Source organism: Lutra lutra, chromosome 6, assembly GCF_902655055.1.
Source record: "Lutra lutra chromosome 6, mLutLut1.2, whole genome shotgun sequence".
NCBI classification, from domain to species: domain Eukaryota; kingdom Metazoa; phylum Chordata; class Mammalia; order Carnivora; family Mustelidae; genus Lutra; species Lutra lutra.
The window spans coordinates 19,937,707-19,998,654 of record NC_062283.1 but is presented as its reverse complement, the minus strand read 5'-3'; the positions used below and the strand labels follow the sequence as shown (position 1 = coordinate 19,998,654).

The 60,948-nt window shown below is 40.2% G+C and overlaps 1 protein-coding gene, 1 non-coding gene and 1 pseudogene across 5 annotated transcripts; 2 read left to right on the top strand and 1 right to left on the bottom strand.

Moving 5' to 3' along the window:
• Window positions 1-791: 791 nt before the first annotated feature.
• Window positions 792-1,749, bottom strand: LOC125101540 (60S acidic ribosomal protein P1-like; annotated as a pseudogene).
• On the top strand, window positions 1,696-23,219 carry SNRNP48 (small nuclear ribonucleoprotein U11/U12 subunit 48). Of its 4 annotated transcripts, none has more exons than XM_047733804.1 (10): window positions 1,696-1,900; window positions 5,281-5,394; window positions 5,641-5,701; window positions 6,530-6,604; window positions 11,775-11,963; window positions 12,400-12,521; window positions 16,268-16,353; window positions 16,753-16,917; window positions 19,154-19,206; window positions 22,865-23,219. In XM_047733804.1, the coding sequence occupies exons 1-9, from the start codon at window positions 1,748-1,750 to the stop codon at window positions 19,200-19,202; spliced, it is 1,014 nt and encodes a 337-aa protein (XP_047589760.1). In that variant the 5' UTR covers window positions 1,696-1,747; the 3' UTR covers window positions 19,203-19,206; window positions 22,865-23,219. The 4 variants fall into 4 exon arrangements, with proteins under 4 accessions (XP_047589760.1, XP_047589761.1, XP_047589763.1 ...); XM_047733805.1 differs by lacking the exon at window positions 22,865-23,219 and adding an exon at window positions 21,054-22,066; XM_047733807.1 differs by lacking the exon at window positions 22,865-23,219 and adding an exon at window positions 20,891-21,036.
• On the top strand, window positions 21,038-21,149 carry LOC125103416 (U6 spliceosomal RNA). The gene has a single exon (XR_007128408.1). It is a non-coding gene; the product is annotated as a U6 spliceosomal RNA (small nuclear RNA).
• Window positions 23,220-60,948: the final 37,729 nt, after the last annotated feature.

Sequence of the window (60,948 nt, the reverse complement as noted above, 5' to 3'; positions counted from 1 at the left end):
TACTGGGTGTGGAGCCTGCTTCTTCCTCTCCCTCTGCCCGTTGCTCCTCCTGCTTGTGCTCTCTCCCTCTCTCTGTCAAATAAATACACAAAATCTTTAAAAAAATAAAATAAAATCTTTTGATTCCATAGTGAACAAGAAAGTGAATGTATGGTAGGGATGCCGGTTAACAAATAAAGAAGCCATGACAGTATCAGAGAATCATCAAGTATGACCCCTAACATAATGGCAGGTTCACTGAAGGATTGTGTGAGTTTGTTGGGGACAGGACATTCATATGGCCTCAAAGTATCATCCCTCAGAGGGAAATGGCCTATGATGGAGTGATGTAACCATCTACCTTTACCTAATGATCAAATTTAGCATTACTAATAGGAACATTTATGATATGTGTTCTGTATGAGGTATAATAAGGTCACACACATCTCCATGCAAAAATGCTTGAACAAAACCTAGTCATAAGGGGGAAAATGTTGTAAGTCCAGAAAGAGAAACATTCTACAAGGCAACTGGCTGCAGCTCCTGACAAAATTCAGTGACTTAATTTGAAAAAGAGGGTGGGGAGATGTTCTAGGTTAAAAGAGACAATCGCCCATTACAGCTCATGGGTTGAAAAAACTCATAATGAAATGGATATGAAAGGAACTGGGGGGACAACTGGGGAAATTTGAATATAAACTGAACGTTGGATGATATGAAACTATTAGTTCTCTCAGATTTGACCATGTATGGCAGTTATGTAGGACAAGGTCATTCTTATGAGATGCATGCAGACATATTTGGGGGTTGAAGCAACTGCAACTGACTTTCAAATTCTGGAAAAATAGTATGTGGGGCTGTGTGTTTGTGGAGAGAGAGAGAGAGAGAACGCAAACGTGGGCAAATGTTAACAATTAATGAGCTGGAGGATGGCCATACAAATACTTTTAAACTTTTCTGTAGATACAAACCATTTTATTTTTGTAAAGCTCAGCTTTTTATTGAACATGTTTAAAGACATTTAGTCAAAAAGACCAAAGCGCATGTCATCATGAGACTCCTCGGGTTCTTCCTTCTTTGCTTCCCGTTTTTTTTCTCAGCAGCAGCAGACACTGGTGGACAGGGCAGGACTTTGGCTGGTGCAGCGTGAGCCGCTGGGGCAGGTCCACCAGCCCCTACTTTGAGATGAGGCTCCCAATGCGACCACCGGCCAGGGCCTTTCCAAAGAAGCCTGGCCGGAAAGTTTCAGCATTTAATGAGAGCATTGATCTTACCCTCCGTGACCGCCACCTCTTCCTCGTGCAGCATGAGGGCCAAAGAGATGCAGGCGAGCTCCGAGGTGGAGGCCACGGTGCGCGGAAAGCGGCCGGCGGGAGCTGCTGCAGGCCGGTGCTTGTCGCTGTTTGAAATGAAGACCTAATCTCAATTGAAGCAAGTGACCTAGCTTCATCGGAAGGACCGAGCATCTTAGCGGCAGCTGAGGCAAGGGCGATGTAAACCATTTCTTAAAAGTTCTGGGGGCGGGAGGGAATGCAGTTCAGGGAAGCCCGGGATCAAACGCACCGGGGAGCAGTTGCACCAGCCGCAACTCCTGGAAGACACGGAAGACCCCCGGGAGCACCGCTCAAAATGACAGCTCCGCCCTTCCCGGGCCTCTCCCTATAGGCGGTTCCAATCACGTGGCAGCCTGGTCCCGCCCACAGTTCCCAGAGGCCCGCGCGCGGCGCCGGCAGTTCGACTGCTTCCTCCTGGCGGGTCGGGCGCGGCCATGGAGGGCGAGCCGCCCCCAGTGGAGGAGCGACGGCGGCTACAGCAGGAGCTTAGCGAGTTCGTGGAGAGCTGCTGCCGGAGGCTGGAGGAGGTGACGGGGTCCCTGGGCTGGAGCCTGGATCGGCTGGATCCCGGGGAAGAGGCGGCAGAGGTGAGGGGGGCTTGAGCCCCGGGTCCTTTGGGGGCCCTCAGCCTGCGGTGTCCTGTGGGCGTGGTGGGGGGGGGGAGGAATCCGCGTGGGAGCCCCCTCCGGTCCGCAGAGCCGTGGTGGCGCTCGGGACCGGGCCTGGAGCGCCCTTGATGCCTGCGGGCCTCAGGTGGGGCGCGTGGGCGCCTTCGGAGCACTCTCCTCGGGTCGCCGGTGCAGCGCTCCTGCGGAACTTCGGTTCAAGGAGAGGGTGGAAATGCGGTGGGTGAGGCGGGGTGGCAGGTCTAGGGTTTATCTAGAAAATACGGGAATCGGCCTCAGAGTGCCGCCAGCGGAGGTGTTGCCGGTTTGCTTTGTCATGTGTCACATGGATGCCGCAGTTGCACCAGATTTGGTGTCAGGAGAGCTTGGGAGTTCACTTCCCCCTTTTCTGCCTTAAAATTCTGCACTTCTGATGGGACAGCATGGATGGTAGGATTATTAGAGGGTATCACTAAGAGATGGTGACTAACAACTCTTTTGAACATTAGAATTGCCTTAAAAAGTGTAGGTAGGTGTATAAAAGTGAACAATCTTGATTGTTTGTGTTTTGGGGTGGGAGGAGAAGAAGCGCTTCAGTTTGGGATAATTCACGATCTCTAATGCTCTTTCTGGGTTCGTCACGCTGTAATAATTTCTCCCAGGTTTAAATTACATGACTGATTCCGTAAAGACACCTAAGGTGTGTTTGACTCATACACAGACAATTCACATTTATTGTATTAAAGGCGTCGTGGAAATTTTTAAAATTTGTTGAGAGTGATGTTTGAAGCTGTGAATTCCGTTGAGTGGGGCCTTCCATGCTCTTAACACTGTTTACTCAGCATCGTAGTAACCTGAAATTTCTTGGATTAACACTTAAATAGATAGCACTTTGCTTATGCCACTATATACTATACTATACTATACCTTAGTTTCTTCGTTTAATAGTTATAATTACCCTGTGAGTACTGTTAGCCACATTTTACAGATGAGAAAACAAACCCAGAGAAGTGGTAATTTGTCCAAGGACACACTGCTAGTAAATAGCAGTTGGGATTTTGAAGTCCAATGCGCTATCCATTGCGCCACGGAGCCACCTAGCAGTTGGGATTTTGAACCCAGGCATTCTGGCTCCTGAGAATCTCTGTGTTTCATTGCTATGCTGCCTCTCTAAAATGTCTTTGTAAAATTCCAAAATTATGACAAATAACTCTGAGTGTACATCTAAATGCTACAGAACTAACGTCTGAAATTCAAGAGAGTGACTTAGTTTAAAAATCATGGTAGGTGACATCCATCCTTCCTGGAATAGTCTGCATAGTTAACGAAGCTTCACTTTTCTGCTGGAGGTTTTTTTTTTTTTTAAGTTTATTTATTTATTTTGACAGACAGAGATCACAAGTAGGCAGAGAAGCAGGCAGAGAGAAGGGGAAGCAGGCTCCCTGCTGAGCAGAAAGCTGGATGTGGGGCCCAATCCCAGGACCCTGAGACCACGACCCAAGCCGAAGGCAGAGGCCTTAACCCACTCAGCCACCCAGGCACCCCTCTGCTAGAGGGTTTTAATACTGAAGTTTAGCGAAGAGCAGTCACAGGTTCCATCGTAGAGCTTACTGTGTGGTCATAGTGAGGGGAAATCTAGAGAAATCAGCCTACATTACAATGTGATAAAGTCTATGAAGGGTGGAATAGCTGTTTATTATTGCTGTGGTAGGACAGTAGAGGTTTCCTGGATAAAGTGAATTCTAAGCTGATTAAAGTGTGCTGAATTAGCTAGGGAAGCACAGAGAAAGCATCAATGGTAGGAAGTCCAGAGAAAAGGGTGTGACCAGATCAGGAAACCCAAGGTGGTTAAGGATAGCTAAGCATAGACTGTAGAGAAGAATGATGGTGGGAAGGATCCAGATCTTAAAGGTCCTGTGTCAGCCATATTAAAGAATCTGGGTTTTTGTTGTTGTTGTTTAAATGAGGGCCGTGGGGAAGCATGAAAGTATCTTAAGCCAGACGATATCATATTTGCCTTTTAATAAATTAGTAATTGCTTACATTGGAACACTTGCTATGTACCAGGCCCTGTTTGATTGCTCTGAATGTATAAACCCATGTATAGTTTATTTAATCTTCACAATAGCTCTGTGAGAAAAGAAAAGTTTTTCCCATTTTATAACTGAGGAAACTGAGGCAAAGAAAGGTAAAATACCTTGACCAAGTTCATACAGTAAGTGGTAGACCTGGGATTCAGAGTAGCCACAGTGCGGAGAATGAGAAGGACAGCAGGTCTGGAAGCAGAGCAGTTAGGCAATGGCTGTGGTAATCCAGAACGATGTTGATGTCCTGAAGTGGGGAAGTAACAGTGAGGATGGATTTTGTGGAGGGATTTCAGAGTTAGTTAGGGGTGAAAAGGGCTGGGTATTGATTAGATATCAATGACGAGGAAGAGGAGATGGTTTTCTGCATGAGGAAACTGGGAGACTTAAGAGGAATGGGTTTGGGGTCAGGAGACCAGGAATGTAATGAATTTATTTTTGTTATATTGAATTGTTAGTGTTTTTAGTATAAGATACTTAAAAGAAAACAAGGTCTAAAAATCTAGATTTCGGGAGCCATTACTCTATAGTGAAAATTAAAGCCATGAGATTTTCCAGTAAGTGTATATCAAATGGCAAAAGGTCACTGGTTTGACTTACGTGAAACACCAACATTTAAAGGGGTACAGAGAGAACAAGGAAGACATCTTTAGAGAAGACCAAGTAGAAGAACTAGAGAGGTAGAACATGAAGACTGTATCTGGATGACAGAAATGGCCAATTGGATTGTGACCTTCAAAGAGTTAAAATATTTTAAAGAGTCTGACCTGTGCTTTGACACATCTTTAGCAAGAAGATTGTTAGTGACCTACTAACTGGTAGTTTGTAAACAAATCTTTTAAAGTTGGGCTTTGGAGAGGTGGAGAGGAGGCTATAAAGGAGAGAGAGATTGAGGGAAATTTTTTGTTTTTTGTTTTTTAAATATGCACATACATCACACCTGGGTTGGGAAAGAGGCCTCCAGAAGAGGAGATAAATGGATAGTACTACTTGATCAAGTAGTAAACATTTAATGATTTAATCATTTGAATATAGTATTCCTGTGGGATGCCTGGGTGGCTCAGTTGGTTAAGTGTCCAAGTCTTGGTTTCGCTTCAGGTCAGGATCTCATGGGTCATGGGATCCAGCCCCACCTGGGTTCAGTGCTCAGCAGGGAGTTCACTTGAGGTTCTCTCCCTCTGCCCCACACACATGCTGTCTTTCTCTATCTCTCTCTTTCTCTCCAATAAATAAGTCTTAAAAAAAAAATGTTTCTTTGCTTCTCTTTCTTTTTTATAGGATGAAGTTGTGATATGTCCCTATGATTCCAATCATCACATGCCTAAATCATCTTTAGCAAAGCACATGGTGTCTTGTAGATTGAGGAAACTGGGCTATACCAAAGAAGAAGAGGTACCATATATTTATTATGTATATGTCATGTAATTCATGCATGAATAAATTCAGAAGATTTGGTGGGTATAGTGTGAAGTGCTCTGACATAAATACTAGTCACTTGTGGGGTAGAATGCTATTTGCCTAACTGCTAATTTTTGTAAGAAATACTGAAATGATAGTAATCTCTTGTTTGTTCATGTCAAATCTTAAAATAGGCAGTTATTGGTTACAAATACTAACTTCTTTGTTTTTACTGTTTAGGATCAAATGTATAATTCTGATTTTTTCTATGAGAATGTGAAGATACCTTCAATTACTTTGAGTAAGTATTAATTTAATAGATTATATTAAAGATAGTATAGGCATTGATATTTCATTTTTGAATTATCAGAAGAATGGACTCTTTATAAGTATGCTTGTGATTAAGATGGACATTTCATGCTTTAAGAGAATGTAAGATTAATTAATGTATAGTGAAACTAGTTTGCTTAATCTGGAATTTAGAGACCAGGTTTATAATAATAGGCAGTGAAAACCCTTCAAAGCTTTGTGCAGTAAGACACATACCTTCCTTCTTGGATATAACAAAAATCTGGCCACACAATACAGTTTGCAAACTGAGGCTGGAAATGTGTTCCAAGTGTTCACAGCAGGTGCGGAGGTTAAAATTCCAGACTCCAGAATCGAATGCCCTGATTCAACTGGTTTTATCTCTAGTAGATTTGCGACTTTCAGCAAGTAATTACACCTTTCTGTTGCCTGAATTTCTCCATGAAACGGGATGATGATAATGCACCTTTGCACTGATTAAATGTTGTAGTATACGTAAAATGCTTAGAATAGTTCCTGGCACTTAGCAGGGTTCAAACAATGGTAGCTGTTACTGGTTGCTAAAATTTTGTAGCAGCTACTGCAGAATGCCTGATGGTAATGTTTTCTAGACTGCCTGCAATCTAGTTACTTATTGGGTTCTAGCTTGATCTGAAAAAATTCTGCCTTCAGATTAGCTAGGCAGCAAGTGTAGGTTTTTTCACTTTCCAGATTCTGGAGATTTGTCAGTGTGCGCAAAGAGCTTGGATTGGAAACAAGTTAATAATGTGATTGTGGACACTGATGATTCATACTGTGTTTATGGGTGCTTTTTTGACAGATAAGGACTCACAATTCCAGATAATTAAACAAGCTAGAACTGCAGTTGGAAAAGATGGTGATGGTTATAATCAAAGTAAGTGGCATCATAGTTTGAGCTAATTAATGATTTGAACTATTTTTGTCCCATAAGCAAATGTTACTGATTTTTAAGAAAAATCTTGTGGAAACAGTTGCATGGGGAAAGTTACATTTTATATTTAATATTAGTGTCAGCTTCATTGGGTAGATATTTTCTGCTCAAATACACCTGTATTATTATTATTATTGTATTTGAGCAGCTTTAGCAAGTGTCTTAGCTAGGGATTCATGCTTTGGAATCACCTGATAGGTGAGATTACCTTGTAGATAATTTTTATTATGATTACTAGGTAACTAAATTGCATTGAGAGTGTCTTACCCTGAGATTTGCTCTCTCTCTTGAGAATTAGTCCCTTGTTAAATATAAGAATGTTGAAATGCAGTGTAAAAGGACAGGCTTACGCTAAAAGAGAGCTATCTTCACAGCTGGCCCTTCAAATAAAGCCCAAACACAAAGTTTTACATAGAGTGTCAGAAAGTTTGTGGATCCCTTCATACACAGCTTTGGAGCTGGGTTAAGAGTTTCTGCCTGGGACTTAACTTCAGCAGAGAACAGGTTAGAATTTTTTTTAAGTATGAGCTTTTAGGAAATGAAAAGAAAAAACAATCCATTGGAATGTTAATAGCGTTAATAGATTTATTAACTAATAGAGTTAATATATTTAATAGATGAGTGAATAGTGTTAATAGATTTCTGAACCTGGGGATAACATGTAGCCAAAGCATGACTTTGCTGTTCTTAACAAGGATTTCTGAGTTGTCCTTGAACCTTCTGAAGGTAGCTTTCTCTGGACATCTTACCTTTTTTTCCCCCTCTCATTATTCTTTCCAGCTGAAATCTATTCATTAAATTAGTCCAGAGTTAGGATTTGTTTCTCCCTTGTTGAAATTCAGTCTTTACCCATTGTTCTAAACCAGTATCTGGACTTCATCTTTTCCCAAGTTCTACTGTGGCTTGAGGAGGAGCTCTCTTACCTTTAGTGTACATTATAGTGGTTCCATACCACAGACAGAATAATCTTTCCTGTATTTCCTGTTTTAAAGGTCCCATTTTTATGTACTTTGTGCTAAATTCTGGGTTGTTGTTGTTGTTGTTTTCCTTTCTTTGAGGGAGACATTTGGCTCTTATTTGAAAAGATTACTGAGCTGTGATCAGTCAGTCCTTTTTTGGTTTCCTATTATTGTTCTGCCCCCTACTCCTGTTTAGTTAATGATCCAGAAAAATGTAGAAGATTTTTGCTATTGTTTTTTGGAGGGGTTAATAGTTCGAGGCCTTTTTTGACCTAACTAGTTAGATAGATTTACTAGATGTATTTTGGAGTTGAAAGAGAACTGGGAGATCATCTAATCCAGTGTCTTTGTTGAGGAAACACACCCTGTCTGAGAGGAATAATAAGGTTCTTGTGTGTTTATTCTGAAGACTATCAATACTTTATTAGTTTTTTTAAAAGAGATTCTTTATAGTTCTTTCATGTATTCATTTCTCTTTCATAACACACTTACATAGGCTGGACAACTACTTTCCCCTCCTATTAGGTGAAGAAATAGATTAACACTCGTTTGCTAGATGATAGCAAGGCTTGCTAATGGCCGCGCTGGATTGAGAACCAAGTTTTGGATTTGGTACATACTCTGAACTGAGTTATTCTGTTTTCTGATAGAAATTGCATTTAAGTGAAATTTATGGACTAGGAATCACTGCTCAAATATATTCATTATTTATTATGTCTGTTATAATTAAGTAGAAGAATACCACAAACTTTAAATCTGTACCTACTCACTGCTTGCTATTATTAGCACTGTTCTTTGTTTATTCTGGTTTGTGTAAGCCTGCTTTAAAGAAACTAGTTTCTTGGCCTGGTACAAATGACAGCTTTTTTGACGTTTTGTGTCCTTGTCTCTGGTGTGAAACTATCTTGTAGTATTGTTTAGGGTAATGGAAATAATGAATGCTAAACTAGCCCGGGCTCTAATAATTGGCTGCTTATGTGTAAGCAATTTAATTTCTAAGCACATTAATGTACAGAAAGTGATTTTTAAGATAATGAAATGGTTGAGAATTTTATGTATGTGTGTAATTTAGAGAATGTTCTCAAATTTTTTTATTTATATGACTAAGTAATAAGGTAGATTTGGACCTTGAGTTTAGTTCTTTACAAAAGCGAAGAATTACTTTGAATAAGTAGTTCCTTCAGTAGAAAGTTAAGAGGAATTTTTGTTTTGGCACTCTCTTAAATTAAGATTTAACTTAAGAATTTTATTATATGATATGATTCTCTTTTTAAAACTTTTTTTCATATTGTATAGAGTTCTACTGCTTCTCAATAGGCCTTATTTTTGTGGCCCACTTGTGTGTTAAGAGATTTTAAAATCTAATAGCCAAGAACAAGAATCTCCTAATATCTTGCTAATTTATTTACTTTGAAGGAAGAATGACTAATAATGAGCAATTTTACATTTTCCCATTTAATTAATATTTTGTTTGTCACATACTAAATTATATGTTTTTTGATGAGTTATATTTATGTTTCCATTTTATCACTCATACTAGGTCTCCACCAGTGTATAGAATTCTTAAGTTCATTTACCTTTGTGAAAGCTTGAAACAACCATTAGATCTACTTACTTATTTTCAGATATAATTACCTTTGTTAATTTTATAACCAGGATGCTAGTTTTAATCATAAACAGTCATTTTATATTTAGTGGTTTATCTTTTTCCTTCATCATTATTTGCTGTACTTCAGTTTCATGACATATATTTGAATCATGGCCATGATTTGAAGATCAGTGCATTATACTAAAAGAACCCGCAAGAGACCCAAGTAACTGATTAGGCCTAATCTGTTCCTACCACTTGTGAGACTTGGGCAAGTCATTTTACTTCTGTGGGCCTTATTTCTTTTTCTGTGATATTTGGAAATTGACTCTGTATGAATTCTCTGTAAAATTCTGAATTTGTAGCTTTGAATCAGTACTTTTTATGAATATTTAGTATTATATGTCATATGTTTAAGATGCTCTGTCGTGGCAAAGGTAACTAAAACAAGAATTAGAGTTACTAAAAAGCTAGATTAGAGTTTCAGTTTGGGTGATGATAAGTTCTGGAGATGGATAGAGGTGATGGTTGCAAAACAGTGTAATGTGTTTAATGCCACTAAGCTGTACACTTAAAAATGCTTAAATGGTATATTGTATGTAATGTGTATTTACCACAATTTAAAAAAAGCTACTACAAAAAAAATAGAGGATCATAGAATTTAATATGGTTACAGCACATTCAGATATACTTCTAAATCATATAGAAGCTTATATTTGAAAATTTACTTTTTATGGAAATGTGAGCTTATTTGTGTTTTCCTTTTTTTTTTTTTTGTCAGAAATATCTATATGTTCTCAATGATTTGAATGCAGTCTGTTGTTTAACTTTTCCTGTACTTTTTCTTTTTCAGTAATTGGGGTGAGTATAAAGAGGAATTAGGAACCTGAATATACTCCTTATTTAAAGATATGCAGTATCCTTTTTGCAAATGATATCCTTTTAAAAGTATCACTCAAATTTCTAAACTTTATCTTAACCACTGTCACAATATTATAATCTTTGGAATTTTAGTTGAATTTCAAGGAATTTAAGTATCAGTCTTCACCATACAGAAATTTCAGATGAATAAAGATGACTCCAGAATATTTTAAGAAGGAAATTATATTTCTTTGTCTAAAAGTAACAGGCAAAGGTTTATGTGGAGCTTGTTTATAATATATCAGTATTTTCTAATCTTTGTATTTTTCTCCCAGCTTTTGATAGCCTATATTCAAAGGAATTAGGCTTATCAAAGCTAAGTCAGTTTTATAGTACAAAGTTAAATGTTTTAAAACTTACCTGCATAAAAAGGCTTTTCCAAGTGTCTACCAGAATTAGAGTGAAATTGATCAACTTGAAAGGAAACCCTTCTCCACTAATTCAGAACCCTTTGACTAATACAAATGACCATGTATTGTTATCCCTGGCTATTCACAAACTCATATTCAATGTAGCACTCCTCTTAATTTATAGACATATGTAAAGTCACCTCTTTTTTGTGTGTTATAGTTCTTAGTTCATAGTTTGCTCTTATTTTAATTTTTCTTTTGCCTCTTTACTTAGGAAGTCAATGAGGTTAGACTTTATCAAATAAAAGTACTGGGAAGAGCTACTGATCTTACCTTGTTCTATGAACCAGAGTTATTACTTTAGGGTAACTTAGGAAACATTAGTAGCTCCTGTTCATTGTTTTCATCAGTGAATAATGAAGGCTAGAAAGAATTGTTTTAAAACAATTGCTTTATTTACAGTTATAATTTTTTTATTTCTTTGAGAAAATTTGAATCTCAAAACAAAAATTTTCTTCAATGTTTAATACATCATATCAAGGTATTGTATTTACTTTCTTTCATTAATGAACAGATTTTAGAAAGTTCTGTGACTATTGGGGGGGCACTCCTGTTAACTTTTTAAAATAAATTTGGTTATGCCAATATGCTTCTTCAGAAAATTAAAAGTTTGGTTTTAGTTTAATCTGTCATTCTCTGGTCTGGGGAAGTTTGGGATTTCTGCTACTTAAGTAATTATATTTTGATCCCTAACTCTGAATCATTGTACAGTTGGGATATATTTTGAATATGGAATACCTAACATGATGCCTCATATACAAAGACATTTTTTACATATTTTTCATACTTCCATAATTTATTTTTAGAAGGACTACAATGTGTACTACATTTTTTCTCCCGCCTTTTATGGGGAAAAGCATATAAACAGAAAGAACATTAGTATCTACTTTTATAGTATTGGTAGCCTTCTAAAATTGTTACCCAGGAAGTTTTATGAGCAAATTATCTCATGGTTATTACTGCCTGCCTTCATGGGATCTGTCCTAACATTGTTAAAGAGAATAGCAAAGAATCCACATACATCTTTTGTGTGGATATAGCATTGAGGATTAAAGTCACTATTTACCATTTATCACATAGATGGATATTTTGTATATTAAGGGATTACTGTGAAAACAGTTGTGTTAATGTTGCATTATTACAGCGCATGTTTAAAGATAAGGAGTAGATTTTAAGTCCATAACGTATTCATGCTTCATGTATTGTTTATTCTTGTGGTTTTATTTTTACTTTAGGGATTTATTCTTCGTTACCTGTTGAAGTTCCTCTGAATCACAAACGGTGTGTTTGTGATCTGACCCAAGCTGATCGTCTTGCCCTCTATGATTTTGTAGTGGAGGAGACGAAGAAAAAGCGCTCTGATTCACAGATTATTGAAAATGACAGTGATCTCTTTGTAGACTTGGCTGCCAAAGTCAATCAAGGTTTGAGATGAATACCATGTTTTATATTTCTTAATTGTCATTTCATTCTTTGTGTGTTACTAAGATTTAGTTGTCAGACCACTTTGAATAGAAATAGGATGGTTTTGCATTATCTGATATTGACATATATATTAAGATGTTTACTCTGTGTGAAATTTTGCTCTCTGACTTTTACATTAAGCGAACCTTCCTTCTATAAAATTGTTACAACTGTTCTTGTCCTTTAATCTTTGTACTTTAACAGTCTTAGCTTCAACTAACGGCTAGAGAAAAGGAATGATATAAAACAGCCTATTTCTAGAATATGGAAATTTTGGGGATGTTTTTAGATGCATGGAAACATGTTGAAGTATGGGATTATTGTGGTCTTTCTTCCTGCTAATTCATAAGAATTTAAAAGCTTCCAAGGATGTAATTTATTTTATTCTTTTATTAGATAATAGTCGAAAAAGTCCAAAATCTTACCTTGAAATCCTGGCAGAAGTGAGAGATTATAAAAGAAGACGCCAGTCCTATAGAGCTAAGAATGTTCACATAACCAAGAAATCATATACGGAGGTAAGTTTTATATACTCTTTTAGAGCTTTGTTGAGAAGAGACATTTACCTTAGATAGTTAATGTAAGTCTACTCTGTGGGTTTCCACAGTTCCTTAGAGGTTATCTGAAAGAAGGTATCTTCAAGGCGGCCACACCTGATTTGTATTTGCTCCACTCCTTTCAGATCCCCTGTGCCAGACAAAGGCTTTTCAGGGTACAAAAATCTTAAATGAAGAGGCTGTACAATCTTAAGAAAAATACCAACTTTTGAGAAAGTAGCATGTCACGATAAAAGCATAGATTTTGGCTTTAGACCTGTGTTAGAGTTTTGATCCTGCTGTTTATCATTGCCTGTTTGGCTTGAATAGCTTATTTGAACATTTTAAGTGTCAATAATTTTTGTTTTAAACATTTTATGTAGACTTTGTAGGGTTGTTATACGAATTGATTGAGAATGCATGTGGACACAGAAATTGGGCAACAAATAGCCTTTCTGTTTTCCTTACAGAAATTTTAGCATGCTTTTGTGTACTCTGTTAAGTATTTAGGCTTAAAAAATGTCTGGCATAAACTATTTATACTTTAATCTCTTGATATATATCTAGACTTATTTTCAGAGTTCCTTCAGTGGATAGAGCTGGTGAATTTTTTGGTTCATGACTTACCTTACCCAGACTCTACAAATAATTTCCTCATTGAATCTCTAAATTCTTACCGCATTATTTCTTACTTCTCTCTATGATTTCTAAGATTGTCCATAATCTGGCCTCATTTTACTGAATATTTTTTTTTGCTCTAGTCAAGAGTGTCTGTTAAACTATATCTGATTACACACATTTACTCCTATCTTTGTGTCAGGATAACAAGTTGTTTGCTCACCTGAAATGCTCTTTGTTGTTGCTCTTTTAAATCTCAATAAGTTTAAGGTTCACGGTCACCATGAGGTGCTCCTTCCCTGGTTGATTGCTGTTATGCTCTCTGTACCACATAGCTTGGTATTTAAATCTTCTGCTGTTCATTTTACAATTAAAATACATGTTCTAGGCTTATCTCTTCCAGTGGCGGTCTGGGACCATGTCATACAGCCTCAGTATTCTTAAAGTCCCTCAAGTACTTGGTGGTTCATCAGTGTTTCTTCTCCAGTCTCATTACCTTGTAATCAAGTGTAAATGTTGTTACTAGTGTTCTTCACAATTGTATATTAACTTTTTGTTATGGAAATACTCAAACATATACTAAAGTGACTGGAATAGTCTTATGAAACCTTTTGTCCCTGTCACTCAGCCTCAACAATTATCAACATAAGACTTTGTCATTTTATTTATATTCTCACTCACTACCCCCCATTCTCTCCTTCCTCCACACTGATAATTTTGGAAGCAGATGCGAAATACCTTTCATCTGTAAAAACTTCAGTGTTTACAAATCTTTCAGTGATTTATCATATTTCTGGTCATGGCTTTGTCAACATTTTACCTTCTTCTAGTTTCATTCATATCATCTAAAATTTTTGTTTGCTTTGGATTAGAACCTAAACTTTGTTAGATTTTAGAAAAAAAAATTATTGCTGCCTGTACTCACTATGCATAACACTGCTATTGGGTAGGCAAAGATAAATGGCACACAGCCCCCACCCAGCAGAAGCTTGGTATAGTTTAACAAGTGAAACTTCTTTCAAAATACAGATTGCATTGAGTGATAAAATAAAGTGAGATCAAAGTATGTGGGAGAAATTAGCAATTCTTCTTTTAAAATATAAGATTGGTATACCATCTTTATATGTTTTCTGAAAATAAGCTGGTATGCCAGCTTCATAGAGGAGATAGCAGTCGAAGGAGAGGGAGAAGCAGGAATGGTAAAACATGTCTGTTCATGGGCTCTTTCCTGTGTGGTGAACCTGGAAACTATCCAGTAACATTCGGGCCTAGTGGAGCTCATGTAGAGCTACTACTAGTCTGGAGTCATGTTGGGCTACTCTGGAAGTGCTAGAGCTGGGAGTGGGAATTTAGGTGTGTGTGTGTGACTCATGTTACATGTCTTAGATTTTCACAAGAGAGTATGGTAGAGGAGGGGAACTTGCGGGTAAGGATATTCCAGGTCAAAGGGCTAGTGTTCCTAAAAACATATAAAAGAGAAGGAGTTTTCCAGAGACCCATCAGTAATCCAAGGTGCCTAGAGCTTAGGGTTTCTCAACTATGCAGTAAGAGATAAGGCTGGTTTCAATTACGTGATGTAGTAAAATCATGAAAGGCTTCAGAGGCTCTATTAAGGATTTTGGACATTGTTCCATTTTACTTTGGGAGCCATTGAAAGTTTCTTCAAAGTGGGGAGAAACTCAGTCATTATATAGTGACTATATAGTGTGTATCTTTGAGATTGCCCATTGTCCCCTGTACCTTCTGTCTGTCTGTATGTCTGCGAGAGATCACGACTGGGGGTGGGGGTGAGGAATGGGTAGAAGGAGAAGGCAACTCCCCACTGAGCAGGGACCCTGATGCAGGACTCAATCCCAGGACCCTGGGATCATGACCTGACTGAAGGCAGATGCTTAACTGACTGAGCTACCCAGTGTCCCCCCGCCCCTTTTTAAATTTAAATTCAGTTATCCTCTGTACTTCTTTTTTTTTTTTTTTTTTAAGATTTTATTTATTCATTTGACAGACAGAGATCACAAGTAGGCAGAGAGGCAGGCAGAGAGAGAGGAAGGGAAGCAGGCTCCCTGCCAAGCAGAGAGCCCGACGCGGGGCTCCATCCCAGGACCCTAGGATCATGATCTGAGCCGAAGGCAGAGGCTTTAACCCACTGAGTCACTGAGGCGCCCCTCCCCCGTACCTTCTTAAAACACTTCCTCAGTAGGCATGAGGGAAGTGTAAGCTATTTTAGTTTCGTCTGTGCTCCCAGGTGACCAGCCCTATGCTTGTTGTTTGCATGGATAAATAGGAAAGAAAAAACTTCCAAGTCGTTCTGAGAAGTTAGGGGCTTATATAGTCTGTTAGGAAAGTATCTGTGAAGTGACGGAGATGTTTTGTATTTTGTCTGTCATCTTGACTTAATTATAAAATTTAAAAAAATTTTAATTGTAAATAATATCAAATACACAAATAAGTTGCAAAACTAAAAATAGTATAAAGAACACCTGAATATCCTTTACCCAGATCACCCATTGTTAACATTTTGTCACATTTGCTTGTCATTTGTACTCTGTCTGTACGTTTTTCTCTTTTGATCTCTAACTGTACATTATTTTTTTTCTAAACTATTTGAGAGGAAGTTACCCCGTGATCTTTTTGTCACTAAATATTTAGTATGTACTTCTCTTTTTTTTTTTTTAAAGGTTTTGTTTATTTATTTGACAGAGATCACTGGTAGGCAGAGAGGCAGGCGAGGAGGGTTGTGGAAAGCAGGCTTCCTACTGAGCAGAGAGCCTGATGTGGGGCTTGATCCCAGGGCCCTGGGATCATGACCTGAGCTGAAGGCAGAGGCTTTAACCCACTGAGCCATCCAGGCGCCCTTAGTATATACTTCTTAAGAACAGGGATAGTTTTCCTAACATAATCATAATATGGTGGTCAACTAGCGAGTTTATCAATAATTACAGTACTTTCATCTACCATTCATATTCCAATTTGACCATTGACTTTTTCATGTTCTCTAAACTGTTTATGTCCCATAGTCCATTCTGATTGTTAACAGTGATTTTTTTTAGCTTTGTATAATTTTTTGAAAAATCTTTCTTATCTGAAATTGGGTGCTTCTCTTCCCTGAGGTGATACGGGATGTCATAAATGTGCACATGGAAGAACTCAGTAGTCATTGGCAAGAAGAGCAAAGAGCAGAGGATGATGCTGAAAAGTATGTCATGGGGTTTACTGGTGAAAATACTCTCTTTTTAATCTGTTACATTATAATTATTTAACTAAAATTTAGCCTTTCCAAGACCATTAATAATAGCACATCATAATTCATTAAAATGCTGAAATTGTTCCATGTTGTCATTGCTCAAGGTTATTATACCAGAGTTTTTCTGTTGACATAGCTCTGACAGTTTTGTAGAGACAAATATATTAGTGAGATAGAAAAGACATAAAACACAAGGGCTATATTTCTTTGCCCTCTCATATAGAATATAAGGTTATACCTATTTATATTGACTCAATCTATTGTTCTGATACAGAATATTCAACTTTAAGCTAGTGTGTCTGTTGTGTTTGGTGGAGACTAGTGGTTAAAACTAACTGTTCTCTGTTTCAGGAATGAAGAAAGACGATCAGCTTCAGTAGATTCCCGGCAGTCTGGTGGAAGTTATCTGGATGCTGAGTATTCACGACATAGAAAGGATCGGAGTAGGAGCCCACATAAACGGAAAAGAAATAAAGATAAGGATAAAAACTGGGACTCTAGAAGAAGGAAGGACAGGTAAGTCTTAACACCGCATCATCTGATGTTGAATCGTTTACTCTTGAAAGGTAAATAGATCCTTTTGTTGTAGACAACGTTGAAAAAATGAGTTGTAAGAGTAAATTACAATAAGGAGAGTAAGTTATTCGTGAGAATTCTTATCATTTGATTTTAGTTCAAGTAACCATAGCTCTGGTGGCATAGTTCTCTATATGCCTGATTCGATATGGGTTTCCCTCTTTTACTCCTTGTTTCCTAGCAGGGACATAGGGAAGTAATGTCTAGGTAGGAAGGTAGGTAGGAAGTTAACTCTATAAATAGGTGTTTGCCTAGATCTTTTTTTTCTGCTTCTTCCTCCTTTTTCTTGTCATTTCTTTCTCCTGCTAATTCCTGAGTTAAAGGGTCTTTAGGGTCAGAGAGAAGATCCAAACTTTAATATGAAGTCAATTTTGTCCTTGTTAATATCGCCGATAGAATTTTGACAGCTGGAAAGTTATGAACTAATGGTAAAATAATAAATTTATATCACTTGCAATCTATTCCAGTAGTCCAGCTGCTTACAGGGCATCTGCATGGATCTCAGTGTTAGTCAGAACTCTTTCTCGTACTGACCCTCTTTCCCCAGCGTTCCCTGTTCTGGTTAATGGGACAGACATCGTCTGTTCACCTAAGCCAGAAATCATGGAGTTATTTTAGTTGCTCCTTTTTCATTCCTGCCATCTGGTTAGTTCCTCATTGCCGTCAATTCTACCTGAAGATACCTTTACGTGCACCTCCTTACTGCTGTCCACCTGGGAAATAATAGTTTTCGTAATTGTTCTAACCATTTGTAACCTTGTCCCATGTGGAGTCATCCCTGCTTTACTGCCTGAGTGAATTTTCACTCTTGCAACTCTTCAGGGGCAAAATCCACATTGTTTAGAATGGCTCCCAGGACCACCAGCATCAGGGCTTTTGGCTACCCATCCTTGTTTTTGCCACTACCCCATGAAATATTGAATTATGCTTTAGCTAGCCTGAGTTGCTTAAATAGTTTCTCATCTGTACTCTGCCACATTTATGCCTCTCTGTGTCAGGCTCTGCTGCCTAATTTTTATTTTTAAAGACTGCTTGGTCTTTTAAGACCCAGCTTAGTCATTTCCATGAAACCTCTTATCACTCATTGAGGCAGAGCTGATCTTTCCGATTTTGTCAGCATTCCGCCTACCACGTATTTTTTATTGAACTTAAGTTATTACTCTCCCTAGTAGACTGAGCTCCTTGAAGGCAAGTCCATGTCTGATTTAGTAGTATATGCACAGTATTTGTCTAATAATAGCTTCTCAAATGATACCTTGTCCCTCTCCAGGGCCGCTGGTGATCAGGAATTAGTAATGCTTATTGATTTAATAATTTTGTTCATGTTACTGTCCTTCAGTTCGTAGGTTTAAAGCTGGCTGTGATTTAGTCCTCTTATAAAAATGAAATATTTCCTTAGTAATCCCTTTGATTCATATAATGAATGATATTTTGTAATAATTATATACAAATTAACTTAATTATCAGAGTTATTACGCTCTTTTACTGCTTTCTGGTTTGTTAATGCTTCTTCCATTGAAGTAATTTTTGGCATCTCTGAACAGTTTTTATTGACTTAAATACATTAACTTCAAATGTAAACATGAAATAATTTGCTTTTAGAGAGGATATATTTAAAGTTTAAATAGTATTAGTAGGAAATACTTCTCAAAAGTACAGGGTTGGTCTTAATGAATTGCATGGACTTGATAGCAACCAGCATAAGGATATCAGACAATTTTTGAATTCCGTCTATGACTTTATGACTTCAATATTTTATTTGGAATAAATTCTCTGGTTTTCATACGTATGTATGTATATATATATATATTCAAAGTCAGTTTTAAAGCAGAACTCTAAAATGCAGTTTAAAAAAAATTCTCATTTTGCTTATCCCCATGTCAATTTTGTCCTTTAGTTTTAATGATTCATTTTCCATATTTACTCTTAAAAGAAATTACTGTTTAGTGTATCCGTTTGGCTTAGTTGGCAGAGCATGTGACTCTTGATTCCGGGCTTATGATTTCAAACCCCACAATGAGGGTAGAGCTTACTTAGTTAAAAAAAGTATTATTTAGTTCTGACTGTATCTTTTAACTTGTTCTGAAGTACATTACTGGTGTATTACTATTTTAAAATTCTGATATTAAGATGTCCATCATTTGTAATACCTTTTTTTCTACTCCTGTCATTTCAGGGATGGGGAAAGACATCATAGTCATAAAAGGAGAAAGCAAAAAATATAATGAGGTATTGGTGCATGTATTAATTATGCTTATGTCATGATAACCAGTATGATAGCATTTTAATTACAATTTCTTTGAGTAGGAGAATGTTTATATGACTTGTTTAGTACTCAGATCATTAATTTTCAGTAACTACTTATGTTTCAAACCATGAGTATACTATTATGTCCTTTAATTTTGTTTTGCTTATATTTTAATAGATGATTGCTTCCTATTACAGATTCTGTTTCATTCTTTGTGATAATTTATGTATCAGAAAGTTCTTTAAAGTCAGTACTTAAACTGTATAAATAATACATGAACACATTCTCATTTTTAAAAATGAAACCTTATAGCTAAGGTTAACATCCCCTTGGAACCACAATCTGTAATCCCTGTGGCCACCTCAGTAACTATGATTTAACCACTGCACTGGTGAAATATAGTAGGGAAAAAACCACCTAAATATCTGTCAGAAGGGGAATGGCCCGGTTAAATAAAATATGGTATAGTCATATGATAGATTACTACATTGGATTTAAAAGAAATAAACTTTATAATAACATGGATAGATGTCAGAAACATAATGCTAAGTAAAAATAGCAAATTGCAGAAAAATAAATACAAGTTATATTTACGTACAATATAATACTGTACATTTTCTGTGACCATGTATGTATGTAAATATATTTTTAAAGCTTCAGAAGGACCAATACCAATCTCATAACAGTAATTATTTGTGGGAGGAGGTATAGATGGGAGAGATGGAATGAAAACCAGGATTGAGAGGGTGGTCAAAGAAAACTTCAGCTTTATCCACAATATGTTAAGTTTTTAAAGGCATTCATCTTTCACTTGTTAATTAAAGGTAGATTTTAATTAAAATTAAAAATATACTGTCATTTTCTTTTATGTAAATCATCTTTATTGAGTAACTGTTTATATAAAATAAAATGCACCCATTTTAAGTGTACGTTTCATTTGATTTTGACCAACTTAGACCCCAGCCGATGAAGTTGTCACCACGATCAAGATAGAGAACATTTCATCACCCCCCAAAATTCTCATATACCCCTTTTACCAATTTCTCTAGGCAACCAAGATCTGGTTTTTGTTGCTGTTAATTAGATGTATCTTTTTCAGAATTCATATAAATGGAATACTATAATACGTACTTTCTTCCACCCCACGTATTTTTGAGATTGACCCATGTTTTGTGTGTCAGTTGTCTCCTCCTTTTTGTTTGTAGTATATTTGTTGTATGATAGGTCACTCAGGTGAAACTTGGCCATTAAATGTTAATCACCTCCTGTCTAGTTAACAATATTTGGAATCTTAAAAACTCAGGGTGAAGATTCCAAGGTGGGTTTCAAATAGAAATGAAACTTAAAATAAGTAACCGACAGTGGCAGAAAGGTTGACTGGCTTTAGATCAGATTGGCTGTTGGGCTTTAGGTATAAAAAACAGCTCTCAGATTTATAAGTTGGAAATCAACAGTTTACCTGCCAATACGAAATCTTACTACTGCTATTGTACTTAATTTCTAAATATATAAAAATTCAGATTTAAAAATCTTAAGGACTTTGGTGTTACATAATGGGGAACCATGTGGAATCGCTGCTTTTGTAGGTCAAAAACTATTTGAATTCATCAGCAGTTTTATATGTTGTAACTTAATTTATTGTTTTGTTTTTCAATGTGAATTCAGCGATTTTGCTGAGAGGAAGAAACTAAAAGAGTGAGATTGAAAGGCATACTTGGATTTTCAGTAGAAGGGAGAAATAAGTGGAAAGAAGTATGTTGGTGGACTTAACGAAAAATAGAATAGGTGGGAAAAGGAGATCATCTAACCAGAATGCTTGCTTTGCCAGTATATGTACCAGAATTGGGAGGGTACAGAGAAGATGAGCATGGCTTCTGCACAAGGATGAGAAGTAAAATGTAACCAGAGTTCTTTACAGATTTTTAAGTATAATACCAGCTACTAAAAAAAAAAAAAAAAAAAATACCAGCTACTGCAAACTATCCAATAAAATAGACATAGATGGAAAGAGGCTTTGTTTGACCCTTGCACATATTAATTTTCCATGCTTATCTGTTTGTGTTTTAGACTCATTCACTGGATTATGAGCTCTTTGAGAGAAGGTTTTATATCTTTATCAATATAACCCCCATGCCTAGCAATTTATCATTTTTAAATTTTGGCAGAAGGATTTGCAAGCCCCCGTCATTTAACATCTAATTTTTGATTCACAAAATACTGATCTTTATCAGTACTATAACTGCTATCCATCTTATCCATATTAAATCCTACCTTAGGTGGCACCTTCATGCCTACATTTATGATCTACTGGCCATAAACAATTTTCTCTGCTGAACTCTTAAAAGCACTAAGGATAGTTAACATTCATTGAGCACTTACTATGTAGCAGACCGAACTTTTTAAAAATATACATATAGAAAGTATACATAGCAACATTTACCATTAGCTGTTTTTAAGTACATAGTTCAGTGGCATTAGTAATCACATTGTTGTACAACCATCACCACTATACGTCTCCAGAATGTTTTCATCATCCCAAACTGAATCTGTCTCTACCCATTAAACAGCAGCTCTCCATTTACCCCTTCCCTCAGCCCTTGGTAATCACCACTCCACTTTCTGTCTCTATGAATTTGACTATTCTAGGGACCTCATAGAAGTGGAATCAGAATTGTGTGTGTGTGTGTGTGTGTGTGTGTGTGTGTGGCTTATTTTACTTAGTGTTTTCAAGGTTCATCCATCTTGTAGCATGTATCAGAAATTCATTTCTTTTAAGGCTGAATAATACTCCATTGTGTATATATTCCATATCTGTTCGTCCATTCATCTGTCGGTGGGCATTTGGATTATTTCCAACTTTTAGCTGTTGTGAATAACACTACTGTGAACATGGCTGTACAGAGATCTGTTTGAGTCCCTGTCTTCACTTCTTATGGATGTATGTCTAGAATTGGAATCGTTCGGTCATAAGGTAACTCTGGGTTTCATTTTTTGAGAAACCTTCGTAGTGTTTTCCACAGGGCTTACACATTTTACGTTTCCACCAGCAGTGCAGCAGGGATACAGTTTCTCTACCTCTTTGGCAATACTTGGTATATTCTGGTGTTTTTTATGTGTTTTTGGTAATAGCCATTATGGGTGTGAAGTGGTATCTCTTTGTGGTTTTGATGAGCTCTTTGTAATAAACATATTTAGTTGTCAGGAAACACTCTGAGGTGTAAAGACTAGTATTTTCACCATTTTAGACATGAAGAAATTGAGGATCAAGGAACTAAATAACTTGCTCTCATTCTGAAAGGGAGTCTTGGCACTCTTGCCCCAGGGTTCGAGCTCTTTCAGTTCGTCTCTCCTGTATTATAATTACTTACAATTGCTTGTGTCTCCAGCTAGGTTTTAAAATTTTTTGAAAGTATGATATGTTTATCTGAGTCCCCAGAGTGCCTAGTAGGATTCCTTGAATGATGTAGGTGATAAATGTTTATTCAGGCATAAAAATGCTTAATTATCTTCCCAACGTCATACGAGCAGTGCGAACAAAGATTGGAATTAGAGCCCCTGCTCTTAACCAGTATACAGACATTATTTTTATTTATTTATTTATTTATTTATAAAGGTGTTTTTGTTTTGTTCTTTTGTAAGTGATCTCTACACCTGCGGTGGGGCTCGTACTCAACGCCAAGATCAAGAACTGCACGTTCACGACTGAGCCAGCCGGGCGCCCTATACAAACTCTTATTAACTGGGGACACGTTTGAATGGACTTGTATCATGGTAGTGTCTTCCATTTCATAACAATCTCTGCATTATCCACCAAGTTTTCTGAACTCCTTTATAAAATCTGAAAAAACGAACGTTTCCCACCTATCATTTTGTTAAATTCAAACTGATTCATAAATAAACTTGCCTTATGTCTTGATACCTATTAATTATATATCAAAGTTCTTTGCAGTGATCAATTTTACGTTTCCCATGAAGACCTAAAAATCAAAATCTCACAGTACCTTGTGAAAGATTTTATTTATTTATTTATTTATTTATTTGTCAGAGAGAGAGAGAGAGAGAGAGCGAGCGAGCGAGTGCATAAGCAGTCAGAATGGCAGGCAGAGGCCAAGAGAGAAGCAGGCTCCCTGCCGAGCAAGGAGCTGGATTCGGGACTCGATCCCAGGACCCTGGGATCATGACTTGAACTGAAGACAGCGGCTTAACCAACTGAGCCACGCAGGCACCTCAAATTCTCACAGTACCTTCAAAATTAAGAGTGCTTGACAGTTAAATGTGAGGTTTTTGGAAGAATCTTAGCCAACGTAAGGAATTTGGAAGGAGCTGAGGAAAAATTGAAACCCGCTCTGTCCTCCTGCCCACTGCCTCCTATCTCTCCTACTCTTAAAGAGGATGTGGGTACGGTTTTTTAATCTGCCACAGGAGAACAGCACTTATGCTGAAGTTTAAGGGAGAGGCATTTGCGAGCAAAAAGAAGTTAAGGCAACTTCTCAAATATTTAGACTGGTCTTGGTTGCTTTAATTTACATGTTGTCAAAGTGGCTACTGTGCAGAGCCCAGGGCACTGATTACATTCAATGGGAAACTGAACCTGTCACTCTCATTTATTAATTAGATTAGTGATCTCCAAGTCTTTGTCACTGTGGAGTAAGGCTGATGGGGTAATCTTGAGCCTTTTAGTGAAAGTTAGTTGTCAAATGGCAAATTTTACATAAAATGTTTTAAGTTGACTTTGAAAAAAAATTTTTAAACACCTATATATTATGTTGCACAGAAGTATTAATACCATGAAAGTGTGTGTAAAGTCTTTACTCCTATCTTTGAGGACACTTTTCTTTTTATGTTTAGTGAATTTGTGTAGGTCCAAGAGTTCTGGTGTGAAGCTTTGTTGCATTGAGTGTAAAAAAACAAAATCTATTTGTAGTTTTTGAGTATGTTTATGAGGTTGATTTCTTTTTATGTAGCCTGCTTTTGAGTTGTTATAACTGAGCCAGCAGATGTGTTAATTATGAAACTAAATCTTACTTACTACATTTGCGGTTGTACTTCCTACTCTGGTCATAGATTTGGGAGTTTGGTCTCGTGGAAAGTCCTCACAGCTTTTGGATATTTGGATTGACACCAGTAATTTCTATTGCTCCTTTTCAGGAAAGAAAAAATGAAAGATTTGTCAGATTCAAGGGGCTGCAAGTTGGATTCATCTTTACTGAGCAAGTTGAGTCAGTTTCCTATCCAAAAACCCAGTGTGGTCACCTAAGAGGAAGGATGCCATCATAAAATAGAATATAAACTTCAAACTTACTTTTAGTCCTTTGGCGTAGTAATAAAAGGCAGGAAGCACTTCAGTTTAAAAAGTCACTAGGCGCCTAGGGGGCTCAGATGGTTAAGCGTCTGCCTTCCACTGAGGTCATGATCTCCAGGTCCTGGGATCCAGCCCTGTGTCAGGCTCCCAGCTCACTGGGGAGTCTGCTTCTCCCTCTCCCTCTGCCTCTCCCCTCGCTTATGCTCTGTCAGACGAATTAAAAATAAAATAAAATGTTGCTATACACAGCATCTGGACAATGTTAAATTAAGGAAGACTGCAGGCCCCAGAGAGGCCATGCCTTCTGAGGATCATACCTTGTGGCACCAATTAAGGGATTTGGGGTTGGGTTGCTTGAGTGCTGTTTATGAGGCTAATTTCCCATAATCATGGAACTTTGGTAACCCATGTTTTCCCTCCAGCTCCAAGGCATGATTCCTCTTCTAGAATGAGAAGGCTAATTAAGGGGAGCTATCAGGAATCCAGAGAGATGAAGCATGAGCCTGGGCTTTATTTGCTATTGCTGACACTATTTCATACAAATGAAACACTTGTAAGTAACAAATTCTTCACATAATGGAAGGAATAGCCTTGATCAAAGGGGGCGCTGGGATGAGTGAGATGGATACAGTACAGGTCTGCCTTTCACTGTGACTGGGAGGGGGGGGGGGGAATGGGGAGTGGGAGTTAATCTTTCCATGCCTCCTGTTCCTCATCTGCAGATTAGAATAACAATATGCTCGCAAGGGTCGGGGTGAGGTTTAGAGATAATGAATGTGACTTGCCTCACACAGTGTTTGATCGATAGCAAGTACTGAATACCTGCCATTATTATTTATAACACACTTGTGAATATTTTCTTTCTGCTCTGCCTTCTACGTTGGACCAACCTAGATACCTGTCTCATGACCTCAGAGAATTCTGTCCTGCTGTAATGTTAGCACACAAGCCATACATCCTTGAGGGCTCCGTAGAGAAGCGTTTATAGAGAAGTGCTTCACATTCCGTATCTCCAGGGCATGTACACAGCTGCACGCACCTGAATGGCTGACCAGCATAAAAATACTGAAATACCTCTTAAGCTGCTGGGTAAATAATTGCTGTCTCAAGCCCCACCTCCCATCTCCCCTTCTTTGCCATTAAATTCCTAACTGTCTCCTAGGCACCACCATGATCCAGCAAAAAGAAAGGGATGATATCTGGCACAGCTGGAGGCCTTAGAGTACCTGGCTCCAGAGCTAAGGCTGGTTGGTGGCTGATTAATTGGTGACTATGCAGTCATCCTGTCCCCAAACAGTGAGATCATTGTTAACACGGACGTATTATTCCGTTTCTCACTTTACCCTATGCAGTGGGCTCTGTGTGCAGGTTGCTGTATTGTGGGGCTACTGATCGTGGGCATGGTTACACGCGGTTGAGTCAGCCACAGCTCCCTGTAGACGACAGTAGTACAAGTGTGGAAGGAGGAATCAGAAGTTGTAAGGGTTTCACACTATGTATGTATAATATTCGAATATGATTATGGTAAGTGAATATATAAAATAAATGCTAGAGAAGCCACTAAATAAACAAAACAGGAATAGCTAATGAGCCATAGTAGAGAGGAAACAGAATCATTAAAAACCATCCAAAAGAAGAAGGTAGGAAGAAAAAGAGAAGGAAAGAACAGATAAGATAAAAAATAGCAAGAAGGTGGATTTAAACCCACCCATATTGACCTTATTAAGCATTAAATGTAAATGTTCTAAGCGCTCAACAGGTGGAGGTTGTCAAGTTGGATAAAAAGGCAAGACCTAGGGGCGCCTGGGTGGCTCAGTGGGTTAAGCCGCTGCCTTCGGCTCAGGTCATGATCCCAGGTCCTGGGTTCGAGCCCCACATTGGGCTTTCTGCTCAGCGGGGAGCCTGCTTCCTCCTCTCGCTCTGCCTGCCTCTCTGCTTACTTGTGATTTCTCTCTGTCAAAAAAAAAAAAAAAAAAAAAAAGGCAAGACCTAGGTGTATGTTGTCTCTAGGAAACCCATTTTAAATATGAGGATACCAATAGGTTAAAAATACAAAGATAGGGAAAATGTGTCATGCTAACACCAAACGATCAAAGTAGACTTCAGAACAATGAATGTTACCAGAGATAAAGAGGAACATTTCACAACGTCACAGAAGTCAGTTCATCAAGAGGACATAACAATCCTAAATATATGTGCACCTCATAAGAGGTTCAAAATACCTACAACAAAGGACTGAAGGGACAACAGGGCAAGTTCCCAATTACGGTGGAGATTTCAACACTTGTGCCTTATCAATACATCGTGTGAGCAGATAGCACTTCAAGAAAGAAGTGTTGCACAAGTGACATTTGTAGAACTCCACCTGGACAACCAGAAGAATATTCTTTTCGTACACACTTGTGATAGTGACCAAGTGGGCCATAAAACAACTTTTGAGGCATTGGAGAGGATTGAAATCATACAAAGTATTACTCTGAACACAAAAGAAACTAGAAATCAATAAAAGATATTTGAAGAATCCTCAAATATTGAGAAATTAAACAGCCTACTTCTAAATAACTCATGGGCCAAAAATTATAAGGCGAATTAGAAAATACTCTGAACTGAATCAGAACAAAAACCTATCACAGCATATCAGAATTTGTGGGATGTAGCTAATGCAGTGCTTGGAAGGACATTTACTTAAATGCTTGACTAAGAAAAGATGAAAGTGTTAATGACCTAAGCTCCCATCCTGAAACAGTATAGATAAAGATCAAATTAAGCAGAAGGAAGGAAACAACAGAAATCAATGAAATAGAAAACTGAAAAGCAGTAAAGAAAGTAAATGGAACCAAAGACAGATTTTTAAAAAACTTCAAGGGGCATCTGGGTGGCGCAGTCAGTTAAGCATCCAACTCTTGGTTTTGAGTCAGGTCACGATTTCAGGGTCCTGGGATAGAGCTCTGCATCAGGCTCTGCACTCACTGCCTAAGTCTGCTAAAGTTTCTCTCTCCTCCACTGTGCTCACTCGCTTGCTCGCTCTCAAACAAATCTTAAAAAATTTTTAAAAATGATGAATAAAATCGACCAGCCTCTAGGCAGGTGGGTCCAACCAGACTCCAGCCAGGAGGAAAAAGAAAAAAGAAAAAAGGCACAAATGATTGATACCAAGAGTGAACATGGACAAGTTGCTACAGATTCTAGAGACCTTACTTTTTTTGTTTTTTTAAGATTTTATTTATTTATTTGTCAGAGTGAGCAAAGGCAAACAGGCAGGCAGAGGCAGAAGGAGAAGCAGGCTCCCTGTTGAGCAAGGGGCCCAATGCGGGACTCGATCCCAGGATGCTGGGATCATGACCTGAGCCATCCAGGCGTCCCTAGATTCTAGAGACTTTAAAATGATAAAAAGGGAATGTTACAATATCATGCCAATAAATCCAACAACTTAGATGAAATGGATAAATTCCTTAAAATACACAAGTCACCTAGACCTACTCAAGAAGAAGCAATTTGAGAGGCGCCTGGGTGGCTCAGTGGGTTGAAGCCTCTGCCTTCGGCTTGGGTCATGATCTCAGGGTCCTGGGATCGAGCCCCACATCGGGCTCTCTGCTCATCAGGGAGCCTGCTTCCCCCTCTGTTTCTGTCTGCCTCTCTGCCTGCTTGTGATCTCTCTCTGTCTGTCAAATAAATAAACAAAATATTTTAAAAAAAGAAGAAGCAATTTGAGATACTCATATCCAATAAATACATTGAATTCAGTTAGAAACTTTCCCACAAGAAAACCAGTCCCAAACAGCTTCACTGGTAAGTTCTACCAAATATGTAGGGAGGACTAATACCAATTCTTCACAAACCCGGATAATAGAAGAGGGAGGGAACTCCCAGCTGTGCTCTTGATACCAAAACCAAAGATACTATAAGTAAACTTTAGACCAACAGAGTTCATGAACATAGATACCTTAACAAAAATTTGGCAATGTTTTGCGAACAAATCCAGCAACACATTAAAAAAAAAAATGCATTATGATCATGTAAGTTTTATTCCAGGAATTCAAGGATGATATAACATTAAACATCAGGGTAATTGACCATGTTGATGAAGAAAAATCCTGTGATCCTCCACAGATGCAGGAAAAGCATATGATAAAATTCAATATCTATTCATGGTTTAAAAAAACAAAACAAAAACAAAAACAAGATATTCTAAGCATCTAGAAATGGAAGGAAACCTCAACCCGGTAAGGGACATCTACAAAAAATCTGGAGCTAAGATTGTATTGAACAGTGGAAGAATGAATCATTTCTGATTGGGAGCAAGGCAAAGACGTCTGCTTTGCCACTTCTGTTCAACATTGTACCAAGGTTCGTACAATACAATAAAAAGAAAGAAAATGTATAGATTGGAAAGTAATACTGTCTTTATTCACAGATGACATAATCATCTGTGTAGAAAATCCTAAGGAATTTACAAAAAAACCCAATTAGAACTAATAGATTTAGCAAGGCTATATAACCAATATACAGAAATCCTGTAATTTTTATATGCTAGTAATGAAAATTGGAACTAGCATCAAAGAACATAAAATATATAGGGGAAAATTGAACAAAACGTGCAGGACCTGTACACTGAACACTATAAATCTTGCTGAGGGAAATTAAGATTTAAATAAATGAAGAGAGATGTCATGCCCACCAATCAGAACACTCTTTTTAAGGCACCAATTCTCATTAGATTGAACAACAGATTCTATGCAATTGCAATAAATTACCAGCAGGCCCTCCTAAAAAAATGGCATAATATATTTTCTATTGTAAGATATGCATAACATTGACCATTTTAACCATTTTTAGATGTACAAGTCAGTGGCATTAAGTCCATTCACATTGCTGTGCAACTCCCACCATCATCTATCTCTAGAACTTTTTCATCTACCCAAACCCATTAAACAACTCCCCATTTCCCCTCTTCTAGGCCCTGGCAACCACCATTTCATTTTCCATGAATTTGGCTACTCCAGGAACCTCGTATAAGTGGAACCATAAAATATTTGTACTTTTGTGTTTGGCTTATTGCACTTAGCATAATGTCCTGAAGGTTCATCTGTGTTGTAGCCTGCCAGCAGACTGGATAGCCTGCTTTCTTTGTTTCTTTGTACCCTTCCTTTCCCTGCCCACTTCTCCTTCCCTCCCTTTCTTCCACCCTCCCTCTCTCCCTCCCTTTCTTCCACCTACCCCTACTTCCTTCCTTCCTTCCTTCCTATCTTCCTTCCTTCCTTTGACAGACTGATTTAAAAATTATATGGAAATGCAGTGGACTTAACCAGAACATTTTAGGAGGAAAAAGAACAAAGTTGGAAGACTTAACACTACCTGATTTCAAGACTTATTATGAAGTTACATTAACCAAGACAGAGTGGTATTAGCAAAAGGATAGACATGTAGATGAGTAAAACAGAAGAGCAAATCCAGAAGTAAATGCACAGATGTGTGATCATTTGATTTTTGACAAGCTGCGAGGTGATTCAATGAGGAAAGGATGGTACTAATATGCTGGAACAACATGATATCCATAGGAAATTCAAGGAACCTCAAGTTTTACCTCAAGTCATACACCAGCATCAACCCGAAGATAATCATAAACTTACATGTAAAAGCTAAAGTAAAATTTCTAAAAGAGAACATAGCAGAAGTTGTTTGTGACCTTGGGTTAGGCAAAGATTTCTTAAACAGGACACATAAAAGAGAAAACCACTAAGTTGGATTTCATCAAATTGAACTTTTGTGGACGCCTGGGTAGCTCAGTGGGTTAAAGCCTCTGCCTTTGGCTCAGGTCATGATCCCAGGGTCCTGGGATCGAGCCCCACATCGGGCTCTCTGCTCAGCTCTGCTCTGTTTCCCCGCTCTCTCTGCCTGCTTCTCTGCCTACTTGTGATCTCTGTCAGATAAATAAAATCTTAAAAAAAAAAATTGAACTTTTGCTCTTTACAAGACATTGTTAAGGCAAACCATAGAATGGGAGTAAGTATTCACAAAGCATGTAGCAAAGGACAGATCTAGGATACATAAAGAACTCTTAAAACAACCTCCCAAAAATGAACAAAAGATCTGAGTGGATATTCAAGGGAAGATATATGGATGGTAAATAAGCACATGAAAAGAAACTCAACAGAATTACTAAGGGAAATGCAAACTAAAACCACAATGAAGTAACACTGGGCATCCCAGAATGGCTGAAAGTGAGAGACTGATACTACCAAGTGTTGGTGAGAATGTGGAACAACCAGAATTATCGTTTATTGCTGGCAGGACTGTATCATTATACAACCACTTTAGAAAACTTCAAGAGTGTGATTTTTTTTCTTTAATTTTAAAGTTTAACATGCCATACAATCCAGCAGCATTTCTCCTAAGCTATTCCTAGATTGCCTCTGTGTTACCAAAGGTAAAAGGAAACATGTCTGCACTCTGACCTGCCCACAAATATTCAAGTGGCTTTGTTCATAGTAGCCCCAAAGCAGGAGCAACTGAAATGCCCATCAGCTGGTGAATGCATAGACAAATTATCTATCCATCCAGTGGGATACCACTCAGCCATAAAAAGGAGTGAACTATTGAAACAGCAATGGATGAATCCCAAAAGCATGTTAAGGGAAAGAAGCCACACATAAAAGACTATATACTGCGTGATTCCACTTACATACAATTGTAGAAAAGGTAAAACCTACTGACACATCAGTGGTTGGTAGGGATTGGGGGGGGGTGAGGAGAGGAAGCTGTAAAGTAACACAAAGAAGCTTTCTAGGATGATGGAAGTGTTCTATATCACTATTGTGCTGGTTGCAAGACAATACATTTGTCAAAACTTACCAAATCGGGGTGCCTGGTGGCTCAGAGGGTTAAAGCCTCTGCCTTCTGCTCAAGTCATGATCCCAGGGTCCTGGGATCAAGCCCCACATCGGGCTCTCTCCTTGGTGGGGAGCCTGCTTCCTCTGCCTGCCTCTCTGCCTACTTATGATCTCTCTCTGTCGAATAAGTAAATAAAATCTTTAAAAAAAAAATAAAAAAAAACTTACCAAATCTTATACACCTAAGATAGGCGAGTTTTATTATAGTAAAATTATACCTCAGCAATGAAAAAAGAACAAAAGGAAAGAGAGAATAAAGAATATGATGGCTTCTTCCCTCCAGGAACTCCTCTATGTAAGGAGTCAAGATAGCCTGGAAAAAAACTTAAGGCGATGAATGATTAGGAGTCCGGTATAATTCACTTGAACATGTTCTGTCACACCCGGGATTGGTAGTTGTAAACCCATGCCCTGGGCTGGTGATCAGTAATGCTCGGCCATGCCATGGGAATGAGGGAAGCAAGTCCAGCTTCCTTCGAGGAAGGAATTTAAAATGGAGGTTTTCTCCTTAACAAGTTAGCGTGGGCCTTCCCATCTTTTATCCATCTGGAAGGACTCTGGATTCTGCCCTGTGTAAGGCAGCTTGAAGCAACTGTACTTTAATTGGAACGCACTGTGTCTAGCCTGGTCTTGGGAATATGAAAGAAACAAGACTTTAGGGTGATCATTGGGAGAATAAAAACCAACACCTGGGAAGTACTGGAAGGTTGAGAGTAAATGGGAATGCATAGATTGCAGAGTATTTGTGGACATATCCCTGTGGGTCATGGGTTTTGAGTAGCAGATTATTAAAGATGAAGTACTAAACCTAGTGGTTCTGATAATAATCCTAAAAAAGCAGGAGAAGAACTCAGACCACAAAGGGAAAAGGATCGAATTTGAGATGGATTCTGAGTCCTGAAGAGGGGAAAGGAAGGATTTTTCTCCCTTACAGAAGATCCATGTGGACAACCTACTTAAACACATAACAGCAACCCCACCTCCCCCCAAAAATACTGCTACAGGTTTAAAGAGTTTGATTCCTTTGGAGAAAAAGTAGAAATTTGGAGCGAAGGAGGCAAAATTGATAGCTTTGTTGAATTACGGCTTCATCAGGCATAGCTACATTTCCCATAATTTCTTTGCCGAATTAGAGTATGATTATATACACAAGGCAAGTTATTCCATGAGATGCATGAAAAAAAGGTTCTGCACCTTAGTTCATTTTATGAGAGTGATCATTAAAGATGATGATTGGGGTCAATAGTTGGGGAGGCTGTGCACATGGTGAAGGGGTCGGGGATGTGTAGGAGCTCTGTACCTTCGCTCCATTTTGCTGTGAGCCAAAAGTGTTCTAAAAAATAAAGTTGGGGCGCCTGGGTGGCTCAGTGGGTTAAGCCTCTGCCTTCGGCTCAGGTCATGATCCCAGGGTCCTGGGATCGAGCCCCGCACCGGGCTCCCTGCTCAGCGGGAAGCCTGCTTCCCTTCCTCTCTTCTCTGCCTGCCTCTCTGCCTACTTGTGATCTCTGTCAAATAAATAAATAAATAAAATCTTTAAAAAAAACAAAGTCTATTTGGGGGCACCTGGGTGGCTCAGTTGTTAAGTGTTTGCCTTCGGCTCAGGTCATGATATCAGGGTCCTGGGGTTGAGCCCTGCATCGGATGGGAAGCCTGCTTCTCCCTCTCTCACTCCCCCTGCTTGTGTATCCTCTCTCACTGTGTCGCTCTCTGACAAATAACTAAATAAAATACTTAAAAAAAATAAAGTCTATTTTTTAAAAAAGGTTATTGGAAAATGTGGCTTTGTTTGACAGGGTAAGAATCAAGATTTGGAATTTTCAAAAAATTCTAGGAGGTCAGAGTTTTCTGGGTAATATGTGACAGTGAAAGGGGCAGTGCGCCACATTTTTCTGGCTCCAGACTGGCTTCTGTTTAAATTGAAGCACATTCAAAGGCAAAGTGAAGAAGCAAGTCTAGATTTCACAGCATTGGTTTTTTTGAATTAGGAAAAGCCGGTGAGTTGGATTCTCTGACGAAGGGAATAGCTGCTCCCATTCCCCTGCCATTCTCATCCTGCCTTACCTGTCTCGTTGTCAGTGTGGGGCGGGTGGGGGTTGAGCAGCACCAGGCATCATCCGGGTGCCTGAGCGAATTGATGGAGGGACGGGGACACAGGTGAGTGGACAGCAGCTGACACCCTCTCAGAGAGCAGGCAGGACAGGCAAGCCTCCAGATTTGGCATCCTTTAGAGGGGCGTGCATGTGTTAACCAGGAAGCTGCAAGGAACTCTTCAGTTCCCTGAAAATTCTCTAGCTGTGGAACATTCCAGAAATGACGTCAGGAACGTCACTGAGACATAACATCTAGACCGGAGGTAGCAGCTGGTAACAGAAGCAATGAGACCGCACTCATAACAGCTGTTATTTTCTGGACACCTGTTCTGTCCGAGTTTAGCACACCTGACAGGCATCATTTCACTTCATCTCCACAACACCCAGGTCTTGACTCCGGAGCACGCAGGCTGCACTCTTGGCAGCTCAGACTGCATTCTTTGTTTGGTAAGAAAGGAAGAGGGAAATGTGCGTGTCCAGTCCTTGTAAGAATTTTTACCCAGAAATCCAGAAGAACTAGCAAGGACTTCCTGCCACGGTGATGCAGTGAGGGGCAGCCAGGCTAGCTGACTGTTCTGCGGTGGCTGCAGTCCATGCCTGTCTTTTCTCTTCTGTCCTCATATGTTTGTGAGGTGCTGGAGAATGTAGGCTCAGTCCCCATTTTAGAGGTGAGAACACTGAGGCCAGGGAAGATAGGAGCTCACCCAGAATCATGCAAAGGCGTGACCTGATGACCAGCGCACAGATGTGTCACCTAGTCCCTGCACTCCCCACATGGATCCAGTGGAGGCATCTTTTTTTTTTTTAATTTTTCTCCAAAGATTTTGTTTTTCAGGAATCTCTACACCCAACGTGGGGTTTGAACTTATAACTCTGAGATCAACAGTCCTATGCTCCACCGACTAAGCCAGCCAGGCATCTCCCAGTGGAGGCTTCCTAGCAGAAGGGTGAGATGTTGTCCCCTTTACCTCTGAGGTGAGTAGGGCAGGTGATGCTTAGATGAACCCCTGGTCTCCTCACCTGCTTGCAGAAATAAATGTTACCAGTCTTGAAATTGTTCATGGGAAGCAAAAGTAAAGCATTTCAGAAAAGTTCTGAGATTTCTAGGGCTTTGTTGGCTTAATTAATCATTAAGAAGGGGCAGTGTATTTGCAGGGAAATAAAGCTTTTCAGTGAATCTACTGCAAAAGTCATAAAAGGCAACTGTCTTCATTGAAAGGAGCATTCTTTTACTTTATCCAGGAGTTTCACTTCCTCGGCTGCTTTGCAAACCAGCTCCTTCAAAAAAAAAAATCTGTCTTATTGCTGGGTAGATAATAGTGGGAATCATTCCAGTGTGGGGACAGAAGTCACTCAGAAGAAAAGAAACAGGTTAGCGTTCCCGTTTTATTTGACTCTTCCCTACGCTAAGAGGGAAGACATGTATCAGTTTGCATTGTGTGTTTCTAGCTGGAAATGTACTGGGCCCTTCCTAGGTGACAGGCACAGTGCTAGGCTCTTTAGGGAAGTTCCCTGGGATGGGAGGGGGGTGCTCATTCTACTCTCCCAGTCATTTGTTTTCCTGCACTAAGAGCCATGCTTCTGGGTCCCAGCAAGGGTTAATGAGGTGACGGGCAGCCAGTCCAAGGGGCACACGTTAGTGTGGCCTGGCCAGACCTCCCAGGCAGGGAGCAGGGTATGGATTCTGCAGGGGTGGTTCTTGGGGAGATTTCGTGGTGTTTCTTGAGCCGGGGGCATGTCTGGGGCTTTCTCATCACCAAGTCTCCAGATCTTTGTCACTCAGAAGCTTCCAGACTCCCAGCTCCTGGTTGGGACAGAGGCGGTAGTTTGAAGTGGGCCAGGTCTCAGGTGTTGTTGTGGGATTTGCTCCTGAAAGCCCAGCCTAGGTCCAAGTCCTCCAGCCTTTCCAGTGGTTTCGTGAGCTCCTAATCTCTTAATGAAGAACACACTTTGAGGCCGTTCGGGCTGCGGGAACAGAATAGCATAGGCCGGCTGGCTTCTACAACAGACATTTAGTTCTCAGAGTTCTGGAAGCTGGGAAGTCCAAGACCAAGTGCCAGCACGTTTGGTGTCCAGTGAAAGCTTGCTTCCTGGTTCGTAGACCGCTGTCTTCTAACATGGTAGAAGGGGCAAGGAGAGCGCGCCACTCTCACAACCTAATCACCTCCCAAGGCCCCACCTCCCAATACCATCACATTGGGGGTGAGGTGTTGTGTGGGACACAGACGCTCCGACTACAGCAGGCGTCTTGTGACTGAGGCTTCCTAGACTTAAAATGTGGCAGCTTCCCTCTCTTGAGTAGCCAAGAGGCCACCTGTTTTTGTTGTCTGTGAGCTAAGAATGTTTTTTACATTTTTAAATGGTTGGGAGAGAAATCAAAAGAAGAAGAATATTTCATGACAGATGAAAATCATATAAAATTCAAATTTCAGTGTCCATAACAGTTTCTTGGCTCACTGTTGCCCCTGATGGTTTACATATTGTCCACGGCTGTGTGGGAACTAGACTTGCAACCGAGACAGGTGATCTAAAACACTCACTATCTGCCCTTTTTTTGCAGAAAGTTTGCCCACTCCTCCTCAAAAAGGCTGAGTTTTGTTCTCTTTCCTAAAAGAATGACTAATCGTGTGTGTGTGTGTGTGTGTGTGTGTGTGTGTGTGTGTGTGTGTGTGTGTTTTAAAATAAGCAACGGCAACTGCCAACGTTCCTTCTGACTAGTTTCTGGATGTCTGTGCAGTGTATTCCTATAACCCCAACACTCTTATGGGGCCAGCCTCAGGGATGTCACCCTGAGCCCCATGCTCAGAAGGGGAACCTGTGCTTGGGGTTCTATACTCTGTCATTGCCATTCTGAAATTCTTAACAGCTATTTTATCTTTGAGTTTGTGTCTTTTTGTGGAGTTCTTTGGGACCCTGGAGCACGTGATAGGGTTTAGAGCCTTGGTCCCCATGTGGTCTCTCTCACCTCCCGTCTCGCTAGGACAGCCCCTCACGCCCGTCCTGGCCCTATGGGGGCTTGGATGCATTCACCTCAGTGTTCCTACCACAGTCAGCGCTTGACCTGTGACCATCCTCGCTCCTGGAGGGAGTATGACATTGAAAGCAAATAAAAACGATCTTGGCAGGTCAAGAAAGAGATCATGAAAGAGGAAAAAATCATTTTTGTTTTCCTGCTCTATGGACAAGGAGCTCTGCATTTTTATTTTTCTTAGGGTCCTGCAAATGATGTAGCTGCTCTGCTATTATGACTCATAGCCTAGTGGTTTTAGTAAATATAAGGAACTATTTGTCCAAATTAGAGAATGTTGTAGCAAAAAAACCAGGAGATAAATTACACTTGTTTTTGCTCTTTTATTTCCACTCCCAATATTAGCATTTTAAAATAATCACTCTTTTGATATACTAACATTCTTTAATATTTATTTGGCAATGAATCAAGGAATTCATTAGCGAATGAAAGACTAACATCAAAAGTTAGGAATTTTCCTTTGGGTGCAGAGTTCAGTCATATTACAGATATTTAATAAATGTTTCTTCTTATGGTCTTTCCATTCAATAATGATCAAGTGTTATATGACTTTACTATTTTGAGAAAAAAATGCAGAGAAGTTTAAAAATACTTGGTTTTGATTAAATGAATTATGCATAACTTAAAGGGCAATTTTTAAAAATTTTTAATTATTATTTTTATTTTATTATTCTGTGCCCAGCCTGGAGCCCAACGTGGGGCTTGAACTCACAACCCTGAGATCAGGACCTGAACTGAGATTATTGAGTTGGACACTTAACTCACTGAGCCACACAGGCACCCTAGCAATTGTTTTTCATAACAATTTTGGTATATTAAAGATCAAATAAATGTCCCAAACAGGAGCATAGTGCATTTACACATTTTATTATGATCCTTCAGATCTCATTGTCACAAAGCCCCCAGAGCAATTCTGATGACAAAGCCTGATCATTCACAGGTTCACTGGTTGGCCTTAAAGAACTACTGCTCCATCCACAGATCATTGGCCAAAAGCCATCACTGTTTGTTTTTTTTTTTAATTTATATATAATGTATTATTTGCTTCAGGGGTACAGGTCTGTGGATCATCAGGCTTACACATTTCAGAACACTCTCCATAGCACATACCCTCCCCAATGTCCATGACCCAGCCACCCCAACTTCCAGCAACCCTTAGTTTGTTTCCTGAGATTGTCTCTTATGGTGTGTCTCCTTCCCTGCTCCCATCTTGTTTCATTTTTTCCCTCCCTTCTTCCCATGACCCTCCACCCTGCCTCTCAAATTCCTCATATCAGGGAGATCATATGATAATTGTCTTTCTCTGATGGACTTATTTCACTCAGCATAATACCCTCCAGTTCCATCTACATCATTGCAAATGGCAAGAGTTTGTTTCTTTTGATGGCTGCATAGTATTCCATTGTATATATGTACCAGATCTTCTTTATCCATTCAGCTGTTGATGGACATCTAGGATCTTTCCATAGTTTGGCTATTGTGGATATTGCTGCTATGAACATTCAGGTGCAAGTGCCCCTTCGGATCACTACATTTATATCTTTAGGGTAAATACCCAGTAGTGCGATTGCTGGGTCATAGGGTAGCTCTAATTTCACCTTTTTGGGGAACCTCCATACTGTTTTCCAGAATGACTGCACCAGCTTGCATTCCCACCAACAGTGTAGGAGGGCTTCCCTTTCTCCACATCCTCGCCAGCATCTGTCATTTCTTGACTTGTTCATTTTAGCCATTCTGACTGGTGTGAGGTGGTATCTCACTGTGGTTTTGATTTGTATTTCCCTGATGCCGAGTGATGTGGAGCACTTTTTCATGTGCCTGTTGGCCATTTGGATGTCTTCTTTGCAGAAATGTCTGTTCATGTCTTCTGCCCTTTCTGGATTGGATTATTTGTTCTTTGGTGTTGAGTTTGATAAGTTCTTTATAGATATTGGATACTAGCCCATTATCTGATATGTCATTTGCAAATATCTTCTCCCATTCTGCCAGTTGTCTTTTGGTTTTGTTGACTGTTTCCTTTGCTGTGCAAAAGCTTTTGATCTTGATGAAGTCCCAATAGTTCATTTTTGCCCTTGTTTCCCTTGCCTTTGGTGATGTTTCTAGGAAGAAATTGCTGCAGCTGTCGAAGAGGTTGCTGTCTGTGTTCTCCTCAAGGATTTTGATGGATACCTGTCCCACATTGAGATCTTTCATCCATTTTGAGTCTGTTTTGTGTGTGGTGTAAGGAAATGGTCCAGTTTTATTCTTCTGTATGTGGCTGTCCAATTTCCCCAACATGATTTGTTGAAGGGACTGTCTTTTTTCCATTGGACATTCTTTTCTGCTTTATTGAAGATAGTTGACCATAGACTTGGGGTCCATTTCTGGGCTCTCTATTCTGTTCCATTGATCTGTGTGTCTGTTTTTGTGCAAGTACCACACTGTCTTGATTATTACAGCTTTGTAATAGAGCTTAAAGTCTGGAATTGTGATGCTGCCAACTTTGGTTTTCTTTTTCAACATTCCTCTGGCTATTTGAGGTCTTTCCTGGTTCCATATATTTTAGGATTATTTGTTCCATTTCTTTGAAAAAAAAGTTGATGGTATTTTGATAGGGATTACATTAAATGTGTAGATTGTTTTAGGCAACATGGACATTTTCACAATATTTGTTCTTCCAATCCATGAACATGGAATGTTTTTTTCAGTTCTTTGTGTCTTCCTCAATTTCTTCCACGAGACATTATAGTTTTCTTAGTACAGATTCTTTGCCTCTTTGGTTAGGTTTATTCCTCGGCATTTTATGGTTTTGGGGGCAGTTGTAAATGGGATTGACTCCTTAATTTCTCTTTCTTCTGTCTTATTGTTGTGTATAGAAATGCAACTAATTTCTGTGCATTGATTTTATATCCTGACACTTTACTGAATTCCTATATGAGTTCTAGCAGATTTGGAGTGGAGTCTTTTGGGTTTTCCACATAAAGTATCATATCATCTGAAAAGAGTGATAGTTTGACTTCTTCTTTGCTGTCTCAGTTGTCTTTTATTTCTTTTTGTTGTCTGATTGCTGATGCTAGGACCTGTAGTACAATATCGAATAGCAGTGGTGATAGTGAGCAGCCCTGCCATGTTCCTTACCTTAGCGGAAAAACTCTTAGTTTTTTTCCCATTGAGAATGATATTCAGTGAGGGGTTTTCATAGACGGGCTTTGATTATACTGAGGTATATACCCTCTATCCCTACACTTTGAAGAGTTTTGACCAAGAAAGGATGCTGTACTTTGTCAAATGCTTTTTCAGCATCTGTTGAGAGTGTCCTATGGTTCTTGTTATTTCTTTCATTAATGTATTGTATCACATTGATTTGTGAATGTTGAACCAACCTTGCACCCCAGGAATGAATCCCACTTGGTCATGGTGAATAATCCTTTTAATGTACTGTTGGATCCTATTGGCTAGTATTTTGATGAGAATTTTTGCATCTCTGTTCATTAAGGATATTGGTCTATATTTCTCCTTTTTGATGGGGTCTTTGTCTGGTTTTCAGATCAAGGTAATGTTGGCCTCATAAAATGAGTTTGGAAGTTTTCCTTTCATTTCTATTTTTAGGAACAGTTTCAGGAGAATAGGTATTAACTCTTTAAATGTTTAGTTGAATTCCCCTGGGAAGCTGTCTGGCCCTGGGCTCTTGTTTGTTGGGAGATTTTTGATGACTGCTTCAATCTCCTTACTGCTTATGGGTCTGTTCAAGCTTTCTATTTCTTCCCGGTTCAGTTGTGGTAGTTTATATGTCTCTAGGAATGTGTCCATTTCTTCCAGATTGTCATATTTGCTGGTGTATAGTTGCTCATAATATGTTCTTATAATTGTTTTTATTTCTTTGGTGTTGGTTATGATTTCTCCTCTTTCATTCATGACTTTATTAATTTGGGTTCTTTCTCTTTTCTTTTTGATAAGTCTGGCCAGGGGTTTATCAATCTTATTAATTCTTTCAAAGAACCAGCTCCTATTTTCATTGATCTGTTCTATCATTCTTTTGGTTTCTATTTCATTGATTTCTGTTCTGATCTTGATTATTTCTCTTCTCCTGCTGGGTTTAGGTTTTATTTGTTTTTCTTTCTCTAGCTCCTTTTGGTGTAGGGTTAGGTTGTGTCTTGAGACCTTTCTTGTTTCTTAAGAAAGGCTTGTATTGCTATATACTTACCCCTCAGGACCACGTTTGCTGTGTCCTAAAGATTTTGAACAGTTGTGTTTTCATTTTTATTTGTTTCCATGCATTTTTTCAATTATTGTTTAATGTCCTGGTTGACCCATTCATTCTTTAGAAGGATGCTCTTTAGCATCCATGTATTTGAGTTCTTTCCAACTTTCCTCTTGTTGTTGAATTATAGTTTCAAAGCACTATGGTCTGAAAATATGCAGGGAATGATCCCAATCTTTTGGTACTGGTTGAGACCTGATTTGTGGCCCAGGGTATGACCTATTCTGGAGAATGTTCCATGTGCACTAGAGGAGAATGTGTATTCTGTTGCTTTGGTGTGGAGTGTTCTGAATATATCTGTGATGTCCATCTAGTCCAGTGTGTCATTTAAAGCCTTTATTTTCTTGTTGATCTTTTGCTTAGATGATCTGTCCATTTCAGTGAGGGGGGTGTTAAAGTCCCCTACTGTTATTGTATTATTGTCCATATGTTTCTTTGATTTTGTTATTAATTGGATTATATAATTGGTTGCTCCCACGTTGGGGCATAGATATTTAAAATTGTTATATCTTCTTTTTGGACAGACCCTTTAAGTATGATATAGTGTCCTGCCTCATCTCTTATTATAGTCTTTGACTTAAAATCTAATTTATCTGATATAAGGATTGCCCCCCCAGCTTTCTTTTGATGTCTATTAGCATGGTAAATTGTTTTCCACCCCTTTTTAAATCTGGAGGTGTCTTTGGGTATAAAATGAGTTTCCGGCAGACAGCCTATCGATGGGTCTTGCTTTTTTGTCCATTCTGATACTCTGTGTCTTTGGTTGGGGCATTTAGCCCATTTACATTTAGGGTAACTATTGAAAGATATGAATTTAGTGCCATTGTATTGCCTGTAATGTGACTGTTACTGTGTATTGTCTCTGTTCTTTCTGGTCTGTTATTTTTAGGCTCTCTCTTTGTTTAGAGGACCCCTTTCAATATTTCCTGTAAGGCTGGTTTGGTGTTCGCAAGTTCTTTTAGTTTTTGTTTGTCCTGGAAACTTTTTATCTCTCCTTCTATTTTCAATGAGAGCCTACCTGGATATAGTATTCTTGGCTTCACAGTTTTTTCTCATTTAGTGCTCTGAATATATCATGCCAGTCCTTTCTGGCCTCTCTGTGCTTAGGTCTGCTACCAATCTAATATTTCTACCATTGTATGATACAGACCTCTTGTCCTGAGCTGCTTTCAGGATTTTCTCTTTGTCACTGAGACTTGTAAGTTTTACTATTAGATGATGGGTGTTGACCCATTTTTTATTGATTTTGAGAGGGGATTCTCTGTGCCTCCTGGATTTTGATGCTTGTTCCCTTCACCAAATTAGGAAAATTCTCTGCCACAATTTGCTCCAATATACCTTCTGCCTCTCTCTCTCTCTCTTCTTCTTCTGGGATCCCAGTTATTCTAATATTGTTTTGTCTTATGGTATCACTTATCTCTCAAATTCTCCCCTCATGGTCCAGTAGTTGTTTATCCCTCTTTTTTCTCAGCTTGCTTATTCTCCATCATTTGGTCTTCTATATCACTAATTCTCTCATCTGCTTCATGTATCCTAGCAGTAAGAGACTCCATTTTTGGTTGCACCGCATTAATAGCTTTTTTGATTTCAACTTGGTTAGTTTTTCGTTCTTTTATTTCTCCAGAAAGGGATTTTATTTCTCCAGAAGGGGATTCTGTGGTATCTTCCATGCTTTTTTTGAGCCCAGCTAGCATCTTGATAATCATTATTCTGAACTCTAGTTCTGACATCTTACTAATGTCTGTATTGATCAGGTCCCTAGCTGTCGGTACTGCCTCTTGTTCTTTTTTTTTTTTTTTTTTTGAGGTGAGTTTTTCCGCCTTGTCATTTTATCCAGATAAGAATAGATGAGTGAGAGAACAAGATACTAAAAGGGTAGCAATGACCCCAGAAAAATATACACTAACCAAATTGGAAGAGACCTGAAACTGGGAAAGAGAAGAAAGGTGAGAAGGAAAAACAAAACAAACAAACATATATATATGAATAAATGTTTATATTTATATATTATATATGTATATATTACATATTACACATACATATATTAGACTGGTGAATAGAACAGAGCCACACACTTAATTTTGGGTGTATTTTGGTCTGTTAGGAGAAACGGCTTCCCAAAATGTTAAAGAATGAAAAACTTATATATATATACAAGAATAAGGGTAAACACAATGAAGGGACGGAATATGACTCTAAAGATGAAAATTTAAAAAAGATTCTAAAAAGGGAATTGATAAGAAGTTGGTTGAAAAAAGAATAAAAAAGAGGAAAAAATGTGACCAGGCTGGAGACAAGGACAAAGCCGTGTGCTAGATTTAGGGTATATTTTGATTTGTTAGAAGAAACTTTAAATTAAAGAAATTTTAAAGAAAGAAAAACCTATATGTATACAAAAAATAAGGTTAAATACAATGAAAGGATAGCATATGACTAGAACAATGAAAATCTAAAAAGATTTTTAAAAAAAATGTATTGATAAGATGAAATAGTTTAAAAAATTTAAAGTAGGAAAGAGGAAAAAAATTTTTAAAAAATAGAATAAGAGACCAACAAAATTTTTAAAATTTAACTTTGAAAGACTAAAGGATCATGGGAAAAAAGCCATGAATTCTATGTGCTGTGTTCCCCTAGCTCTGGAGTTCTGCAGTTCTCATTGATTGGTGAACTTGGTCCTGGCTGGATGTTCTTGCTGATCTTCTTGGGGAGAGACCTGTTGCCATGATTCTCAAATGTCTTTGCCCGAGGCGGAATTGCACTGCCCTTGCCAGGGGCTGGCTAAGTAATCTGCTTGGGTTCGTTCTTGGAGCTTTTGTTCCCTGAACACTTTCTATACAGCTTTGGAGGACTGCAATGAAGATCGCGGCCTCCCAATCTCTGGCCTAGAGGCGCTGAGAGCTCAGGGCATCCCTCCTTAGTGTACCCTCAGAGAAAAGCAGTCAATCCCTCCCATCTCCCTGGTCTCTGGCTGCACTCTGAGCTCACCCAGCCTGTGACTGAGCATTTCTATCTCTGGAGGACAGCCCCATTTGGAGTCTCCAAACCCAGCAGATTCCTGCCATGTGATCCCATGCCACTCCCCCTGGGGGAGTAAGGTGAGTGTCCCACATCTGCCACTTGAGGGGTCCCTGCTTGAAGAGCAGTAGTCCAACTGTGCCTCGAATCATGGTTTAAGGTAACCCTGAGCTGAGAGCTCACTCCTTGGCTCCATTTCTGCTGCACGCTTCTCAGCTGTGATACCAAGGAGCTCTGGCACCCTCAGACACCCCCGGTCTTTCTGTAACCCTGTGGGTCCTGAGATCCCACTGTCCCTGCTAGGGCTCCACCCCCGCTTAGCCTCTGGAGCAACGTCCCTCAGTGGAGCAGACTTCTAAAAGTTACGATTTTGTGCTCACTGCTCCACTGCTTGCTGGGAGCTGGCCCCTCCCTCCGTGGTCTATCTTTCTATTGTTTGGGATTCACTTCTCTGCACATCTTACCTTTGGGGAAGTGGTCGCTTTTCTGTTCCTAGAATTGCTGCTTTTCTTCTCTTCAATTTCCTGTTGAGTTTGTAGGTGTTCAAAATGGTTTGATAACTATCTAGCTCAACTCCTGGGACCTGATGATATTTAGCTCTCCTACTCCTCCACCATCTTGCTCCTCCCCCGTGATCAGCTTTTAATACAGCTCAGCCTTCTTTAGGGGTCTTAAAAATTATGATCTTTGAGGGTCATCTGGCTGGTTCAGTTCTTGGAGCATACAACTCTTGATCCCAGGGTCATGGGTTTGAGCCCCACGTAGGGTGAGGAGATTACTTAAAAGCAATAAAGTGTTTAAAAAGAAAACTGTGATCTTTAAGGCAATTGTTTGATTACAGGTTTGATTAGAGAGTGAGAAGGGGAAAGAATTATTCCTTAGAGGGGAAGGGATATATAACAGGTCTTTTATCTCTTGATAAAAGACCTAGATGAATAAACATAGTATGTTTGTGCTTTTAACAAATACATGTTTAGATGAGTTAATTTTTTAAAGAATTTTGAGTTTTACTTTCATATCAGAAACTCGTATCTTTCTTTATTCATTGGTCTTCCAGGGAAGAAGGCAATGATTCATGAGCATTCTTGGTGATTCTTAGTTAATAGGTAATTGGGCAATGATTCTTGATTAAGGGCAATTGGGCAATGATTCACCATTATTAACCAGTTCAAGATTTTACTAGTTAATTTATAGGCGTTATATATTTCCTGTCTCTCCTCCCATTGCCTACTTCACCCTCATCAACATCTCCATCATCAGCAGGGGTAAGATATTAGAAATGAAATACAAGTACATTCCAGTGTTGCTGTGATCAGCTCAGAGTATAATTTCAGGATGCATTTAATATACTCAGTGTCTTTGTGGGTATTCATTGTCTCTGACTTTAAAATGAAATGCAAAGCAAAACCCATAATCAGATAGCAGTCAATCACATTCTAGGGAGAGTTTGCATAAATGTATTCCCTTTGCAAGGCTTTGAAATTTTGGAACATATCTCTCATAAAATGAAAGCATTTGCTTACCTTAAAGAAATGGAATTTCCGGGGCACCTGGGTGGCTCAGTGGGTTAAGCCACTGCCTTCAGCTCATGTCATGATCTCAGGGTCCTGGGATCAAGCTCCACATCAGGCTCTCTGCTCGGCGGGGAGCCTGCTTCCCCCTGCCTCTCTGCCTACTTGTGATCTCTCTCTCTGTGTCAAATAAATAAATAAAATCTTAAAAAAAAAAAAAGAAATGGAATTTCTAGGGTGCCTGGGTAGCTCAGTCCTTAAGTGTCAGCCTTCAGCTCAGGTCGTGATCCCAGAGTCCTGGGATCCAGCCCTGCATCAGGCTGTCTGCTTGGCGGGAAGCCTGCTTCTCCCTCTCCCCCTCCCCCTGCTTCTGCTCACTCTCTCTTTCTCTCTCAAAAATCAATATATCTTAAAAAAAAAAAAAAGAAATGGAATTTCCAGGGGCACCTGGGTGGCTCAGTGAGTTAAGCCTCTGCCTTCAGCTCAGGTCATGATCTCGGGGTCCTGGGATTGAACCCTGCATTGGGCTCTCCACTCAGTGGAGAGCCTTCTTCCCCTTCTCTCTCTCTGTCTGCCTCTCTGCCTACTTGTAATCTCTGTCTGTCAAATAAATAAATAAAATCTTTGAGGGGAAAAAAAGGAACAGAGTTTCCGAATGCTGATGATGGAATAGGGATTTTTTTTTTTGAGGGGGGAGTGGGTGCTGATAAAATGGTTATCATACTATACCCTTGCTTAGGCTGTCTCTAATGTCTAATGTCTAATATCTCTTGTCATTCTGTGGTATCTAGGGATGATGGAGGAACTGGACTGGTTTCTTCTCTGTCACCTCTCTGTCTCTGTGAAAGGACCAAAATAGAAGATGGGGACACACTTGGCTGCTGTAGCATCAGGAAGTAGAAACCAGTTAAGGCTGGTACTAACTGTGACCAAGAGCAGCTTAGCCTTGGGCTATGGGGTGTGTTTGCAGGGAACTCTGGGTTAGAGGAGCTGGGTCTCTCCAGAAATGCATGTTAGCTACATGGCATTAAGAGATATTGTGGCTTTCTATAATATATGCAGGCCAAACAGAAGATAAGGATTTAATTCCAATTCTTTCACCAAGTAGTTTGGTTTTAGGCAAGTAATATAACTTCTATGAATCCTACTTTTCTTATCTGTAAAATAGGGAAATCTCTAAGATCCTTCCTGATGATATTAGTTTAGGTCTATGAGCCAGTTAGGAAAACAGTCATTATCATGACTGATCAGAAATACTGTAGGATTAAGGAGCATGAAGAGAAAGACTGAAAATGTGGTTTGTTTGTATGGTCTAATAAAGAATACATCTGGTGTTCGCCCTCAGTTCCAGAGCTTCAAGCACCCATAGAATTTCCTGAATGACCACAGTGTTTTGTTATGCTGATGAGGCAACTTGGGGTAGCTCCTGAGACAGCTTCAGGATCTGGTCACCAGAAAGACCAACCACTTAAGTGTTGGAACATTGGGCCAGCCCAGCCTCCACAAAGGGAAATTGGAGATTGAGTTCAGTCATGTAGTCAATGATTTAATCAGTTGTGTGTAATCATGTGTAATCATGGTGCCCCAATAAAAATCTCTGGACACCGAGTTTCAGTAGAGCTTCCCAGGTGATGAACACATTGGCGTGCTGGAAGGAAGACATGGCTATATTCCATTAGGAGAAGCCATGGCAGTTCTGTGCCCTTTCCTGTCTGCCCCTTCCTCCTGCCCCCAGACCTTGTCCTATGTGTTTCTTCATTTGGCTATTTTTGAATTGCATCCTGTATACTCAGCTGTAATCACAGTAAAGCTTTAAGTGATCTCTGTGAGTCATTCTGGCAAATTATTGAACCTGAAAGGGTTATGGGAATCCTCAAATGTATTGCTGGTTGATCAGAGGTGCATGTGGCCTGGGAACACCACTTGTGCCTGGCATCTGAAATGAGGGCAGTCTTGTGGTAGATGGAATCTTTAAGCCTATCTTAGTGTGATACTTAACTCCAGGTAGTTATATGAAAACTGTGTTGCAAGACACCCACTTGGTGTTGGAAAGTTGTTATCAGTTTGCCTAGAATTAATATGAATTATAATATTTTATATGAACTTCGCACCTTTATATGAACTTTGCACGTTTATGCTTTATTTCAATAGGCCCAAATAACGATTGTATTTGTAATTGAATGTGTGAATTTATGTATTTATTTATTTTTTAAAGATTTCACTTATTTATTTGACAGACAGAGATTGCAAGTAGGCAGAGAGAGAGGGGGAAGCAGGCTCCCTGCTGAGCAGAGAGCCCAACGCAGGGCTTGATCCCAGGACCCTGGGACCATGACCCAAGCCGAAGACACTCAACCCACTGAGCCACCCAGGCACCCCAATGTATTTAATATAAAATTATTTGATTACTGTCCCAGACTCTGTTCATGGATACTCAACCTTTAGTGAATATTCACTTATTTTGGTCATCTGCTTACATAGTATATGCATGACTTAAAAAAGAATAAGGAAATAAAACTAAGAGAGTACTTTAAAAATTGTTTTTCTTTGGGGGCACCCAGGTGATTCAGTCAGTTGAGCATCCAACTCTTGATTTTGGCTCAGGTCATGATCTCAGGGTCGTGAGATCAAGCCCTGCATTGGGCTCCATGCTGGGCATGGAACTTGCTTAGGATTCTCTTTCTCTCTCCCTCTCCCTGGGCCTTTCCCCCTTGGAAAAAAAAATGGTTTTGCTTTAAAAAAAATGTATTAAGTCATCAGGTATAAATGCAAGAACACTAATTGATCATTCAGATGATAGATGTCAATGTAGAACTAGAAGATAGAAACATTCAGGGACAGAGTCCAGGTTCTCATGATTTGAGAAAGAAAGTGCCTGTGATACAGACTAGATGTGTTCATCACATTTAATTTTTTCTTTACTTCCTGAGCACATGAGAATACTTTCCAGATCCTTAGCAGTTATGTGGGGGCCATATGTTTTGGCCAATGGGTTGTGAGAAGAAACAAGAGTCATTTCCAGTCAGAAGGCCCTTAATGAGCTGATGGGGAGTGCTCTGTGTCACATCAGACTCTGAAACTGTGTCCATATGGTGGCGTCACCAGCTGGCAGATCCTCTGTCCTCCTGGATTGCAGAGCCTTCCATGACCCATGTGGGCTGTGCAGCATGAAGAAAAACTAAATATTTGTTATGTGAAACTACTGATAGTTCAGGATTAATTTGTTAACCATAGCGCATCATAGGTTGTTCAAACTAATGTAGTGACTTTGGGTACCTTTTTCGTGTGGCTCTAAATTCCTGTCCTGGGTTGAGCTCTTGAAGGAATCTCGAGGTTCTCAGTGGAAGATCTGAGCTAATGTAAAAGAAGGAAGAGGCAAATCTTATGGTGTGCACATGTGAGCAATAAGCACTGCTTAACCAGTGTTACATGTTGGTTTTTCACATGGTAACCAGATATTTGAGCTGCAAGGACCCTTAGAGATCATTCAGCTCACCAGCAGACGCCACTGGTTGTATACCTAAATCCGTTCCTCCCCCTTTTTTTCTTGCTTTCAGAGCCCAGGAGCTCAGGAAAGGTCTTCCCTGGGCTCCCTTGTCTGAGCTAGTCATGTGACCCCACCCCCTTGGCAGTGATCTATCTTGGAGTGGTCATGTGACTCCATCTGGCCAATGTTAGGTAAGAGGCTGTCTCCTGGGGCCCTTCTGGGAAAGGCTTTCCTCCCTCTCAAAAAGAGACATCTCATACAAAAGCACTCACTTTTATACCTCAGCACGTGGCTGTGTGAAGCATGATGCTTGGAACATAAGAGAATTTGGGTTGTTGAGACTCTGAATAAGCCAACTCCAGAGGGCCCTTCATCTGGACTTCTCAGTGTGTGAGATGAAATGTCCTTGTTGTGAAGTCACTTGCAACCCCAAGCCTCCTGTCTGATGTACCTGCTCCCATCATTTTGCAAATGGAATCTGATGTGTGTTGACTTTAACTCTCTTTCACTGAGTATAAGTTCTAGAAGAAATCTGTGTAGGGTGCCTGGGTGGCTCAGTTGGTTAAGTGTCTGCCTTAGGCTCAGGTCATGACCTCAGGGTCCTGGGATTGAGTCCACATCGGGCTCCCTGCTCAGAGAGGAGTCTGCTTCTGCTTCTCCCTCTGCCCCTCCCCCGTGCTTGTGCACACACTCTCTCTCTCACTCTTTCTCTCTCTCAAATAAATAAATCTTTACAAAATCTGTGTATAAAATGTTATCACTGCTTTAAAAACAGCTTTATTGCTACAATTTACATACTATACCTTTCACCTGTTTAAAGTGCACAATTTGATGGTTTTTGGTTATTTGTGGAGTTGTGTGTCCATCACTGCCCCCTACCCAAATTCAAAACGGGATGGACAGGGGACTGACTAGATGGAACAGCAATGTCAGCTTTACTAATGTGAATGCTCAGCTGAAGTATGGGGGACCCCAAAGTTCACCCTGAGAACCAGTGAGGCATTCCCCCCTATTGTCAGCACAGCTGAACAAATGCAGATCCCTCCCTGGGGCCCTTGTCCTATGTGGCAGAGGGAGGCCCAGCACACCTGCCTTCTGCAGGCTGCGAATCCCCAGCTCCTCCTCCCAAACTCACCCATCATCCAGGCCTGGCCCCAGGAGGAGTGAAGGGGGCAGAAGGTGACAGGAGAACTCCCTGTGGAGCCTTCACAGGAGCCCCACCCCAGCAGTGGGGGCTATCCCCTTCCATGCTGTGACTGAAATAATTTTGTTTCTAGAACTTCCTGTTGGTCTTGATTTGCAGTCATTCTAAGATTCTCTGGCCATGTTGCAGTAACATTTTTTCCTCCAAGGTGTTTGAAATCCACATTCCTAAAGCCAAGGTGACAGGTCAGTCTGGCCAGGACCCCCTTCCTCTGTAGTCCTGGGCTCCAAGATACAGGGATCTCTTTCTCCTAGCGACAGTTTCAGCCAGTGGGCTGAATTCCATTCAGAGGCTTGGATTCTCTTGCAAGGCCTCTTTGTTCTCAGGGAGGATCCTGCTGCAGGAGGGTCAGGAGCTTGCAAGCTCAGTCTCAGCAGGCCACTGAGTGGTTGATCCTCCTCCCTGCTTTATCTTGTTCCCAGGTTAGTGTTTGACCCATGCTAGGAAAAAACAGTCACCTGCTGATCTCAGATGACTGGATGAAAATCCAGAACTAAGAGTGGACATTGCCATACCTAACCCAGCCTGTCATGGTGGATTTTTTGTACATGGATTTACGTATGTGCATATAGTTATTATCCACATCCCAGGTCATTCCTGCCCCAGTAGTGAGGGCCCTCCAGAAGAACTGCTTTGATAAAGAAGGGTGAGGGAGATTAAAAAAGGGAATGATTTTCTCTCTTGAGGCAATAATCCCAAGGATTCTTTGTCTCTTGGGCATTGGAATCATGGTATTAATAATAGAAGTGAGGCACAAGAGAGGAAGTCTTGTTTATCTCTTACACACCTCATTATCTCCACACTTATGGTTTCCATAGTCACCCCCCCATCATCTCCACACCCCCCACGTCTACACTCCCCCCATCATCTCCACACTCTACATTCCGCCATCATCTCCACATTTACCCCCATTACCTCCACACTCCCCCATGTCTACATTCCCCCATCATCTCCACACTCCCCCCATCATCTCCACACTCCCCCATGTCTACATTTCCCCATCATCTCCACACTCACCCCCAATATCTCCACAGTCTCCCATGTCTACACTCCCCATCATCTCCACACTACCCACCCCCGACATCTCCACACTCCTCCCCATTATCGCCACACTCCCCCATCTCCCATCATCTCTACACTCACGCCCCTTATCTCCCCTCACCCCCTATGTCTCCTCACCCTGAGTTCTGGAATTGCCAATCCTATGGCATGAGCCAAAGAGACATCTTTCAGAACCTGACTCTTCACACAAATTTAAGAATGCAAGACATTGTGATAATTTTGATCATTTTAACTTTTTCTGTTGACAAGCCATCTTCTTCCTGGTTTCCTGGAGCTATGGAGCGTTCTTGAGGCTACTTCTGTTACAGTGCATGTTGCTTCCTGATTGAGGGCCTTTGCAGTTCCTACTCCGCCTTTATGTCTTACATTTACCAAGACTATTTCTATAAGTCAGACTAGGTTCAACCTCTGTAATTGCTTGTTTTCGTTCTAATATTTAGTATACACATTACTCAAGATTAATGTGTGTATTAAATATTAAATGTTCGCCCCTTACTTTCAGGGTTCATCTTCCCAGCCTGGTACAAGGGGACTGTGTCAGTGTGTGTGTGTGTGTGTGTGTGTGTGTGTGTGTGTGTGTGTGTGTATGTGTGTGTGTGAATGTACACATGCACATAAACACACTCACACACACTACTTGGCAGATTTATTGGGATCTTACAGATACAGGTTGAGATTGGATTCACGATAAGGTGACAGGCACATGATGATAAGGGAACAGATGCCTCTATTCTTCCTCGGACTACTGTGTCACTTCTTTCTTTCTGCCTCTACTCCCTTCCCAAAAACATTTTCATATCCACCATTCTCCCTATTCCGAATGGGCTGAGTGTGACCTGAGGAAAATGACTCTCTAACCTCCCTCCGACTCTGACTGAATAAATATGACTATCAGGAAATGTCTCCAGTACTGAAATGTAACTTTCCTGGAAGTGTCCAGGTCCCAAATGGTGCCCGATCATTTCAGCAGAGCCATTCCCTGGGCAGAGTCACTTCCTGTTTGTAGTGTCCTCACCACAAATGAGAATGATGTCTGAACAAGTCTTCATGCTCATGCTCTCAATACCTGTTTGGGGAATGATGGCAGGGATGTTGTCCCCACTGTACAGATTTGGTGCCTGCCTCTGTGTCTTGCACCATGATGATGCTCAGTTCAGATTTCCATAAGAAGGAGTGACTGTGGACAGGTACTATGTCCCCCAAGCCCCAGAATGAGGCAGAAGTCCCTGTTTGTGCCCCAAGGAGGTTGAGGATATGAGAAGTGACACAAATGCCAAGTAAGGGAACTGAAAACTTGGGTGAGCTCTCTTTGCAGGATCTCTCAAAATTTCATTCTTCTTTTTTTCCCCAAAAATTTCTTCTTGCACTGGTTTTACTATGCCACAGAAGCAGTTAATTGTGCAAACAACCTTCTTTTGATTGCCTAATACCAAAAGAGTTTTACATGACACAAACACATTTTCTACTTATTGTAGGAAATGTGAGAAATAGAGGCAGGCAAAAAAAAAAAAAAAAAGAAAATCATCTGTGGTCTAATTCTACCACTCAGAGTTTCCACTACCATTTCCAGCATGGTCTTTGTCATTCGCTCGCTCCCTCATTCGGCACCTGTACTGAACACCCACTGTGTCTGTGCCTTGTTCCAGGTGCCATTCTGGAGAGATAGCAATGAACAAGATAAGATCCCTGCTCTCATGAAACTCACAGTCCAGAGCGGGGCAAGGAGCAGATGGGGAAAGAGGAGAACTTTCAGTGTTGCCACAATTCTGTGCAGACAATTGGCATGCTGTGATGGTGAGGGGCTGGGTGATGGCTCTGGTCAGGAGGTGGGGAAGGCCTCCCTCCTGAGGAGGGGACGTCTGAGCGAAGACCTGACTGATAAGAACCTGTAGGGTGAGCTGAGCAGTCTTGAAGGGCCAGACCTCAAAAGGCAGACTGTGACCTCACAGGCTATGGTCCTGAGTTGGGATTTGATTTAGATATTCGAAACATTCTGGTCTCTGAATGGAGAATGAATGAAAGCCAGAGAAGAAGGATCAGAGAAAATCAGGAGAGGATTGCATTAGCCCAGATGAGAAACTAAGGACCACTGTTCTTCCAGAGTTTTGAACAACAACAACAATGACAACAACAACAGACATACTTTTATAAAATGTATTTGTATAGATTTAATATAGTTTTGAATGAGATTATGCTGTATGTGTAACTTCCAATCCGCCACTAAGCTTAATACTCATATTATGAACACATTTCTTTGTCAGTTGATAATCTTCAAGGCACCATTATAAATGGTTAGTCACTATATTGATATGGAACCCTGAAACACACTAGCCTTATGAACTGATTCGTGATGGCAAAAAGAAACTGTATGCTTGACTCTTGAGGTCCCATGAGACTAGTAGACCAAGAGAAGAACAAGTAGATTTATTAAGATTCTCAGTAATAGTCATCACAATGATGCTAACAAGAGTAGTTACTATTAAGTGATTACTATATGTCAGCCTCTATTGCATGTGCTTCCCACATATGAACTCAGCCAGTCCTCATCTCTCCTAATCTCTGGGAGGAAGGCCCTGTTATTCTCATTCTTATTGATGAGAAGAAGGAAGCACAGAGCATTAAGTAAATCCGTGTGAGGTGTTTTATCTAAAGAAGCACAATAGCCAAAATATGAAAGCAACCCAGACATCCATTGACAGGAGAATGGTTAAAGAAAATGTGGTCTATACATACCATGGAATATCATTCAGCTTCAAGAAGGAAGGAACTTTGGACACATGTTACAACATGTATGAAACTTGAGGATATGATGTTCAGTGAAGTAAGCCATTCACAAAAGGACAAACACTGCTTGAGTCCACTTATATGATAAGGTCCCTAGAGGAGTCAAATCCACAGATACAGAAAGCAGAAGGGTGGTTGCCAGGGCCTGGGGCAGAACGGGGGATGGGGAGTCAATGTTTCACAGATAGAGAGTTTCTCTGATGTGTAACATCAGTCTGGGGAGATGAAGAAGTCCCGATGGAGGTGCTGCTTGCCTAACACTGTGAATGGACTTCCTGCCAGTGAACTACACTGAAAAATGGCTAAAATGCTGAATTTTATGTGATGTATATTTTGACCCAATAAAAAAAAATGCACACTTTTGTCTCCAAAGGAGTTCCCAGTCTTTTCAGTGTGAAGCCTTCAAATTTAAACATAACAACACTTAATACGAGTGAAACAAATTTACTTGGCTTCAAGGAATATTCCTCAGTCCCTCCAAAGTTAGTTGGAATACACTCAGGCTGAATACTCTAGACATGGAAATGTTTATCTTTAAAAGGAAATGTTTTCAGAAGGTACAGTTTGAAATTCGGGAATGAAAATGAAACGTTTCAAACATAGCTATGTTGTTTGTTATTGTGAGTGAAGGGACACATAAAGGCACTTTTAAAGAACATACACAAAATGTGTAAAAGCCTTGATGACTCAGAAAATTATATAGGGCTGGAGATTCTCTTCCTGATGAAACAACAGACCTGCTTTTAGGGGAACATGAATTTTGAGCTGTCTGGACACCACGTGCCCGTAGCAGACACTCTTGGTGCCTGACCTACATCTCCCTGGCCTGTCCCTGAGGTTGACTGCCAACAGTCCTTGTGTGCATCCATGGCCTGTGCCCCTCTCTGGACCAGAGCATTGGCTGGCCTCTGGTGGGTGCTTAGCCTGGTGCTGGCAGGCTAGAAGGGTCAGAGAGTTAAATGATCCTGGAGCAAGCATAGGACTGCAGGCGGTGGATAAATACCCCGGCTCCCTCACTCTCAGGGGACCATTCTGAGGTGTGCTCTGCTCAGAGAAATGGCGCCCGCTTGCCTACAGTGGGAACTCATTAATCTACCCTAGATGGAATTTTTTTTCTTCCCTTACAGTGCTTCCTGGGGTTTCCCCCTAAAGGAACTACTTGGATCCATATTCTTTTTATTTTTAAGAAATGATTATTTTTATTGTATAATGTATGTAAAATATCTGTAACATAAAATTAAATCTTTTGACCATTTTCAAGTGTTCAGTTCTGTGGAATTAACCTTATTCATATTGTGCCACCACCATCACTGTTCATCTTCAGAACTTTTTCATATTCCCAAACTGAAACTCCGTCCTCATTAAACACTAACTTCCCCATTCCCATTCCCTCCCCAGACATCAGCCCTTGGCAACCACCACTCTACTTTCTGTGTCCATGAATTTGACTACTCTGGGTACCACACACAAGCAGAGCCATACACTATTTGTCCTTCTGTGACTGGCTTATTTTGCTAAGCATCATGTCCTCAAGTTTCATCCATGTTGCAATATATGACAAGATTTCCTTCCTTTTTAAGGCTTGACAAGATCCCATTGTAGGTGTACACCAAGTTTTGTTTATCCATTCATCATCTAGGGACACTTGGGTTGCTTTGGATCCACACTCTTACCTCAAGGTCTTTTTTGGAGAGAAACTAAGATATTTCGAATACTATCTAGGAGGGAATTCAGGTGATGGTTACTGGAAGTTGGAATCAACTACTTAAATGGAAGGATCCCAGAACTCCTTGTGATGGAGACCCCCTCATCTCAGCCCGAAGAGGCATCTATACCATCAATATGCGGACAGTGGAAACAGAAATTAAGAAACATGGGTGACAGGGGCGCCTGAGTGGCTCAGTGGGTTAAAGCCTCTGTCTTCGGCTCAGGTCATGATCCTAGGGTCCTGGGATCAAGCCCCGCATCGGGCTCTCTGCTCAGCAGGGAGCCTGCTTCCCCCTCTCTCTCTGCCTGCCTCTCTGCCTACCTGTGATCTCTATCTGTCAAATAAATAAATAAAATCTTAAAAAAAAAAAAAACAAAAAAACATGGGTGACATGCGAAGATAAACCATTTTATCCCAGAGATTATAAAGACACAGTGGAAAATAAATGAGAATTCTAGTTCAGTAAAGGTGATCATATTGGGGCCCCCTGGGGTAGCTCAGTCAGTTAAGTGACCAACTCTTGATTTCAGCTCAGGTTGTGATCTCGGGGTCATGAGTTGATCCCCAAGTCAGGCTCTGTGTTTGGCGTGGAGCCTACTGGGGATTCTCTCTCTTCTCCCTCTGCCCCTGCTCCTTACACCCTCCACCCTACCTCACAAGTTCTTTCTCTCTCTTTCTCTCTCTCTCAAAAAAAAAAAAAAAGATAATCACATTGATTTCATGCCTAAAGAAATTGAATTTTCAGGTAGTTAATCTGTTGGGGTTTTTTTCCTTGTTCCTTAAAAAGACTGGATGCCTTTGAAGAGAATTTCTTTTCCTTTTTTATGATTTTATTTATTTATTTGACAGAGAGAGAGAGAGAGAGATCACAAGTAGGCAGAGAGGCAGGCAGAAAGCGGGGGAGAAGCAGGCTCCTTGCTGAGCAGAGAGCCTGATGTGGGGCTCGATCCCAGGACCCTAGATCATGACCTCAGCCAAAGGCAGAGGCTTTAACCCCCTGAGCCACCCAGGCGCCTCTGAAGAGAATTTCTATTAACTCTGATGGGCATTTAATACTAAAAGGAACTGAAATGGAACACCATGGTTGGAACATTACATAATCAGATGGAACTAGTCAGTTCTAATGGTCTTTTGCTCTCGAGAGAATCCTCCTGAATGGCTGGGCTGGGCTGGCAGTTCCTACTGGCGGGCAAGCTCCCTTATTCCAGACTCTTCCACTCCCGTGGCTGCATACACGCACAGCCATCTTGGTGGGAAGAAGTGATGCACGTGCTGGGGTCGTGCAGAACGGAGGAGAGAGTGAGTAAACCACAAAAAGCGGCGAGAGGTAAGAGTGGTATTTATTATTTGCCAGGCTCCAGGGAAATCATTTGAAATAGCACTCCCCACCACACAGCAAGGCTCTCATGGAAGCGATCTAGATGGCCTGCCATCACCTCCTGTCATGGAAGGGATCTAGATGGCCTGCCGTCACCTCCTGAAACATCCCTTCCTTGGTGTTTTCCATTTGCCTCAGAGCCAAGTACATATGTGCGGCGGGAATGTTTTCCATCCCCTTGGAACATTTGGGAGAGTTGAAGTCATTGTGTGGTTAAGTAGTGATTGGATCTGGCAGTAATAGGAAATTTGCTGTTTTAAAAATGGAAAGGAAAACTCCATTATTGGGAAGCAGCAAATCTATTTGAGCAGCTCAGTTTTGCCTGGTGAATTTCTCCAGAAGGGAACAGTCCTGAGATCCATGCGGAGATGGAAATGGCGGCCCACAGTCAGGGTGATTCAAGACCCACAGTCAGGGTATTTTGAGACCACTATTTAGAAACTGTGCCCCACACCTGTTTGGAAGTGCTTCCAATTGTCTTTGCACATGAAAAACAGTTTAACAAAGCATTTTACTTCTCATTAATGTTATGCAATCCTTCATTAGCTTCATAAACACTCCCCTCCACACCTATGATCTTAATCCTCTATACTAGGAATAAAAAAGTACATTATTTAAGCAGTTGGTATGACAATCCTTTTAGGAGAGACACAGGAGACTTTCCTCTGAGCTCCCACAGCACTTACCCTATACTTTTTAAGGCTTTTTTTTTTCTTTTAATGTGGTAAAAATATAACAAAATGTACAATTATAACTATTTTTAAGTGTGCAGTTTAGTGATTAAGTACATTAAGTACATTGTTAATGTAGCCATCCGTACCATCTGTCTCCAGAACTTTCTTCATCTTGAAAACTGAAACTCTATACTTATTAAAAATAACTCCCTATTCCCTCCTCCCCTCCAGGTCCCTGACAACCACCATTCCACTTTCTGTCTTTGTGAATTTGACTTCTCTAGGTGCCTCATATAAGATGAATAATATAGTATTTATTTATTTATTTTAGGGAGAGGCTGGGGGAGGGGCAGAGGAAGGAGAGAGAGAATCCTTAAGCAGACTCCCTGTTGAGCGCAGTGCCTGATGTGGGACTTGATCCTATGACCCCAAGATCATGACCAGAGCTGAAATCAGGAATCAGACACTTAACTGACTGGGCCACCTGGGTGTCCCAGAATCATACAGTATTTACTCTTTTGTGTCTGGCTTATTTTATTTAGCATAATGTCCTCAAGATTCATCCATATTGTAGCCTGTGTCAGAATTTCTTTCTTTTCCAAGACTGATAATATTCCACTGTATGCTTTTTAAAATTGGGGTTCAATTGAAGTATAACATTATATTAGTTTCAGGTATACAACATAATGGTTTGATACGTGTTTATATTATCAAATGAATAAATCTAGGTAACATGCATTACCACACTCACATACAGTTACAATTTGTTTCTTATAATGAGAGGTTAAGATTTACTCTCTTAGCACGTTTCAAAAATACAATACATCTTACACAATACAATACACAAATATATTAACCTACAGTCACCATGCTGTACATTACATGCCCAGTACTTACTTGTTTTATAACTGGAGCTTTGTACCTTTTGACCACCTTCAGCCATTCCTCTCTCCCCTTACCCCTGGCCACTGGAGACCACCAATCTGTTCTCTGTCTCTAGTAGTTCATTTTTTTTCTTAAAGATTTCACATGTAAGTGAGATAATATCGTATTTGTCTTTCTCTGTCTCATTTATTTCACTTGGCATCATACCCTCTAGGTCCACCCATGTTGTCACAAATGGCAGAGTTTCCTCCTTTTTTATGACTGAATAGTATCCCATTCATACCACATTGTCTTTACCCATTCATCTATTGATGGACACTTAGGTTGTTTCCATGTCTTGGCTCTTGTAAATAATGCTGTCGTGAACATGGCAATGCAGATCAACTTTTGATCGAGTGTTTTCATTTCCTTAGGATAAATACTTGGACGTGGAATTGCTGAATCATAGGGAGGTCCTATTTTTAATTTTCTGAGAAACCTCCATACGGTTTTCCGTAGTGGTTGCACCAATTTACACTCCTACTAACAGCACACAGGGTTCCCTTTTCTCCACATCCTCACCAACAATCACATTTCTTGTCTTTTGGGTACTAGCCATCCTAACAAGTGTAAGGTGCTATTTCATTGTGGTTTTGCTTTGCATTTCCCTGATCTGTATTTTGATATAGCACGTACCAACTGCTGTCTCTTTCACCCTATAAGCTGCATGGGGACACAAAGACACTAAGGATTCCTACTTTGAATTCATTCACTTTGTCATGTGGCAGGGGAGTTAGCACAACGTAGCAGCAATATCCATGATAGTCAAACTGTGGAAGGAGCCGAGACGTCCTTCAATGGATGAATGGATAAAGAAGATGTGGTTCATATACACAATGGAATATTACTCAGCCATCAGAAAGGATGAATACCCACCATTTGCACTGACACGGATGGAACTGGAGGGGGTTATGCTGGTTTATGGGACACAACAGAAACGTACACATCCTCTAATGAGATTTTTAAATAAAAACAAAATGTATTTCTCCAGTGTCTGACCTCTGATTGACATTGACAGAGGGAACTCCCATCTTGGAAACTTCTTTCCCCCAAGACTTAACAGGGTGAAAAATGAAAGAAGGAGAGTAAGGAGAGGGCGATTGTCAATAACAAGGTAGGGAATGAGTGTCCAATAAACAGCTCAGCAACTCCATCCTATTCCCCTGAGTGCCTAACTCTGCCCTCCATAGAAACACTGAGAGAAATGCGTATACAAACCCCTGACAGATAGCACAAATGACCTCCCAATTGTAGTGAGGCAGAAGAAAGGCTGCTGGATGGCATGAGGAGAGCCGGTGACAACAGCAAGTGGCCTAGGAGACCATCAGGCTGGATGGCGCAGGGAGGGTAGAGCTGGACAGATGCCACCATTTAGCGTCAAGTGGAGAATTGGGCCAACAAAGAAGAGAGGTCAGACATGAAGGGGGGAAGCCATGGATGTGGAGAAGCTGAGAGAAGAGAATATGGTAAGTGCTCTGGAGAGATGCCCTGGGGGGAGCGTTAAGCACTGTCCTTGATTCTGGCAAATGGAGGCAAGAATTTCCTCACCCCGGGGGTTTTGAATGGTCAGATCCTGCTCCAGCTAATGACACTCGGGCCCCTTGAAAGTCACTTTGACCAGAGGGGTCCCACTGCCATCAATCTGCAGTAGTTGGTGGAGATGCCCAGGGACGGTCCATTGAGACAGCATCACGAGCACAATGCAGAGTCGCCACCATGATGGTGGAATCGGTCCGTTGGCTGCCGGCAGGACCCTAAGCAGCCTCATGACACGTGCCCCACAACCTCCTCTTCCAGCGCACTCTCAGTGTCTCCACGAAGTCCAGCTTCTATTCTCTGTTGCTTGAAAAACCCGAAGATCTGAGATTAAGAAGACATGTCTGTATGGGGAGAAAAGCCTCAAAGCCCAGCACAGTGGGCAGTTATTGCCAGAGATGAGCCCCCTCTGGGGGGGGGGGCTTCTTTTGGTCTTCAAGTCCTCCCCTCTGCTTCAACCAGGTCTGGGAGCGTGAGAGCTTTTTCTGCCTTGAGTCAAGGATGCTTGCTGGGTCTGGGTGAGCAATTTGAAAGTCACTCATGCAGCTAGAGGGTCTTCTGAAAGATCTTCTTCTCTGCCAGGCAGAATGTGAGTGGCCAAGTAATCCCTTTTCCTTTTGGTATCAATATTTCTAGTAGTTTTGTCTCTTCATTTTGTCATCATTTAAAAACACGAATTATTATTAACATGTCACAAAAATTACTCTGTATTGGTGGGATAATTCTGTAGCATTACTTTATGTTTTCCTTCCTGTGTATTTTTCTTTCTCTTCTCCCATTCAGGTAGCTAACAAGTTACTTGGGTGGAAAGACTTTCCAAGACTTCCCCCCGACCCTGGGTACTGCGTCCTTCTCCCAGAGGTGGCAACACCTCAAGGAGAAATTGGCTG

What these genes read in the sequence shown, in the direction of transcription:
- SNRNP48 (XM_047733804.1), top strand. Translation starts at nt 1,748, where the DNA reads ATGGAGGGCGAGCCGCCCCCAGTGGAGGAGCGACGGCGGCTACAGCAG. An exon ending in CCGGGGAAGAGGCGGCAGAG is followed by an intron (nt 1,901 to 5,280) that starts GTGAGGGGGGCT and finishes TCTTTTTTATAG; the next exon opens with GATGAAGTTGTGATATGTCC. An exon ending in TCTAGAAGAAGGAAGGACAG is followed by an intron (nt 16,918 to 19,153) that starts GTAAGTCTTAAC and finishes CTGTCATTTCAG; the next exon opens with GGATGGGGAAAGACATCATA.